This window comes from Neovison vison, chromosome 7 (assembly GCF_020171115.1).
Source record: "Neovison vison isolate M4711 chromosome 7, ASM_NN_V1, whole genome shotgun sequence".
NCBI classification, from domain to species: Eukaryota; Metazoa; Chordata; class Mammalia; order Carnivora; family Mustelidae; genus Neogale; species Neogale vison.
The window spans coordinates 153,688,479-153,760,567 of NC_058097.1; the positions used below are offsets into that span (position 1 = coordinate 153,688,479).

General features: G+C 40.7%; 2 protein-coding genes across 6 annotated transcripts in view; both read left to right on the forward strand.

Moving 5' to 3' along the window:
* Positions 1-8,857, forward strand: part of LOC122912658 (tripartite motif-containing protein 34-like) — a 14,741-nt gene extending 5,884 nt beyond the window's left edge. For 3 of the 5 annotated variants that reach the window (XM_044258688.1, XM_044258690.1, XM_044258691.1), the window contains 4 exons: positions 5,023-5,045; positions 6,273-6,373; positions 6,679-6,705; positions 7,022-8,857. In XM_044258688.1, coding sequence (XP_044114623.1) covers positions 5,023-5,045; positions 6,273-6,373; positions 6,679-6,705; positions 7,022-7,587 — 717 coding nt within the window. In that variant the 3' untranslated portion in view covers positions 7,588-8,857. The other 2 variants (XM_044258693.1, XM_044258692.1) reach the window with 2 other exon arrangements.
* An 11,168-nt stretch (positions 8,858-20,025) lies between these two features.
* LOC122913544 (E3 ubiquitin-protein ligase TRIM22-like) lies at positions 20,026-50,577 on the forward strand. Its single transcript, XM_044260234.1, is given in 16 exon segments — positions 20,026-20,626; positions 21,527-21,622; positions 22,251-22,383; positions 22,386-22,480; positions 27,154-27,176; positions 28,312-28,421; positions 29,576-29,590; positions 31,171-31,223; positions 34,010-34,068; positions 42,057-42,513; positions 43,077-43,172; positions 43,813-44,043; positions 46,695-46,717; positions 48,130-48,230; positions 48,520-48,546; positions 48,797-50,577. Coding segments are annotated over 16 exon segments (2,568 nt in total). The 5' UTR covers positions 20,026-20,200; the 3' UTR covers positions 49,420-50,577.
* The last annotated feature ends 21,512 nt before the right edge of the window (positions 50,578-72,089 follow it).

Here is a 72,089-nt window from a genome sequence, read left to right on the forward strand (position 1 = left end):
TTTATTTTTTCTTGATGTCAAGCAGAAAGCAGGATAATTGATTTCACATGTTGGCTGCTTTCCTTTGTCTCTGATGCTTGTATCTAAGTTTTTTCCTTTTCTCTTTTTTTTTTCAGTTCCCTTTACTCTTTTCCTTTCTTTTCTTTTCTTTTTTTTTTTTTTTTTTTGATTTCAGATTACTTTGGAATAGAGGTCACAAAATCTATTTTTTTTAAATTTTTGTATCAAAATCACCTGCAGTACTATAAAAACCTGAGGTCCTAAGACACATTGTAGTAACATAGCTTTTGCATTTTTTTTTTTAAACCAGGATCTCTAAGTGGCTATAACACCAAACATACTTTAATAAAAAATAAATAGGTCTTTTCAACAAATTGGGCTACAAAAACAAGATCCACATGCCACAAAATGCTGGTAGACTCCTACTTGACACTGCATATAAAAATTAACTCAAAGGTAGATGAAAAACCTAAGTGTAAGTTAAAAGTCAAAAATTCTAAGACTCTTAGGAGAAAGCATAGGTACAATCTTTGTGACTTAGCATTAGGCAATAGCTTTACAGATAGGGCACCAAAAAACAGAAGCACCAAAAAGCAACCAAAAATAAATTAGAGCTCATCAAAGTTAAAAACTGTTGTACTTCAAAGGAAACCATGTAAAAGTGAAAAGAACATCTCACAGAATGGGAGACAATATTTTCAAATCATATATTGGTTAAGGTTTAGTGTTCATGATATATAGAAAACCTCTCACAGCAGAACAATAAAAAGAGAACCTGGGGCTCCTGGTGGCTCAGTCATTTGAGCATCTGATTCTTGGTTTCAGCTCAGGTCAATGATCTCAGTGTCTTGGATCCAAGCACCACAAAGAACTCTGTGCTCACAGCAGAGTTAGCTTGGCCTTCTCCCTGCTCCTTCCCCACCCCCTCCTCCTGGCTTGCCCATGCCTCTGCTCTTTCTCTCAAAATAAACATAACTTAAAAAAAAAAAAAACAGTAAAAAGTCAACCTAATTTAAAAATAAAGGACTTGAGGGGTGCCTGGGTGGCTCAGACTGTTAAGCTTTCACTTGTGATTTTGGCTTAGGTCGTGATCTCATGGGTCAAAAGATGAAGCCCTGAGTCAGGCTCCACACTCAGGGTGGATTCTACTTGGGATTCCCTCTCCTTGCCCCTCTCCCCACTCACTTGCTCTGTCTCAAATAAATAAATAAATCTTTTTAAAAAAGGACTTGAATAGCTGTCTCACCAGAGAAGATCTATAAATAGTAAATAAGCACCTGAAAAGATGATTGATATCTATCAGGGAAATGTAAAATCAAAACCACGGTGATAATACTATCGGAAAAATGGACAATACCAAGAGTTGACAAAGATGTCAGGAATTAGAACTCTCCTGTATTGCTAGTGAAGTTGTAAAATGATGACGCTGTTTCGGCAGTTCCTCACAAAGTTGAAGATAGAGTTACCATATGGCCCAGCAATTCCATTCCTGGAAATGAAAACATGTCCACACTTAAACTTGTAAACAAAAGTTCATGGCAGCATTGTTCATAAAAACCCAAAAGTGGAAATAAGCCAATTGTCCATTAACTGAAGAATCAAGGTAATGTAAATATTACAAATAATGTAATATTTTTTGGCTCTAAAAAGAAATTAGCACTAATAGATGATACTATATGGAAATATAAGTGAAAGAGGGCAGACACAAAAAGCCCTTATTGTACAATTCCATTTATACGAAGTCTGTAATTGATAAATCCATAGACGCAGACATTAGATTAGTGAATTGCCAGGGGCTGGAGAGGAGGCAATAGGAAATGATTGCCACTGAGAGGAAGGTTTCTTTCTTGCAATAATAAAAATGTTCTGGAATTAAATAGTGGTGATGATAAATGTATATTGTACATATACTAAAACATACTAAATTGTGCACTTTATAGTGCTAGGTCATTTTTTTTGATATTTTATTATATCTGAGTAAAAAACAAAAACTTTGCAGGCTTATTCCTTATCCCTGGTTTGTAGAACATCCACAAGCTCTTCACAACTCTTTCAATTGTCAACTTCACGAAGACTCTTGTATTTATGTCACTTTTCCAAGCATCTGTTCCACTAAGCCAGCTTAAGTTGGTAACTGGTTACTTGTAATAAAAACAGTGCTCAGTAGATAAATGTTAGAAATTTTATGGGATTAGCTTCCCCTATTTAGGTAACAGCTTCAAAGAATGACAAATGGGCTAAACCAAGGGGCTTTTTCACTAGATTAGGGTGTTTGGGTGTTCCTTTCCAACTTGTAAAGATACATGCTGTGGATAGTAGTATGTCCCTTAACCTTCGCCCAAGAGTTCTTAAACAGCTTTTCTTTTATCTGGATCTTCACTGTAGTGATTGGGGTGGGTCATTTTATCATATGCTTTTTGTTTGCTAGAGGGGCTGTTGTTTGCGTGAAGGCTACACTCAACACTGACGGGGAAGAAAGAGCTAACAGAGAAATGCCAAACTTGAAAATGGATAAAAACTTAGATGAGATTTTAGGTTATTTACCTTAGGAAGGGGGCACTTCTGTTACTAATGTTTTTGTAACAGTTTTATTACATTGGGCCATTTTTTTTTTTTCAGGTTTTGTATCATGACACGAGTGAGTGACAATAGGCAGTTAAATGATGGCGTGAGGATGGCACCAATTATTTTTATCTGCTCAATGTCCATTCACTCTTTTCCTGGTAACACCACCTGGGATTTATTTCTGATGAAACAGAGCATGTCTTTTTTTATCCATGTACTTGTTTGGGGCTGAGATAATCAGCATCATGGAAGATGGATAGGTTAATCTTACATAAATTAGTTTACCTAATTCCTTTATTTCCACAAACTACACAGTTGGGCATTAGAAGTTGGGCGTATGACCCAATTTTGGTCAGTGGCTTGAGGCATCAGAATTGTATTGTCACTACATTGAGGAAAATTTTCCTTTTGCATGTGAATTATATCAGTGAAAATAATTTAAACCAGGAGATTTTCAAATTGCTATCAACTAAAGCCTGAGAATAAGGCAACAGACAGGGAAGAAAATCCCTGTCCAGATCCGTCTGTGACTGAAATAGTATTTCTCTGGCCACATGGGTTTTTTTAGAGGGGGTGGCAAGTGGGGTGGGGGTAGTTTAAGGCAGTGTTAGTTGGCTGCTTTTTCATGTACAACCAAACTATACTAATACAGAGAAGCAAAACCATTCCTTTGTTTTGATTGTAAATCCAGCTGGTTGCATTTAAGAGTAAGGCCAAGGAATATTGGTATATATTGTTAAAAACAAATCCACAGTGGTGATGATGTGGAAATGCACACTAACCAAAAGAAGTTAAGGATGTGGAAAGGACTGGCTTGGTAGGGTGTTCAGTGTTTGGGACAGGGACTAAGTGAATATTGGTAACATACTTGACAAGTGGACATAAGAGAGGACACAATATACTTGGTGAGTAGTAGGTTATATTTTAGAATTCTGAGCTTGTGGTACCTGTTTCTTTTCCATTGTGTATTGTATTAGCCTGTATACATGATTTGAGACAACAGACCATGATTAGATTATATAAAGTTTGGGATCAACAGCAACTCATGTGAGCTGAAATTTCGGGAGTGGAAGAGGTTACCTAAAAGTAGTGTATGGAGCAGAGCTTTGCTATATATCAACTATGTGTTCTGCAAATAAATATAGTTTTACTTCCTTCCAATATAAGTGCCTTTTATTTTCTTGCCTAGTTGCCTTGACTAGAACCTCTTTAAATAGAACCACTTGAAATAGAAGTAGTAAGAGTAGACATTCTTGTCTTGTACCTAATCTCGGGGGGAAAATTCAGTTTCTCATCATAAGGATGATGTTAGCCACGAGTTTGATGCCTTTTATCAGCCTGAGGAAGTTCTCCTCCGTCCCCCTCTATTTCTGTTATTACTCCTTCCCCCCCACCCCCAATCATGAAGGGATACTGAATTTTGTCAATTTTTTCCTTGTGTCTATTAAAATTGTCATGTGGTTTTTACCTTTATTCTGTTAACACAGTGAATTACATTAATTGCTTTTCTTATGTTAAACCAACCTTATAGTTCTGGGGTAAGTCCCACTTGACTATGGTGTGTATATATATATTCTTTCATATTGTGCTGGATTCAGTTTTTCAGTATTTTGTTGAAGTTTATATCTATATTTGCCAGTAGTTCACTTTTCTTGGGATCTCTTTGTCTTATTTTAGCATCAGAGTAGTACTGGCCTCATAGAATGAGCTGGGTACTATAACCTCCTTTTCTGGTGTGTTTTTTTTGGGGGGGGCAGTATTTGTAAAGTATTTCTGTTATTTCCTCCTTAAATCGTTAGCAGAATTCAGTGGCGAAGCCATCTGGGCCTGACTTCTTTCCAGGGAGTTCTTGATTTCGTCTAATCATGACATGTTTTTAGGTAGGACTACTTAGAATTTCTATTACTTTTTGAATCAGTATTGGTAGTTTCTGTGTTTCTAGGAATTTGTCCATTTCATGTGGATTATCTAATTTGTTGGCATATAAGTGTTCATAGGCTTTATATTCCTATTAATTTTTGTAAAAGTAGGCAGTAAAGTCTTCACTTTCATTCCTTATTATAAGATTTTTTTTAAAATTTATTTTTGAGAGAGAGAAAAAGAGTTTAGGAGCAGGGAGAGGAACAAAAGGAGAAGACAACTCCCTGTTGAGCAATGAACCTGAGGTGGCACTCGATCCCAGGATCCTGGGATCATGACCTGAGGCTCATGTCTGAGCCTAAAGCAGAGATTTAATCAACTGAAGCACCCAAGTGCCCTCATTCCTGATTTTAATAATTTGTATTCTCTGTTTTTTTCATGGTATGTCTGCATAAAAACTTGTCAATTTTGTTGATATTTTCAAATAGTTCACTTTAAATTTTTCTGATTTTCTCTAGTCTTTTTTGTTCTTTATTTCATTAATCTTGCTCTAATCTTTATATACTCTTTGACACATGTTTTCTCTCTTCTTCCTAGGACATGAGTGGAATCATGAAATGGTACGTTTGGGTGACCCAAGAGTGGTGCTTGTGTGTTAGGAAGAAAGGTTTGTAGCCATAAGAGTGTTCTGAGATGGTCAATCAGAATGAAAAATACTCCAAATCAGACAAATTTGGTTGTAGTATTCTTTTAAATCTCTGGTCATGGGCAATGATTGGAGTGTTCCCTGTCTATGGAGAGTAGATCAGAATTTGTGCTAGTAAATTCAGTGGTTGGGGTTCATGGAATTAGGGACAGTAAGAGTAATAGGGACAGGGATTTCAACTATCAGACTCTTGTGACTTGACTTTGCCCTTGTGCTCATTCCTGTATTCTATAGGTGCCTATGCTATCACATCGAAGTTTTCATCAGGCCCCAAAATAGGTTATAGGGTCAGTTCCTTTATATTTATTTTATTTACATGGAAATACAAAAGACTAGGTCATTCTATAGTTTTCTGTTTAGATTTCTAAAAACAAAACCTGAACCTCAGGGTTAGTGACATTGACCTTGGTGCCATAACTAATCTCTAATCACATGTTAGAAACCTACATGGGAAACTGTAGTTCTTGTGGCTTAAGTTGCTAACCCATCTGACAATTAAGTTCCTTAGAAATGCATGGAATTCTAACCATTTGTACTTCCGTGGCCATAACTTCTTTTTTGCCAAGTGTTTTTAACTTTTTTCAAGAGCGCCTGAAATCTCAAATGTTACTTGCAGGTCTCACCAGTGGGGTTTAGGTTTTGGCCTAGAGCACAAGCTCACAGGCTCTCAAAAAGAGACTTATGGATGTCACATTATAGCTAGGAACTGCAGCCTCCGTACTAATCCATCTGCCTGGGAAGACACGCATATCGCTGCCATGAAAGACCCACTGCAATTGACTTGCCCATATATTACATATCTTTTTTAGGGGTAGCAAAAGCTTTTTCTGCATGTTAGTTTATCAAATTTTCTACTATGTCCATGAGGTATCAAGAAAAAGGTTAATTACTCCATTTTTTGAAGAAGAAACTGTTGCGTTGAGGTAAAGACCTTCTCAAGATTACACAGGTAGTAAATGAGAAGATCGACATGAGCACATTTCTTCTGGCTTCAGCATCAGAACTCTCCCTACTCCCCGGCTCAGGCTTCTCAGGGAGGAAGGTTCACGTGCATCTGTGGCATGGAAGGAGAGAGAAAGGTAGTTGTATTGGAAGAATACAAGGTAAGAGATGTAGGGTCAACATTTTTTGTCATGCCTAGGAGTGAGATCTGGACACTGAAGAAGCCAAAAACTGTTTCCAAAAGACTGACGAGTGTATTCCATGCTCCAGATCTGAGCACAGTGCTGCGCATGTGTAGAGGTGAGGAGAGCAGGACAGGAGGGCGGAAGTGAGATTCCTGTGGTGTCAGCAGCTAACCTGGGGAGCTGGTATAGTTGCAAAGAGAGGATAGAAAGGAGGAGTGTATTCAGAGAAGGAGGGATATTACTGAGAGAGATGTGGTTCTATCTAAGGGGAAATGGCAAGGTGCCTAGTGCATCATCTCATTCACCAGTTCATAGCCTCACAGGGCTCCCCTCTGCTGGCCCTACTCCGGAGAAGAGATAGGTATTGGTGCTTAATCATTTGCTTCCAATCAACATCATTGAATCTTCTTATCATTTCAGAGCTAACACATGTCCAGTGCTACTGGGGTAAGAATCCCTGTGTTTCTAATGTCTTTTCAGAAACTTCTGATTTCAGTGTGATGTCATGATCTTAGGTCCATGCCTTTATATATAATATATATTCATATATATATTTCATATATATATATTTCATATATATTCACATATGTGTGTGTATATATATATGAAATACATTCCCCAGTGTTTCACCCCCTTCCCAATCCATCAATACAAGCTCTACCTGGCCATTTCCCATGTTCCCTCTTCACAATGTCACCCAGATAAACCTGCTCCATATTTAATCACCTGATCTTAATTTTTTTTTTTTTTTTTTTTTTTGCAGTGGACATCACACTGAATTCAATCAACTTAAATTTAAACCTTGTCCTTTCAGAAGATCAGAGACAAGTGATGTCTGTGCCAATTTGGCCTGTGGACTGTACTAATTTTGGTATCTTGGGGTCCCAGTATTTCTCCTCAGGGAAACACTATTGGGAAATAGATGTGTCCAAGAAGTGTGCCTGGATTTTGGGGGTATACTGTAGAACACGTTTCCATAATAAAAAGTCTGGTGTTAGACAAGGCACAAATCATCAAAGTGCTTACTCCAGATACAGACCTCAATGTGGCTACTGGGTTATTGGGTTACAGAATGAATCTGGGTATAAGGCGTTTGAGGAGTCTTCCACATCTCAACCCATGGTCTTGACTCTTTCCATGGCTGTTCCTCCCCATCGTATTGGAGTTTTCCTAGACTACGATGCAGGCATTGTCTCATTTTTCAATGTCACAAACCATGGGTCACTCATCTACAAATTTTCTAAATGTTGCTTCTCTCAGACTGCTTATCCATACTTCAATCCTTGGAACTGTCCAGGCCCCATCATCCTGTGCCCACCACATTCCTGAACCTTTTTAGCACCTCACCCACTTCTCTGTAGAGCCTCTTTTCCTGGGGCTCACCTACACGTTGCTTACCTGCACCCTTCTGAACACCTCTTCCTTCCTTTCTTTCTCATTACAGAATGGCTTTGTGCAGTGCTTTTCTGCATGTATTGAAATGAACATGCAACTTATCTCCGTCTAATTCAACTACCTTTATAGTTTGTTATCATTGTAGTTTAGTAGTTAGTTTGTGGTTTAAGCCTATGTTGTTAGTACCTTGATTTTTCCCCCCAGCAGATGACTGAGGTTCTGTTCGTTATTTTAATACAGGATAATTACCCTTAATCTAATCTTTATGTTCACTTAGTCTTTCTTTTGTGATCCTGAATTTCCCTTAAGCCAGTCCTAGATAATTTTTTTTGAGTGATTATAACTTTTAGTTTTAGCATTTCAATTAACGAAACTATTTTTATTTGTTTTTTGACATTTCCTATTTGCTTATCATTATAAACATATTTTCTTTCATAGTATTTACCCTGGATACGATAGCTGCTCTCAAGTCCTGTCTTCTTGTTGTAAATCCTTGTCATAAATATGACATCTGCGTTATTTTGGACTTGATCTCCATTGATTGATTGCCTTTGTTCTTGAGTATGGGCCTCATTAGTTTCTTTGTATGTTAAACAGTTTTAACATATATCTAAAATTCCCCCATGAGAATTGTGAATGAGATGTAAAGACTTTGGATTCTGCTTATTCTTCTGAAGAATATTTTTTCTCAAGCCTTTGGTTGAAATCAGATTCAAAATTCTCTCCTGCATTTTGCAGAAGCTGAAATCTCTGGTCGGTTCCTTTAGCTCCATTTAGGCTGCTTGGTATCTGTGTCAAATGTGTAGTTCAAAGAGTTGGTCAGTGTGTATGTACAACTTGAGACTTTCTCCTCTGAATCTCTCTTTACATTTTCCTACCATTTTTCAGCTGTTGCGATAGCCCCAAATCATTCTTCTTGCTTGTCAAGCTAGTAAATCTGTATGCTAATGAGTTTAAACTGTCCCACTCATTACCAGTTGTTTTGCTTTGAAATAAAAAGCTATAAAACCAGAAAACTCATCCAGTAGTATTCCCTTCTTCCAATTGTCTGTTACACCCTAGATTCTGTTTTGTCAGTCTCTAGTGCCTTCATGTTTTTGTTTGTTTTGCTTCATTTTTACAATTGTTAATGGTTTATAGTGTTGATCTGTAAGTTATAGGTGCTGTTTTGTTGAAATAAATACCTCCATTTATGGAAACAAAACCTCAGTTTTGCTTGCTTTGGATATTTTAAGTTGTAAGTTCAGTTGCTGAATTCTAGGTTTTTTTTTTTTTTCCTTTTTTGTTAACACAAACTGACAGATTTTATTCAGTGATTATACCGTTTTGGATTACCACAAATTCAGGAAGGGAACAATGATGGCATACAGTTGAGTGGTCAGTGCAGAGATATTAAGAATAGATGTATTTTTCGGTATATTTGGTTGAAATTGAAGGGGATCGGAGAGCTCAGAGTCCGACTGTCTGATGAGGAAAGCATAGTGGTATTGATTGTAGTGATCAGGGAAGGCACTTCCTTAGCCAAAGACCTCTTCTCTGTCTGGTACTTAACAACACAAAACTCACTGATAAGAGATCAGATTGGTGGTTGCTAAAGGCCAGGGTTTGGGGGTTGGCAAAATGGGTGAAGAGGATCAAGAAGTAAAGGCTTCCAGTTATAAAATAAGTCATGGGGATATAATGCATAGCATGGTGACTGTAGCAAATAGTATTGTGTTGCAAATTTGAAAGTTGCTACAAAAGTAAATCTTGAATGTTCATCACAGGAAAAATATTTTTCTCATGACCTCCTATGGTGAGATAACTTGATTTACTGTGGTGAACATTTCACCATGTATACAAATGTTGAATCAGTATGTCGTATACCTAAACTAATGTATGTTAATTATACTTAAATAAAAAAAGTATCAAAGGGGAATTATATGTATGTTATTGATACCAGAAGAATAACTGAATTTTTAAAAAAGATTTTATTTATTTGACAGAGAAAGAGTGAGCACAGGCAGAAAGAGTGGGGGAGGGAGAAGCAGGCTCCCTAGGGAGCAGAGAGCCCAGTGCAGGACTCAATCTCAGGACCCTGGGATCATGACCTGTGTCAAAGGCAGGTGCTTAAATGACTGAGCCACCCAGGCATCTCGAGAATAACTGAATTATATGATGTGACAGCAACTGTGTTCATAGCAAGAATGTATGATTTATCATCAAGATGTTCCAAGACTTTCATAGTTACATATCTGCATATCTATCAATCCTTATATGCAATAGCTTCTAATAGATTTGAGGCAACAAGCAACAGAATAGAGAAAGTCCCTCCCTGACCTCGTGAAACTTACAGTTAGGGGTGCAATGTGAGGTAGGGTTGATTACCACTGATAAGATCAGTAATAACACTAGGTTTCCCATGCACGTCTCTTTCTTGCCTTCCACTCCTGCATTTTCATTTTCTAATTCAAGGAATAGTGACTGAGTCCTCACCGCTAAGAGTAATCCTAGTTTTGGCAATGACTTCCAGAAAAATTTTAACATGGGAAGCCCTAGACAAAGCGCGTATGGAGTGTCTGTGGGCCACATCCCAGGCTACTGGACCGGTTCTGCACTGAGAGCAGCAGAGAAGAGAACTAGGCCTGGCTCTGCTCAGGGATGGAAAAGGTACTTTGAGGAAGACAACAGAGGAAAGTCAGAAAGTTCTTTGAAGCTTAACAATTTAATGACTCAGTATAATAATGTAGGATTTCTGCATGACTCTGCACAGAAATTCCTAACACCCTGTCCTCCCTGGGTTTGGAAGCCTTAACGGGGTGATGGTTGCTCTGCTTTGCAGTTTATTTGGTGTTTCCTAGTCTTAGAAGCTTTCCAAGTTCAAACTGAGGGATCTACAGCAGACGAAAAAACCAGAAACAACAACAACGAATACACTAACCTTGCTCCTCCTCCTCCTCCTCCTTTGGCCACTTCTGCCACCCAGAAGCTGACCTCACCTGGGAGATCAGCCAGAAGAGCACATAGGAAGAATTTCCATAAGGGACGTCTTGACAACTTTTAATAGAATGAGGGGCACCTGTGTGGCTCAGCAGGTTGAACATTCCACCCTTGATTTTAGTTCAGGTCTTGATCTCCGGGATCAAGGACCACCACCACCACCACCAACAAAATGAGATGCATGCTTGTTGTTAATATGAAGAGACCTCAGAAGTAGTAGCATGATAACAAGATCCTAATGATGAAGTTCTAGAATACAGGTGAGGTCTGGAGCTGATGACCAAGAAAAAATTCCTGAGATATCTTTGGTGCAATATGGTTTATTAAAGCATGGGGACAGGACCCGAGGGCGGAAAGAGCTCCTGTCCCAGGGTTGTGAGGGGTGGCAGGTTATGTACCATGGAGTTGGGGGAAGGTAAAGGAAAGGGAGGTTTCAACAGAACTTTTGTATTTTATTTTTATTTGTATTTTTTTTTTTAAGATTTTATTTATTTATTTGACAGAGAGAGATCACAAGTAGGCAGAGAGGCAGGCAGAGAGAGAGAGGAGGAAGCAGGCTCCCTGCTGAGCAGAGAGCCCGATGTGGGACTCGATCCCAGGACCCTGAGATAGGGCCTGAGCGGAAGGCAGCGGCTTAACCCACTGAGCCACCCAGGCGCCCCCAGAACTTTTGTATTCTAAAGAGGACCTACAAGATACTGGATACCAAAGGCCTTGCCATTGCCAAAGTCGTTTTGCCCTCCAGCAAAGTATTAGTGGATGGGAGATTCCTAGAGAATGTCACATATGTCCCACCAGGAGTGGGGGTGGGGGAAGGTTGGAGGATGTCAGCTTTTGCTTTGTCCTCAGCCAGCCTTCTGTTTCCTCACCACCCCACAATGATTTTCCTGATTCCTTTTTATTATGCTAAGATTATAAAGATTGTATGTTAAATAATAGTAGATGGCATTGCCCAGCAAATGACACTGCCTACAGTTTGATCTTCCCAGCATCTTTAGCAGAAGGGTTATTTTGGCAGTACTGAATTCAAATTCTGAAGGTCAGCCTCACTGTCCTGCCAGTTTGGGATGGTCACTGACTGTCCCATGGAGGAAATTTCAGAGTCCTTTAGCCCTTTCCTCTCACATGCCTAATAGGATTAATTTACCTTAGGTGAATATAGAAGAGTAGAGAGCATGTCCCCAGGGCTGCCTTAGGGCAGCCTTCAGCGTGGGTCCCTCCTTGTGGCAAAGGAGGAATTTTATTCCCCTCTACAGGGGAAAGCCCATTTCTCGGATAAAAAGTTGGGCGGATTTGTGTGAAGTTATATTGTTCAGGTAAGCCTAGTGCTCCAAAGGACTGATTACCTTGAAAAGACAGGAGAGCATCCTCTTAAGAGTGGAACAGACAAGGAGTTCCACCACTGGTTCATTGGACTGGCCCTGGGCAGAGCGCCTTGTCACTTCCTGGAGTCCCATGCGCAGGCCTCCCATTGGTCTGTGGTGTCTCTCCTCCTTTCCTGCCAGTCCGGCAGAATTAATTTTCATTTTCACTTAGCACTTCAAGAGCTTGGTGAAGATTGGCCCCTAGTTTGTTGAGAGAATCCTGACCACACTTTGGCCTGCCTCCACGCTTTCCCCAAGGAGCCACGACTTCTCACCTGGTGCCTGAAGGTGTGTGGACTGGTTTGCCGAAGGCAGAGGTGGGGAGAACTGAATTTTGGAGTGAGTTTAATGTGTGTTCAAGCAGCTGCGGTGAAGGGTGGGTGGGGACAACAACCAGCTTGCAAGCTTCCTGCTAAGAGTGTGGGGGTGGGGTGGGTGCAAGAGGCCTGGGGAAGTTGGGGGAAGGGCAGTCCTCAAAGAAGGGAAGTTTGATGGCTTGAAAGGCTTTGTGCTTTCCTGGAGTTAACCATTATTTCTACAGGTTGAATCTACCCTGGAGATTCTCCTTCTCATTCTATAATTCTGAATTGCATGTCGCTGAGGACCAAACAGAATTCTCTGTTTTTCAGAGGTAGAAAGTTCCTTCTCTCCACAGCAAGAAGAAAGGCAGAGGGATCTTTGAATCCTAACATTTTAGTGCCCGCTCGGTAACACTGTAGCGTTTCTGCATGACTCTAGATAAATTCTCATCACTTTGGTTTGGCCATGCTTAGGAGTTTGATGGGTGACAGTTGGCAAGCCCAAGTCAGTAACCTTACTCATCCTCTGCCAGGGCCATATCGGCCACCCGAGAGATCAGGGGCAAAGGAATAACTTTCCAAATGTGGTATCTTTTCTAAATTTAATTTAATTTAGTCTTATTTTATAATGTTCAGTTAGCCACTATATAGTACATCATTAGTTTTTGATGTGGTGTCCAGTGATTCCTTAGTTACATATAACACCCAGTGCTCATCACAACATGTGCTCTCCTTAATACCCATTACCCTGTTACCCCATTCCCCCATCCTCCTCCGCTCTAAAACCTTCAGTTTGTTTCCCAGAGTCCATAGTCTGTCATGGTTCCACCCCTTCTCTGATCCTTCTTCAGTTTTCCTTCCCTTCCCCATGGTTCTCTGTACTATTCCTTATGTTCCACATATGAGTGAAACCATATGATAATTTACTTTCTCTGCTTGACTTATTTCACTTAGCATAATCCCCTCCAGTTTCATCCATGTCAGTGCAAATGGTGGGTATTCATCCTTTCTGATGGGTGAGGAATATTCCATTATATACATGAACCACATCTTCTTTATCCATTCATCTTGTGAAGGGCATCTTGGCTCCTTCCACAGTTTGGTTATTGTGGACATTGCTGCTATGAACATTGGGGTTCTTTTCACTACATCTGTATCTTTGAGGTAAATACTTAGTGCAATTGCTGGGTTGTAGGGTAGCTTGATTTTTAATGTCTTGAGGAGCCTCCACACGATTTTGCAGAGTGGCTATTGTAAAGTTTTTTCTGACGAAATAAACACAATACCAGGCGGAAGTGGGTGTAAGGCAAGGTTTATTAAAGGTTCTCTCCGGTGAAGTTTCAGGGCCCAGGTGAAGGGGAGCCGAGAAAGTTGCACCGGGAGGAGGTGGGCACCCTCGGGCGAACTTCCGCAACTTTGGAAAGCAGAGTGGGGGAAGTTGGCGCCCAAGGCAGGGAGGAGGGGGCTTTTAAGGGGTCTTGGGGAAAGCTTAGGGGCCTTTTGGCAAGTTTCCCTTATTCAGATATCCTACCTGCTCGTCGGGATCCCATTGGTCCACAGGAGCCCGGGGCGGGGGTCTCAGATTCCTGCTTGGGCCTTTGTTCTCCTGTCTGAGTTCAGGTCTTGTGGCAGGAACTTTCGCCATATTTAGTAGCCCTTCCTGCCAGCCCAACAGCTATAGCAGCTTGCACTCCCACCGACAGCATAAGAGGGATCCCCTTTCTCCTCATCCTTGCCAATATTTGTTATTTCTTGCCTTGTTAATTTTTGCCATTGTAACTGGTGTAATGTGGTATCTCATTATGATTTTGATTTGTATTTCCCTGATGGCTAGTGATGTTGAATATTTTTTTCATGTGTCTAGTTAGGCATTTGTATGTCATCTTTGGAGAAGTGTCTGCTCATGTCTTCTGCCCATTTTTTGATGTGATTATCTGTTTTGTGTGTGTTGGGTTTGAGGAGTTCTTTATAGATGTTGGAAACCTGCCCTTCATCTGTAATGTCATTAGCAAATATCATCTCCCATTCCATAGGTTGCCTCTTAAATTTTGTTGACAGTTTTCTTTACTATGCAGAATCTTTTTATCTTGGTGAAGTCCCAAATGTTCATTTTTGCTTTAGTTTCCCTTGCCTTTGGAAATGTGTCTTGAAAGAAGTTGCTGTGGCTGATGTCAAAGAGGTTATTGCATATGTTCTCCTCTAGGAGTTTGATGGATTCCTGTTTCACATTTAAGTCTTTCATCCCTCTTGAGTTTATCTTTGTGTTTAATGTAAGAGAATGGTCCAGTTTCATTCTTCTGTATGTAGCTGTCCCAACTTTCCCAGCACCACTTATTGAAGAGACTGTCTTTTTTCAATTTTTTTCCCCCTGATTTGTCAAAGATTAGTTGACCATAGAATTGAGGATCCATTTCTGGAGTCTCTATTCTGTTCCATTTGTCTATGATTCTATGATTCTGTTTTTGTGCCAATACTATGCTGCCTTGGTGATCACAGTTTTGTAATATAGATTGAAGTCAGACAACATGATGCCTCTAGCTTTGTTTTTCTTTTTCAATATTCCCTTGGTGATTTGGGGTCTTTTCTGGCTCCATACAAATTTTAGGATTGTTTGTTCCAGGTTCTTGAAAAATGTCAATGGTATTTTAATAGGGATGGCATTGAAGTGTTGATTCCTATGGGTAGGATGACATTTTAACAATGTTTATTCTTCCAATCATGAGCATGGAATGTTTTATCATCTGTGTCTTCTCATTTGTGTCTTTTTCTCGTTTGTGTCTTCCTCAATTTCTTTTGTAAGTGTTCTGTAATTTCTAGATATAGATCCTTTACCTCTTTGGTTAGGTTTATTCCTGGGTATCTTACATTGTTGTTTGTTTGTTTTTTGTTTTGTTTTGGGTTTTGTGCTGTTACAAATGGAATAAATTTCTTTCTACAGTTACACTGTTAGTGTATAGAAAAACAATTGATTTCTGTGCATTGATTTTGTATCCTGCCACATTACTAAATTGCTCTATGAGTTTTAGTAATTTGAGGGTAGAGTATTTTTTGGGTTTTCCACATAAAATACCCTGTCATCTGTGAAGAGAGTGAGTTTGACTTCTTTGTCAATTTGAATGCCTTTTTTTCCTTTTTGTTGTCTGATTGCTGATACTAGAGCTTGTAGTACTATGTTGAATAGCAGTGGTGATAGTGAATAGCCCTGCCATGTTCCTAACCTTAGGGGAAAAGCTCTCAGTTTTTCCCCATTGAGGATGGTACTTGTTGTGGGCTTTTCATAGATGGTTTTTATGGTATTGAGGAATATTCCCTCTATCCCTACACTCTGAAGAGTGTTAATCAGGAAAGGATGTTGTATTTTGTCAAATGCTTTTTCTGCATCAATTAAGATCATATTTTTCTTACCTTTTCTTTTATTAACGTACTCTATCATGTTGATTCATATGTGAATGTTGAACTATCCTTGCCTCCCAGAAATAAACCCCACTTGGTCATAGTGATTAATCCTTTCAATGTACTGTTGGATCCTATTGGCTAGGATCTTGTGGAGTATTTTGGAATTCATGTTCATCAGGAATATTAGTCTGTAATTCTTTTTGGTGGGGTCTTTGTCTGGTTTTGGATTCAGGGTAATGCTGGCCTCATAGGATGAGTTTGGAAGTTTTCCATCTGTTTCTATTTTTTGAAGCAGGTTCAGTAGAATAGGTACTTTTTTTTCTTTAAATGTTTGGTAGAATATCCCTGAGAAACCACCTGGTTCTGGACTCTTGTTTTTTGGGAAGTCTTTGATTACTGCTTCAATTTCATTACTGGTTATTGGACTGTTCAGATTATCTATTTCTTCCTGTTTCAGTCTTGGTGGTTTTAAGTTTCCAGGAAGGCATCCATTTCTTCCAGGTTGCTTAATTTGTTGGTATATAGTTGCTGATAATAATTTCTAGTAATTGTTTCTATTTCCTTGGTGTTGGTCATGATCTCTCCCCTTTCATTTATGATTTTATGAATTTGGGTCCTTTCTCTTTTCTTTTGGATAAATCTTATCAGAGGTTTCTGATCTTATTAATTCTTTCAAAGAACCAGCTTCTAGTTTTGTTGATCTGTTTTACTGTTCATCTTGTTTCTATTTCATTGATCTCTGCTCCAATCTTTATTATTTCTCTTCTCTTGCTTGATTTAGGTTTTATTTGCTGTTCTTTCTCCAGGTCCTTTAGGTGTAAGGTTAGCTTGTGCATTTGTTTTTCTAATTTTATGAGAGAGGTTTGGATGCCTATGTATTTCCCCCTTAGGACCACCTTACAGTATCCCATAGGTTTTGGACTGATGTGTATTCATTCTCATTATATTCCATGAATTGTTCTTTAATTGCCTAGTTGACCCAGTCATTCTTTAGCAGAATGTTCTTTAGCTTCCAAAAGTTTGAATTCCTTCCATTTTTTTTTTTTTTTCTTTTCTTGTGATTGAGTTCAGGTTTCAAAGCGTTGTGGTCTGATAACATGCAGGGAATAATCTCAATCTTTTGGTATCAGTTGAGACCTGATTTGTGACCCAGTGTGTGGTCTATTCTGGAGAAAGTTCCATGTGCACTCAGGAAGAATGAGTGTTCTGTTTTTTAGGGTGGGATGTTCTGTAATTATCTATGAAGTCCATCTGATCCAATGTGTCATTCAAAGGTCTTGTTTTTTTATTGATTTTCTGCTTAGATAATCTGTCCGTTGCTGAGAGTGGAGTGTTGAGGTCTCCTACTATTAATGTGTTATTATCAATATGATTCTTTATTTTGTCTAATAGCTGGTTTATGTAGTTGGCTGCTCCCACTTGGGGGCATAGATATTTACAGTTGTTAGATCTTCTTGTTGGATAGACCCTTTAAGTATGATACAGTGTCCCTTTACATCTCTTACTACAGTCTTTGGTTTAAAGTCTAGTTTGTCTGATATGAGAATTGCTACTCCAGCTTTCTTTTGAGGTCTCTTGGCATGATAAATGGTTCTCCATCACCTCACTTTCAATCTGGGGGTGTCTTTAGGCTCAAAGTGAGCCTCTTGTAGAGGGCATATTGGTGGGTACTGTCTTTTTCTCAATCTGAAATCCTGTGCCATTTCATTGGAGCATTTAGGCCATTCACATTGAGAGTAACTATTGAAAGATACGAATTTAGTGCCATTATACTGCTTCTAAAGTCCTTGTTCCTACAGATTGACTCTGTAAATTTCTGATCTATATTACTCTTGGGGTCTTCTTTTATAGAATCCCCCTTAATATTTCTTGCAGGGCTGACTTGGTGGTCATATTCTTACATGTTTCACATATTCTTTCATGTTCAGCTGGTCCTGGAAGCCCTTTGTCTCTCCATCCATTCTGAATGACAGCCTTGCTGGATAAAATATTCTTGGGTGTATGTTCATCTCACTTCGTAACATGAATATGTCTTGCCAGCCCTTTCTGGCCTGCCAGGTCTCTGTGGACAGGTCTAAGGTTACTCTGATATTCCTCCCTCCATACATAAGAAATCTCTTTCCCTAGGGGCTCTCAGCATAGCTTCCTTTGCAAGTTCCACTATTACATGACTGGGTCTTGGTATTACTGATCTTGGAAGGGGTCCTCTCTGCCTCTTAGACATGGATGCTTATCTCCTTCCCTAGATTAGGGAAGTTCTCAGCTATGATTTGGTCAAATACACCTACTAGTCCTCTCTCTTTCTCCACCTCCTCAGGGATACCAGTAATTCTGACACTGGAACATTTATGGCATCCTTCATCTCTCTAAGTCAGTTCTCATGGGCTTCCAGCTGCCTATTCCTATCCTCCTTGGCTTCCTTCCTTCCTATCAGTCTATTTTCTAGATTAGTAATTCATTCTTCTGACTCATTTTCCTTGGCTGTTAGAAAATCCAGTTTTCACTGCACCTCATTCATAGTATTTTTAAGTTCAGCCTGATCAGATCTCATTTCTGCCCTTAGAGATTCTGTATTTTCATTAATACTTTTTTTTAAGCTTAGCTATTGACTTCATGATTGCTACCCTGAAGTCTATCTCTGGCATCTTGCTTATATCCATATTCATTAGATATGTGGCAGGGAACATTGTCTCTGTTTCTTTTCTTTGTTGGGAGTTCCTCCTCATACTCATTCTGTTGAGGGATGGTTGAGGGAATGTACAGAATCCAAAATACCAACCATGACCCTAGAAAGATGCACCCTAGGAAGCTCCAGAGCAGTTGGGAGCCACCACCAAATAAACAAAGCCAAAATGAGACACAATAATAAAATTTATAAAATTAAATTTTTTTTAAACATTAATTTTTTTTTTAAAGTAGGGTGAAGGGAAGGAGGTCTATAATCGCTCAGTGTGGACAAAGTAGGGTGTTTCATTTGTTCCTGGGCATATTTTGGTCTGTTTTTTAGAAGACACTACTTCTCAAAATTACAGGGAAAGTATAACTTTTGTGTATGTATATATATATATATATATGTCATATTGAATAGGGGAAAAAAAAGGACTACAATGAAGCATATAAAAAAATATAGGTGTGAACAAGTACAGGTTAAAAAGCTACTATGAGGGGTGCCGAGGTGGCTCAGTCAGCTAAGCTTCTGCCTTCAACTCAGGTTGTGATCCCAGGGTCCTGGGATTAAGTCCCATGTCAGGCTACCTGCTCAGCAGGAGGCCTGTTTCTCCCTCTCCCTCTGCCTGCTACTCTGCCTACTTGTGCTATTTCTGTTAAAAGAATAAGTAAAATCTTTTTAAAAAGTAACTGCTATGAAATATAAGTTGTTGTATTAAAGATGTGGTTGAAATGAAAAAAAGGTAAAAAGAAAAAACAAGTGTAAGAGAAAGAATAACAAAAAATAGAGAGTTGTATTTGAAAAATAAATAAGCTTTGAGGCAATGCCTGGAGCTTAATATATTTTCCCCTGATATTGGGATTTTACAATCTTATGAGATCCATAGTGTTGTTGTCCCTTTGTTCTTCCATCCTGTCTTCTGGGGGGAGGGTCCTGCCATGCTGTTTCTCAGGCAACCCTGCTTAGGAGGAGTTGTGCTGCCCCGGACGGGATGGACTCACTGGAGCTTTTGTTTTTATTTGAGCTTTTGTTCTCTGATGGCTTTCTCTACCTCTTCAGAGGGTCAGAGCAAAAAGTGGCTGCATCCAAACCTCTGTCCTAGAACAGAGAAATAGCAGTCTGCTCTTCACGAAGCCCTCCAGGACAGAGTCTCTGTTTCTGTATGTGCTGCTGAGAACTGCAGCCTCCTGAGGTGCATGTCCACAGTGACTCTCCCAGAGGTCATCCTAGGGGCCCCCGCATGTCCCTGCCTTTGTGCTTCTAAAATGCCAAGGAGCTGTGAGCTTGTGCATGCACCCTCTGCTCCTGGATCATGTCTGGACACTGCTCTAAAGCCCCTTCTGAGCTGCTACTGCTCTGAAAGTTTTTGCTGACCCTGGCGCACTATGCTTTTGTGCTCCAGTATTATATCTCTTTCCAGAAGCCAGCTTATGGTGGTTCCTGCCCCCTTCTGCTTTATCTTCTGATATCTTCCCACAGAGTCACAAGTCATGACTCTGCCCTTCCCACCTTGTGACAGGCCCTGCTTTTCTGCTTGCAGAGATCCCAGTACATTCTTACATCTCAGGCTGATTTTGCAGGTGTTCAGAATGGTTTGGTAGATATCCAGCTAAATTCAGGGGACTGGTTGAAATGGGGTCCCCTACTCCTCCCTTCTCTACCTTTTCTTTCTTGTCCTTCAATATTATGATTTGGGCTTGTCCTTAATTTCTACACAATTAGTGTAATTTTATTCTTACCTTTCCAACTCTGCCCCCTTTTAACCTTCCCAATCATGCAGGGATCTGTGATCAAGAGGAACCACTGAGGTCAGGAGAGATAGGAGCAAGGGAGCAGCTACTATGGCTTCTAAACTCCTGACTGACATAAAGGAGGAGGTGACCTGCCCCATCTGCCTGGACCTCCTGAAGGAACCCCTGAGCCTAGGCTGTGGCCACAGCTTCTGCAAAACCTGCATTACTGCAGCAAACAAGGAGTCCAAGACAAGCCAGGAAGAGAAGAGCACCAGTTGCCCTGTGTGCCAATTCCATTACTGTGCTAAGGAGCTGCGGCCTAACTGGCATGTGGCCAACATAGTGGAGAGGTTCCGAGAAGTCAAGGTGAGCTCTGAGGAAGGGCAAAAGAGAAATCTCTGTGAACGCCATGAAGAGAAACTCTTGCTCTTCTGTAAGAAGGATGGGAAGGTCCTTTGCTGGGTTTGCGAGCGGTCTCAGGAGCACCGTGGTCACCAAACGGTCCCCATGGAAGAGGCTGTCCAAGAGTACCAGGTAAGAGACCAGGATAGAGGGAATATAGGGCAGAAAATAGAACTTGATGAGAAATCTCCACTTTGCATTCAACTTTCATTACCTTGCCATTATAGACCTGAGGCCTCTGATGTCTTGTCTTTTTATTCTCACCTTCTAAAGGCCTGATGAACATTTAAAAAAAAATTTTTTTTTTTGTCCAAAGGACATTTTTGTGCATTCTATTAAATTACAAAAGGATAAACCTATGGTACAGATTTAGTCAAAAGTAGATACTTTTGTACCTTGTGCTAGACGGGCGAATATGTAGTGCCCAAGAGAGACCCTCATCACTGAGTTGAACAGGAAGGTAGAAGGAGATGTAAGTTCTTTCTTTGCTGGAGGGCTTGGTTTGTTCTAATAGTTGCCCCGATACAAACAGAATCATCCCCTCTTTTTGATGAGGGTTGGTGATGTCTATCACCTGGGTCTTTTTTTTCCCTCTTGATTAATTTTGGTTTATTTTTTTAAACACAATAATTAAATACTGGAAAATCTTTTAATATAGTTTTCTGATAGAATGCAATTTTGTTAATATAATTGATACATTTATATATAAAAAAGTAATTATTTCTGTAGATGCTGAAAATATTTTTTTAATTACTATGTTTAGTTAGCCAACATATAGTAAGTACATCATTAGTTTTTGATGTAGTGTTAGTGATTCATTAGTTGCAAATAACACCCAGTGCTCATCACCTGGGTCTTAAAGAACACATTTATCACGTCAAGTTTTCTTCTAAGTCATGGTTTGTAATTGCTGTTCTCACTGATTCTGTAAACTCTAGTCTCTTTGGACATTGGCCTAATATTTTCTCCATTGATCCTCTATGCTGATACTTAGAAATCTGACAGCTTGACTCTGGTGATTCCTCTCCATAGGAGAAGCTCCAGACAGCTCTGCAGAAGGTGAGAAAGGAGCAGCAGGAAGCAGAGATGTTGAACGCTAACCTCAGCGAACAGAGAACCTCCTGGGAGGTAGGGAGAGATCCTTCCTGAGACAAAAATATAGACAGGACCTTGGGTGTTAGTCACAAGGAGCTCCCTTCCTTTTTGTTTCCTGAGTCAGTATGTCCAAAAGTCATTTGGTTAGTCACTTCTCTTTTCCCTGATAAAGGCGGGGGCTGAAAAATGAACATGTTATAAATGAACACAGACATTTAAAGAGAGGTATTCACATAGAGGATGACTAGTGAGTTCTGTGTTAAATTCCTGTTGTGATTTTGAGTCTTTGACCCTCCTGGGGGAAGACTGTAAGCAATGACTCAGGGTTCTGTCTGTATTGTTCAACTTTCAGCTGAGGATGAGGGGATGGAATCAGGAGTAAAGCAAAGAGAACTTGGTTGTCCTGGACAGCTGTGTGAAAGCAGAGCCACACCCAAGGATCTTCTTTGGGCTCAGGTTAGCCTCAATAATGGAAACTTGAGGCCATTATTTTGGAATGTGATGGAGAAAAAATAATGGGAAAAGTCAGGATCCCCAAGAATTCCTCCCTTGCTTCTCTCTCATTTCCCAGTAAGAAGTTTCCAAAGAAAATAGTTCTCTTTCTGGCTCCCGGTCTCTGGCTGATAGCCTGACTACCACTCTCTCTTTCTCATTCCTGAAGAATCATGTGCAAAATGAGAAAAGGTGTATCCAGGCAATGTTTGAAAAACTGAGGACTCTGCTGGAGCATGAGGAGACACATATAATGCAGATGCTGTTCAGCGAGGAGGAAACTATGCTCAACTCTTTTTCTCAGTGGAGGATGAGGTGGACAAGCACAGCCAGATAATGGAAGACCTGATTTCAGAAATAGAGCATCGGCTTCAGGGGTCAACAGTAGACATGCTGCAGGTAAGACTCAAGAAGAAGCCCCAGCATCTGAGATTTGAGAAAAAATGAAGACCGAGTTTCCTTCTCTCCCATTTCTTTGCTCTTCCTGATGATGACACTAAGGTTCGTTTGGCCTTGCAGTATCTCCTTTCCTGTATCTGTGACAGAGGTTATAGGAATAAAGAACAAGGGACAGTCTCATATTTATTTATCAAATGCAGTGTAGAAATCTGACAGGCTGAATTTGCATGGTATCCAGGGATAGTCTAGAGGCCTCTGTGTTCAGTGATCTAGTGCTAAGGACTTCTCAGGTACCTCTTCATGAATCAGCTTGATCAAAAACAAGTGAATGTCACATTCTAAGACCCTATTTTTTCCCCTCATAGAATAAACTAAGATTTTTCTCCCTTTTTTTCCATTTCCTGAAAAACAAAAAAGTGTGAAGTACTAGTATTATTTTGTCTTTAAATATTCAATTGAATTCACCAGTGAAGCCATCTCATCCTATTTCTTTTTCAAAAGGGTTAAAACCATATTTAAAAATATGTATTAGGATTACTTATATTTTTTACCATTATTAAGTCAGATTTTGATAATAAATGTCTTTGTAGGGATTTGTTCACTCTAAAGTTGCCTGATCTGGAGACATAAAGGTAGTCATAATAATCTCTTAAAATCCCTCTGGTTTCTGCAGCACACACACCAATGTCCCCTCTTTTAGTCCTGATTTTGATGATGTGCTTTTTTTCGGACAGTTTAGTTGTCTTTGGTCAATTTTTTAAAAAATTTTCTTCAAGAATAAACTTTATTATTTCATTGACTTTTTAAATCTTTTTTTCTTTTTTTTTTTCTTGAAGACTTTATTTATTTGAGAGGGAGAGAGAGAGCATGAGTGGGGTGAGGGGCAGAGGGAGAGGGAGAAGTAAATTCCTCACTGAGCAGGGAGACCAACAGGGGCTCGATCCCAGAGCCTTGAGATCACCACCTCAGCCAAAGGCCAACTGAGCCTCCCAAGCACCCTGCTTTTTTTTTTTTTTTTTTTTTTAACATTTCTATTTCATTTGTGTCTGGTCTCATCTTTATTGTTTACTTTGTGAGTGAATGTGTATATGGATGTACGAACATGAGATTGTATGCATACATGAACATGAGTGTGTACACATATGAACAAAAGTGTGTGTGTATATTAGGATTAGTTTGCCATTTTTTCCCTAGATTCTTAGAGAGAAAACTTTGATTACTTATTTGAGACCATCATTTCTGATATAGTATTTAGTGATATAAATGCAATGATTTAGATATATTCCATATATTTTTAAATTTTATTATTATTTATTTACTTATTTAAATTCCAGTTAATTAACATATAGTGTAATATCAGATATACAATATAGTGATTCAGCACTTCCATACATTACCAGGTGCTCATCACAAGTGCCCTTCTGAATCCCCATCACTTATTTAACCCATCCCCCACCCACCTCCCTTCTGCTGACCATCAGTCTGTGGTTAAGTGTCTCTTTCTTGGTTTGTCTCTCTCTCTCTCTCTCCCTTTCCTCATTTGTTGTGTTTTTTAAATTTGACAAATGAGTGAAATCATATGATACTTGTCTTTCTCTGACTGATTTATTTCACTCAGCATAATACTCTCTAGTTCCATTCATGTTGCTGCAAATGACAAGATTTCATTCTTTTCTATAGCTAAGTAATATTCCATGGCGTATGTATCTTTATCTATCTATCTATCATCTATCATCTACCTATCTATGCATATCCCCCACACAAATATATACCACATTCTCATATATATAAAATATATAAATAAATTATTATATATTATAATATATATACAACACATCTTCTTTATCAGTTGTCAGTTGATGGACACTTGTGCCATTTCCATAATTTGGACATTGTAGATAATACTGCTGGAAACATTGGGGTGCATGTATCCCTTTGAATTAGTATTTTTTTTTTAAGATTTTATTTATTTATTTGACAGAGAGAGATCACAAGTAGGCAGAGAGGCAGGCAGAGAGAGAGGAAGGGAAGCAGGCTCCCTGCTGAGCAGAGAGCCCAATGAGGTACTCCATCCCAGAACCCTGAGATCATGACCTGAGCTGAAGGCAGTGGGCTTAACTCACTGAACCACCCAGGCACCCTGAATTAGTATTTTTGTATTCTTTGGTTAAATACCTATAAAGTGTACAGTTCAATTTAACAATACTTGATTTCTTACTTTTTCTTCTAATGTGTATTTCAAATATAATTTCTTCATAATCTGAAAACACATATTTTTTCAGTATTTAAATATGTTGATATTTGTTTTATGGACTAAAATATTATATGTCCAGAAAATTTTCCTATGTGAATTGAGAAGAATGTGTATTCTGTATTTGTTAGATTAAATAGTCTATAAATCTCTGTTAGGTCAAATTAGTTAATACTATCATCCATGTCTTCTGTATCTTTGATGATTTTCATACACACGGTTCTGTCAATTATTTCGAGTGAGCTATTGAAATCTACAACTACTGAGTTTTCTATTTTTCTTTTTAATCCTTTCGATTTTGCTTTGTGTATTTTGAAGCTCTACTGTTGTATATATTTACATTTGTAATTGTTAACATCCCTTCTTGATTTACTGAACCTTTTATCATTCTGAAATTATGGTCTCATTCTCTCATAATATTTATTGTCTTAAAGTCTATTTTCTGTAATATTAATATAGGCACTTGAGCTATTTTATGATTACTGCTTGTATCGTGTATATTTTTTTATCTTTTTAGTTTGGCCATATTTGTGTCTTTGGATTCAAAATCATCTCTTACAGATTGCAATAGTTAAATCTTGCTTTTTATCCAGTCCGACAATCATTGCCTTTAAATGGGGGTGTTAAGACAGTAACATTTAGTGCTAATGTTGATGTAGCTGTATTTACATGTTTCATATTGCTGTTTTTTTTTTTCCCATGTGTCACCTGTAGCTTCCACTATCCTTTCTCCTTAACTTGCTTTGCTTGAGTATAAAATGTTAAGTTTTCCTATTTCTGTGGGGGTTTTTGTTGTTGTTGTTTGTTTGTTTTTTCATTTTTTTTTCCTTCCCTAGTGGTGGTTCTAGTGATTACAGTATGCATCTTACTCTCTCGTGGTCTACTTCAGATTAATACTAAATTAATTTCAGTAAGCTATAGAAACTCACCTCCAACATTACTTCATTTCCTTCCAGCTCCAACACAGGCATAATTTAATATGGGTACCTAATCAATGCAGAGCAATGGCATGCAGGCGTAAGAGTTTTTTGGTTTTTGTTTTCTGTTTGTGTCTTATTGTTGTTTTTATTCTTATTGTTTATTGTTACTGTTTTTAACTGGGAAGAGAAGTTCTCTTTTCTTCTGGAGTTTATATCAGGAGATTCAAGTTTCCTTCATGGACGGAGAGTCAATATAGAGGGAATAAATAAAATTTGGAGGACATAGACCAGATCCTGATGATAGGGTTTGAGGTTCAAAATTCATCTTTGATTAAAGTTATAACTGCCCTCCCAAATCCTTTTCTCCACTTAATCTGGTTTTCTTTTTTGGCATATACAACATAAAAGCCCTAATACAGAGAGCAATTTTTTTTTTTCACTTATTGACCCACCTGTTGGCCTATTTTTGGTGACATGAAAGAAGTAAGGCTGAGGTAAAGGAAACCAAATATATTGGTAGATACATGTTCAAACAACCAAAACAATACCTGTGAGGATAAAGGAAATCAGATAGCTAAAAACTGTTAAGAATGTGCACTAAACTGAACTAATATTACATTGTTAACTAACTGGAATTTTAAATAAAAACTTCAAAAAATTAAAACAATAACAAAAAAAAGAACGTGGATTAAATTGCTCAGTAGAGACTGAAGTGCAGGTAAAAATTGTAATTTTAGGACAGTGGTTGAGTGGATATTGGTAACATTATGAACAATGGAGTATAAGAGAGGAGATGATTTGGTGGGTGAGTGGTAAGTTACATATTAGACATCCTAACCTACTAGTTCCTGTGGCTTTTTTACTACTGCCTATGTTAACAAGTATCTAAGAGACATGCAAAGAGTTGGAAATAAGTGCACATATGTGTGTGTTGAATTTAAGAGACTGGACAAGGTCAACTGTAGATAGTGTGTAAAATGAGGAGATAATTGAAAATTGAGAAACACCTAACAATATATTTGCTTGTATCCTCTGTAAAGCCATGTAAACTTCTTGAGGGATACTACAATTATTTACTCTTTTCTTTTCTTTTTTTACTCATCTTTGGGTCTCCAAAGGCTGTCCTGATGTTTGGCAAATAATAGTGTATCACTTTACATTTCTACTGAGTAAATGAAAGAAGCATTGCATTATTCAAACCATCTCATGCATTTAGGAAAAAATTATAGAACTGTTGTTTTCCTCATAAATAAGTCTCATTTCCAAATACTAGAAGCTTCATGCTATAATTCTGCAAGGCTCAAAGCTGTTTCTACTTTTTAGGAAATCTGAAAACCTCAAATGAGTCTTCTGGAATGATTAGCCTGGATCTTATTTTTACTTATTTGCTCTCACATTGGGACCATCTTTACTCCTACCATGGGGTTGGTGAGGATGTGATGAAGCTTTGTAAGGGGAAGTTTCCATTACCTCTTGACTCACGTCTTTCCTTTTCTCCCTAGGATGTGCATTCCGTCATGGAAAGGTATGTGGGGGGAATCAGAGATGGTCCTTTCGTGCAGTAAAAAGAGGTTTAAAGTCATTAGAGTTTTGTGATGATCAGTTAGAATAAAACATCTCTCAGGGCAAGACAATTTGGGTGTAGTTATATGCCAAATTTCTTTCTTTCTTTCTTTTCTTTTTTTTTAAAGATTGTATTTATTTATTTGACAGATGAAGGTCACAAGTAGGCAGAGAAACAGGCAGAGAGAGAGGAGGAAGCAGGCTCCCTGCTGAGCAGAAAGCCCGATGCGGGGCTTGATCCCAGAACCCTGGGATCATGACCTGAGCCAAAGGCAGAGGCTTTAACCCACTGAGCCACCCAGGCGCTGCTATATGCCAAATTTCTGTTCACAAATCGTGGTTTGAGTGTTCTGTAACTATTGAGAATGGACCAGGTACTATAGGAGGGAATGTGGGTAGTGGGAAATCACAGTGTGGGTCAGTAGCAGTATAGGGGGTAAGAGGTGGCATACCACTTAAATTTTATCCACCTGTATGTATGCCCGTATCTAACTCAGGTACTTTTATTTCATAGCTGTTTGGCTTATCGTGGTAAGTTTATGTCTGCTTCACCTGCCAAGCACCTGGAATTGGAGAAAATTTCCTTATATTTAAACTTCTGCCCTGGGAATTGAAGAGACCTTCTATATGGCTCTGTTTAGATCTCCAAAAACAGACTTGAATCTCAGGGAATATTTTGGCTTTAGTACACACAAGTGATCCATCTTGGTCACATACTTTAGAAGCCAGAATGGAAAGGCAACATCCTTGTGTCTAAATTTGCACACCTACCTCACAGCATCAAGCTTTTTTCTAACACATGAAATTCAGGCCATCATTAGTTTTTCTAGGAGATCAAGAGGGAGAGGTTGATTTAATTTTTGAAGGAAGAAACTCTGTCTCTGAGACCTCAAGACTTTCCTAAGGTCACACAAAGGGAGACTGGGAATGTAGACATGAACACATTTCTTCTGGCTCCAAGATCAGGAGTCTGCTGTCCTCTTTCTCAGGGTCTCTGGAGAGGAGGGTTCAAACTCTTCAGTGGGGTGAATAGGAAGTCAGTCATTTTGGAAGGACAAAAATTCAGAAGTGTGGGTTTCAATTTTTATCATCTTTAGGAGTAAGAACTTGTCTCTGAAGAAACAAAAAGCTTTTCTCAAGGAACAAAAGAAAGTGTCCAGAATTCCTGATCTGAAAGAGATAATGCAAATGTTTATAGGTGAGGATTGCTAGAGCATGGTAAGTGGCTGTGGGAGTCTTGTGGGCAGGGGCCTAAAGGAGAAAAGGGTACAATTTCTAGTTATGGAGAGTGAACACAAAGGACATCACATGATGATATGGTAATATTTGATGGGGAGTGGCCAGGTGTCTGGGGCATAATCTCCTTCACCAGTTCACTACCTCCCCATAGTCCCCAGTCCTTCCCCTATACTTTAGGGGAAAGAGATTTCAGGGCTGCCTCCTTTGCTTGTCTTGATTATATATTTTTTTTATTATTTGAGAGCTGACAATATGTAGTGCTACTGAGGTGAAGAGAAATCAGTGTCATCAAGCCACCTTGTTCTCATCACCTTTCAGAATTTTTCATTCCTAGTAGGTCTCATGTTCCAATACCCATGTTTTCCTTTCTAACACATACATGCATATTCTGCCTCTGAGAAGAACAAGAACAGAACAGAATTCTTCCGAGTTCTCACTCAAGTTATTCCCAAAATCCCTCTCACAGTGTCACGAATAAAGCTATGTCATGTCTTTCACCCAGCCCCAATTTTTCTGCAGCTCACATGACTCCAAATCATCTCCAAAATACAACATATACTCCCCGTTTCTACAGATAAAAGAGAAATGAGATGTATGCGCTGTTGGAAACCGAATAATGCATATAATAACAATTAATTTGTCCTGGGCTCCCTGGTTATTGGGTTTTGGGAAACATTACTGGGAGGTAGATCCTGGAGGTATAGGAAGGAAAATGCCCAGAACCCAATGTGAAATTTCATGATAGACATGATTAAAATGATCAACATCATCATTCTGTGTTTCTACCACATGTGATTACTGCATTAAAAGGTGCCACATCAACTTGAATATAATGCTTTTGAGGAGTCATCCTTCTCTGATCCCTTCATCTTAATCCTGGCCCTGTTTGTCCCTCTCCACTGTGTTGGAGCTTTCCTAGACTATGAGGCTGGCACTGTCTCATTTTTGAGTGTCACAAACCAAGGGTTTCTCATCTATAAATTCTCTTCATGTTCCTTTTCTCAGGAAGCTTTTCCGTTTTCCAACCCTGTAAAATGTAATGACACATGTAGTCTGTGACACCTGTAGTCTGTGCTCACCAAGCTCTTGAACCTTCTTACACCCCTGCTAATTTCCTTGTAGTGCCTGTTGCCTTGGGTGCAGCTGATGCTTCAAGCTTATCTGAACCATTCTCACCATCTTTTCCTTGCTGCCTTCCTTCCCCTCCATTTGAACACCCTTAATTCAGGAGAAGATATCAAAATTAATAACTAAGAGTCATAGTTTTGTGTCCAGAGTGTCTGGGTTCCTGTCCTGTCTCTCCACACAATTCAATGGAACCTTGGATAATGTACATGAATGCTGTGTTTATTTTCTTAAAATCATCTTGGTGTGAAAACTGCAGCATATTTAGGGGGCGCCTGGGTGGCTCAGTGGGTTAAGCCGCTGCCTTCGGCTCAGGTCATGATCTCGGGGTCCTGGGATCGAGTCCCGCATCGGGCTCTCTGCTCAGCGGGGAGCCTGCTTCCCTCTCTCTCTCTCTGCCTGCCTCTCCATCTACTTGTGATTTCTCTCTGTCAAATAAATAAATAAAATCTTTAAAAAAAAAAAAAAACAAAAAAGAAAACTGCAGCATATTTAGGATTACTGTAAGAAAATAAATGTCATTATAAACATCTAAGTGTTTTTATTTTTTATTTTTTAGAAGATTTAGTTTTGTGAACAAGAGCAAGAGAGAGAAAGAGAGAACAGGAGGATGGGCAGAGGGAGGGAGAGAAGCAGACTCCTCACTGACCAGGGAGCTGACATGAGGCTCCACCCCAGGACTCCAAGATTGTGACCTGAGCTGAAGGCAGATGCTTAACCTACTAAGCCACCATGTACCCCTGAGTATCTTGATTCATTAATAAATATTTGCTACTAAAAAATAAAAGCTGTGTCAGTGTCTCATGAAATTCTATGGGATTCAGTTTTCTCATTTGTTAAAAAAAAGAAAGGAAGAAGGAAATAGAAAAGAAAGAAAAAAAAATGTACCTGATGTAGAATTGTGAAAATTAACCAACAGAATGTTTTCTAGCACATAAGAAGGGATCTAGTAGGTGTCTATTTTTTGCCCCCTCTCATTCTGACTAAAATAAGTGATTTCAAGAATACATATTAGCTTAATGTATTCTTACATTAAGAATATAAATTCTTACATTCTTGTTTTGTGTTAAGACCCTTGGTACTCTTGTTTTGTGTTAAGAAATAAAATAACTGGGTTAAAGAATTACAATTTTCTTTAAATTTTAGCTAATGTTTTTCTATAGCTGCCTGGTCTTTTTTTTTTTTTTTTTTTTAATTTTTCTGCAGTAATTCTATTTCATTGAAATTGAATTTCGATTTGGGCAGTTTGCCCAGCTTTAAAAGGTTATTATTCACAGTGATACAGTAAGAGAGGTATGATCGTGGGTGTTCTTAACAGTGGTGTAGGAAAGTGTTTTGCTTGCGTGATCAGCTTTCCTTTTGCAGTGACTTGGAAGTTCTCAGGAAGGTAGAGGAAAATCTTGCTCTCCTCCTTCAGTGAGATTGGAGCCATGTTATCACTATAATGGATGTTCATTTGGGGCTTGTTCATAAAAGACATCCCTGTGTCTTTCAGCATTTTTATTCTCAACTCTAATTATATTCAGAGCTAGGAGAAAAAAAGTGGGCTGTCTGGTTAAACAGTATCTGCTCTCACTCCTGCTTGTCCCCAGAACCCTATGGGCCTCATCTTTGGATGACCTTTGATGATGCAAAGGATTCCAAGGTGAGTATTTCTAGAATCTGTGTGTGTACACTGTGTGTGTGTGTGTGTGTGTGTGTGTGTGTGTGCGTGCGTGCACACACAGCTCCTCTATATCTCAGGACTCATCCATGGAAACTGGAGGAAATTGATCTTCTAAATTTTCTCTTTGATCTCTGCCTTCCTGCTACCCCATCGCTACAATGAATAATTTGAGGAATATAAAAATGTCCTCTAGAAGTAGCAGAAAATGTGATAGGATCGTAATAATGAAAGTGTGCAAAATTATGAAATTAGACGTGTCCAAAGTACACGAGGCAGTGCTCCTTTTGATAGTTCAGCATCTGGGTCACTTCTGTAGTAGTTAGGGATAGCAGATGATATCCCGGTCTGCCCTGTCTCAGGAGGGAGAGGGAAATGAGGAGACTCCATGATCTTAAAGCCAGAGGGATCTAGGAAAGCCAATCCATTTGCTTCTTTACTTGTAAATACACAGTGTGTTTGTGATCCTATGGAGAAATTCCCAGTGCTCCCTTCACCTGTGTCAAGCAGGCTTGATGACAGGGTCCCTGCCCAGTTCTGCAGCCTTTCCTCTCTTCACTTGTCTTTCTTGAGTCCCATGCCCAGGTCTCTTGAAAAACCAATAGGTTTCTGAATACTCACGCTTCTGCCCAGGCCCTGTCTGCCACCTGGAAACAAAACTCAGCCGAGGATGCAAAACCAAAGGAAAACTTGCACCCTAGAGAAGAATTTCCAAAATTGTCTACATTTTTAAAAAATAAAAGATAACTGTAACTTCACATAACATTTGTAAGAAATAATAGAGACATGCCTTGTATACTTTCCTCAATTTCCCTCATTTTTCAGATCCTTGGCACCACTGTCAAGATTATTCCAGTTCTATTTTTGATATACACACACACCCTTATAGGCAGACTTATTTTCAGGTTTTTAACAGCTTTGCTATATAAAACCTTGCTATATAAAAGTTGTAAATATTTAAGGTATACAACTTGATGGTTGAATACATGTTTATGTTGTGAAATGATCATCATAATCAGGCTAATAAACATATGCATCACCTCTACATGGCTATCACTGTGTGTGTGTGTGTGTGTGTGTGTGTGTGTGTCTCCCCATTTCCTTCTCTGCCCAGCCTGGACCACCACCATTCTAATATCTACTTCCCAGTGTAACTGTTGCAGATCCTGCATATAAGTGAGATCATGCAGTATTTCTCTATATCACAGGTGGATTTTATTATAATTCTGGTGTTGCCACATACTGGCCCTTATCAAATAAACTAAATTTTATGAGATATGCTTTCTCATTTAAAAAAAAAACAATGAAAATCACTTGATGAGTTATGATTAAAATTAAGTAACAGAATATTTTAAATAATTGTTATTATTTTGTAACATATGAGCAGTGATTTAGAATGATGTCTGTTAGTTTTTGCATTCCCTTTACCTGTGACTTGGAAATAAATTATTTAAAAAACACATATTAGTTTACTTTCAAAATTATTGCCTTTGCTTTGTCTTTTTTTTAAACAGAAATTCTTTTCGTTTTTTTTTTTTAAGATTTTTATTTATTTATTCGACAGATAGAGATCACAAGTATGCAATGAGGTGGGGGGGGTTGGAAGCAGGCTCCCCACTGAGCAGAGAGCCCAAATGGGGCTCAATCCCAGGACCTTGGGATCATGACCTGAGCCCAAGGCAGAGGCTTTAACCCACTGAGACACCCAGGCACCCCTGCCTTTGCTTTGTCGTAACTAATAGAATAACTTGCTTACATAATTACAGATTTTTTAAAGAATTTCATCTGATTGCAAAATAAATATTTTAGCATCATAAGAGTTTTTTCTTATTGCTTTCATAGCTACCCAGTCTTATTTCATAATTATAATAGCCTCTTCAACTGAATATACTAATGAAAAGTTAATATCCTCCCCTGTTTCTGCAGTAATTCTTTTTCTCTAGAAATCTCCTTCTGTCTTCCTGGCTTTACTCAATTATTGTTCATGACTATATGGGAAGAGTCCAGAGTACTTTGTGGGATTTCTCAGCAATGTCCTAGACCAAACTTCGATGTCTCCTGGTTTGCCTCATTCTTCCCAGGGAGCTGATGGACTCTGATATTCCTCAGGAATGAATAAAAGCAGGTTCTCCCTTTCTTCCAGAATTGGTTCTGCAGTGGTTCCTCATGCAGGCTTGGATGGAATCTGTCGACTTCTCGAAAAATCCAAACCGATCAACCCTTCTGAGTGAATACTGTAAATTGATTTCCTGGTTTTTAGAATTAATGCATATTTTATGTCATAACAAACTGCCACATGTTTTTCAAAGTGGTTGTCCCTTTTTTCATTATCAGAGGTGAGAAAAGAGAAAGGATGATATCGTATGTCATGGCGAAGGTAGAGATGTACAGTAGATTTGACTTTGGGATAGTCTATTTTTGCTCTGTAAATCTTGCTGACAATTAGAGGGGAGTGCAGGGCTCCAAGTGTGTGTATATTTATGGGGTGTGAACAGGGACAGGGTAGGTGAGCTGATTGCAAGGACCAAGAAGATGAGTTCCGAATACTTCTTCCTTTCTCATGCCTCCTATAAATCCCATATCCATCCTTTTATTCCTTTTGAATCTCTGATTTGACCTCATATCCTAGCCCCAAACACCTAAGTTATCCCTTCAGACTTCATGTGAGAAGTGTTGTGAGGGCAAGAGCTTCTGAAATGTGAAGAAAGAGATTTTTGGCAGTACGGGGTGTAAAAGCTGACTTTTTAATCAGGATCTCTTCTCTTCAGCTCTCCAGAACTCCCTTACTTCTAAAACCCAAATCCCAGTACCTGTTACACATTTCTGCGTAAGTTGAGATAGGGTAGCTTTGTGCTATAAAACCTTGGCTCAGTCTGTAATTTGAAAATTACACGTACACAGAGGACCTGATGATTTTGAGCTTGTCTGAAAGAGATAACAAAAAATTCATCTGGAAAATGTGGGAGGGACACGGAGACCCAAGAGAAGATGAGCGGGTGGAAGGGTAGGAGGGTAGGATGATGGTTCTGGAGGATGTCCTGGGAACCTGTAAGACACGAGATTCAGGTGGCAGAAATCAGTGAAGAAATCAGAGCTTGCCGGTACAGGGAAACGTGGGCTTGTGGTTGGAAACCTGAATGAACCACCTTCTCCTACCACCCAAAGTCTTTCTCTGGAGCTCAGCGCATTGCTGTGATCTACATTCCAGTTTACTACGCTCTCGGGGATCAGGGAATAAAAAGTCCTCTTTTGGGTATTATAGAGGGCACGGATTGCATGGAGCACTGGGTGTGGTGAAAAAATAATGAATACTGTTTTTCTAAAAATAAATAAATTGAAAAAAAAATTGCCTTGAAAAAAAAAAAAAAAGTCCTCTTTTGAGCTTTGTGTCCCAGTCCATTTCCTATATCTCCTGCTGGGAAAGAATCTAAATGAAAGCTCGCCCACTTTGGGCCCATGAATTTTAACTGTTTTCAGTCTGAAAAACAAAACAAAACCAAACACAGGCCACAGGAAGTAATGTGGTTCAATTGCGCTGGTACAGAATGAGTAAACAACAAGAATTGAGAAGTATCTGGGTAAACTTTAAAAACAAAACAGAGAAGACAGGAAAAAATTGTTAATGTTCTGCACAGGAATCGATACCAGTGTTCATACCAGAATTCACATGCACCACAGCAATTATGTTGGCTGCAAGACTAACAGTGGAACAGAACCATGATTATTGTTAGCAAGTTCAATGCAATTAAAATACTAGAGCTGTATAACTGCGTGTTTTTCTATTCAAATATCACTCCTTACTATGCAGCCATCAAAAGCAAAACAAAACAAAACACCCCCAAATCTTGCCATTTGCGACGACATGAATGGAACTAGAGGGTATTATGCTAAGTGAAATAAGTCAGTCAGGTAAAGACAAGTATCATATGATCTCACTGACATGAGGAATTTGAGAAACAAGCAAGATCAAACAAGATCATAGGGGAAGGGAGGGAAAAATGAAATAAGATGGAAACAGGGAGACAAACCATCAGAGACTCTTAATCTCAGGAAGCAAACTGAGGTTTGCTGGAAGGGACTGGGGCGGGAGGGATAGGGAGGGTTTGTGCTATGGTGAGTGCTGTGAACTGTGTAAGACTGATGAAGCACAGACCTGTACCCCTGAAATGAATAATACATTATATGTTAATAAAAAGAAAAATCATTCCCTGTGTTCAGCACCTTGTAATAGAACTGAGACACAAAGGAACAACATAGAAAACTCCCTTCCTGCCTTCATAAAACTTACTGTTGTTTGGGTGCGGGGCTGCAGGAAGGATACTTGATGATAGGATCATAAGACAAAGGTGATTAAAAAATGCCAGCTTTCAGAATGTAATTTGTCCAAAATTTAGATGATTATGATTGCACTTGAAAAGCATCACACGTTTATTCATTATTAAGAAAAACTTACTTCAGTATCGCTCAGTAATTCTGCTTGCATGATTTTCAGTTCCCGCCTCATACCTATAAGTGATTCAAAAGGAGTTTCTAAGCCATAATTACCTTACATTTCTGTGGGTTACAAACAATACCAAAATATCTGTGCTTTAATTTTTCAAGCTGGGTTTCTCATTTGCCCTGCAGGGTCTCATGTTGGCTCATGTGTGAAGTTTGCTGTGCTCTGCCATTCTGCCAGTCAGGGTCCATGGTGGAGCTTCCACCATCATGCAATTCCCCATCTAGAACACGTCATCAGAACAAGATAGATGATGGCACAAAAGTGCATGTAGGAAATACAAGATGTTCCAGTCCTGCCTCTGACTGAGATTAAAAAGGGCAAATTTTTCCCAAGGGAAGTAAAGAAAGAAAAATTATGGAGGTGTGTTACTCAGTAAAAGATTATGCTTGAATACTGCCATGTATTAACCTCCATGGTCTCACCTGCCTCCTAGCTGTTGGGTAACAAGGCACTGGCTTGGTTCTACTATGGTTAATTTCTGCAAGTCCTTTTCAGACCTGTCTGCATAAGAAATAGAAACTGGTAGTTAACTGGTATACTCCTAAGATTCAATGACATTTTAGAAAAATTTTCTCCATCGGCTCACACTGAAGAAACTTAAATTTGATTTTTACTATTCACAATGATGCCTGTGATGAAGTTCTAGAACCTAGGTGAGGTTCGGTGGGCTGAGGTCTGGAGCTGGTGACCAAGAAAGATTTCTTGAGACATCTTTGGTGCAAAATGGTGGTTTATTAAAGCACGAGGACAGGACCTGTGGTCAGGAAGAGCTGCTGCCCCGGGTTGTGAGGGATGGCAGGTTATATACCTTGGGGTTGGGGGAAGGTGAGGGGAAGGGAGGTTTCAACAGAGTTTTCATACGTTAAAGAGGGCCTACAAAGGTGCCGGGAGGAGGCCTTGCCCTTGTGGCTTGATCAATGTCATCTTTAGCCCAACCATTAACATCAAGATAGTTGGGAGATTCTTGGTGGGATGTTATGATCCTGCTATCATTTACATTCCCTTCTACCTCAGCCTCCTCCAGTTTCATTTATGATGGGGAGGGAGACATTAGGGCTTGAGGAATGGAGAGTTATTTGCTTCTGGAAATTTGTGCTATTGATAAGGCAACCTCCCTCTTTGTAGATCTCCAGGACATTTGTAGAGCAAGGGAGATTCCTGTCTTGCAGGATTGTGATCTCTGCAAGTTAACTCTTTGTTTGTTTATTGTTTATGGCAGTCAGGGGTGCCTGAGGAATGCTACACATATTACTGAGGGGGAGCAGATGGAGAGGGGGTGCAAGGTGCCAGCCCTCGCTCTGTCTTCAGCCAGCCTCCTGCTCCCTCATCACCTGCTAATAGTAACTATGTCTGCCCATATTTACAGAGCTTTATGACTGATTATCTTTCCCATTGCAGTCTGCATTGCAAGAGTTCAACTGATTATCTTTCCCATTGCAGTCTGCATTGCAAGAGTTCAGGCGCCAAGCCTTTCCAGATCATTATTTTATCTTTCCTGGTTTGACTGGGGCTTGAATATAGCATAAGCTCAACAAATAATTATAGGATTGAACTGAAATGCTGAGTATTCAGGCTGTATCATTTTACTTCTCATTGTTTTCTTACTCAAATATTCATGCTGGAGTAAGCTGGGGTAGGAGTAAGAATGTAGTGACTGGGTGCCTGGCTCGTGCAGGTCCTAGAACATACCCTTTCCTGACACCCTATGTGGTGTCTTCTCGCTGCTATTGTTTTTTAAGTTTTCATTCTGCTTCATTTCTTTCATTTCCCCTTCTCAGATTTTAAGTTTCATTTCTACCCAGTTCCTAAACAGAAACTTCCTTGTTTTCAGTTATCAGTTTTCTGGCTTGGTGAGTCAATCTTGCCCATACCTGCTTCTGATCTCCACGGAGCGAAGACTTCTCCACTTCAGCCTAAAGGTCTGTGGGGCAGTTTGTGAAGGCAAAGGGCAGGAAGTTTGGGAGGAACAGAGTGAATGTATTTGGTGAATTTAATTTGTGGTTGTGAAGCTGCTCTTAAAGGAGAGAGACTGCTTGTATGTTTTCTGCAGAAGAGAGATATATTGAGTTTGGGGATGGCATGACAGCTGAAAAAGGAAGACTTAAGAACACTGAGACTCTTGTTTGCTTCTTGGAGGGATCATCATTATTTCTCAGGCTGAATTACTCTCATCTTCTTTCTATTCTGAGGTTTTGACTTTTCTACCTTGCTAAGGTGAGCCAGAGTAAATTTTTTTTCAGAAATAGAAAAATCTTTTTTTCTTTTCCTCCAGTGAAGTGTGTGAGATGGGGCCCTGTTTTCCCTTTTCATAAAAGCCCAAGCTCTGGGGCGCCAGGGTGGCTCAGTGGGTTAAAGCCTCTGCCTTAGACTCAGGTCATGATCTCAGCATCCTGGAATCGAGCCCCGCATTGGGCTCTCTGCTCAACAGGGAGCCTGCTTCCCCCTCTCTCTCTCTGCCTGCCTCTATGTCTACTTGTGATCTCCCTCTCTGTCAAATAAATAAATAAAATCTTAAAAAAAAAAAAAAAAGGCCAAGCTCCTTGAGAGAGCCAGTAGAGACAAGAGTCCTTATCTGGACTTGTGGGAGGGAAAGGAATCTTAGGGCCTGTGCCAAGGAGAAGACACTCTTGTAACTCCTCCTATTACTCTTCTTGTACTGATAATTTCTGAAAAGTTGTCCAGAGCTTTCCTGATAAATCACCACTTTTGGTTAGCCTGATGAGAGAGGCTGGATGATCAGACTGCTGTCCACCTCTGCAGCTCCCACACAATCACTTGTCTCTCTGGGGCTCCAGATACAGGGAATTTGTTCTCTTCTGAGTGAACATAGCTTATTCTCACCTCAGCAGCACCCCACGACACTCTGGTGTCCACTCCTGATTTAGAACTTGTCCTCCATCATCTTAGACATACTTTTCCATTGCTAAACTCCTCACTCCATTTTCTCTGCACAGAGCTAAGGAAAGGAGTCGGTAATTTCTCAGAAAAGACTCCATCTTAATCTTAGCTCTGAACACCTTGTATCATATCTCTGTGTTACATAATATTTTGATGTGTACTTTCCTTTCTTCTCCCTTTTCAAAAGTCATTGGTCTGTCTCTTACATCTAGACAAGTTTCATATCTGGTGCATATTAATTGTTTACTCAGGGGGCTAGTACAGTGTCCAATGGATGGGAGAAAATGGATTTTAAATTTTTTTAAATACTTTTGATTAAATTCAAAAGAGCAAAAGCATATAACTGTGATGAAAAAAAAAATTGTATTAATGGGGCGCCTGGGTGGCTCAGTGGGTTAAGCCGCTGCCTTTGACTCAGGTCATGATCCCAGAGTCCTAGGATCGAGTCCCGCATCGGGCTCTCTGCTCAGCGGGGAGCCTGCTTCCTCCTCTCTCTCTGCCTGCCTCTCTGTCTACTTGTAATCTCTGTCTGTTAAATAAACAAATAAAATCTTTAAAAAAAAATTGTATTAACACCTACTGAACGGTCAGTAAATATTAAGCATCTATAAAGGATTATAATCTGGGTGAGTGGAGATAAAGTAAACAAATTACAAAAGAATGATGCAGTATAAGAAAAGATAAAAACAAAGAAATAATAGCATTTAAAGATGAAAAAGACCCATCACAGGGCTTAGTATTTATGGTGTACCCTGGTAAAGTGCTTTGCAGGGGTTTTTTTTTTTTTTTCTTTAATTATTATTATGTTTGTTTAGCCAACATACAGTACATCATGAATTTTTGATTCAGTGATTCACTAGACACAGGTAACACCCGTGCAGGCTTTGCAATTTAAAATAGTTTTCAGGCTAGGTCTCAGTGTGGGAAGGTGATTTTCAGCTGAGTTTTCAAGGAATTGATGGATTTAAGATGGGTTTTTGTCCGGAGTGATCAAGGAACGCACAAGGCAGCCAGTGTGGGTGGGGAAGGAGTAGGAGCTGGGCTGAGGGGATGACGCAACAGAGGGAATGTATAATGTGGACCTAAGTTGACCATGATAAAGAGTGACTCAAATTGAACGACATGCATTTGACTGGAGAAATAGTAAGATTAATGGATGCTTAAAAAAAAGATTCATTCTTGCTGGTGGTGTGAACAGTGATGAGAGCAGATTGTATGAGATGAATGACAGTATCAGGGAAACCGGTGGGGGATCTTTTCCTGGAATTCAGGTAAAAGACTCAGGTGGATGAGATCTAATTTGAGACAGACAGGGATGAGCTTACCATACCTTATGGACTCTAAAAGAATGATCTGTAGGTCATTTGATTCTATTTCTACATTTGAAGAAAGGGAGTACTCTTATTTCTCAAAGATTTTTATATAAGGGATAAATAGGTCTAAGTGATTAATAAATTGCAACTGATTATAAAATTGTTAGTGATGAAATTACCTCCTGATTGTGGCCCTTGCTGTGTCTGTAGGTGTCTCTGGGGATTGAATTTGAGGACATGGAAAGGCTCTGGGTGGAACAGGTGAATTGGGAGATAAATTCTTCTGGACCATTAGAGAACAGCTAATAGATAGAAAGAAAAGATGAAAAGCTGATGAGAAAGGTCTAAGCATGTACAGAGGGATGAGGAGATTCTACCTTTATATATTCATGACACTGTGTTCCTGTGTATGATGAACTGTTCTAGGTATTGAGGCTCCGTCCGTGCACAAAACCATGCCTGATGAATGCATGGATTGCTTTTTAGGAGGAAGAGGCAGACATTTCAAGATGCTATGTATTACATAGCAAAAATAAGAGAAATATAGCAAATGTACAGCAAGCAATAGTATCAGCAGTTTTGCTATAGAGAAGTCAAAGCAGGTCCTGATAAGAGGGCTGAAGAAGAGACTGATGAGACAAAAGAGGGAGTCAAGCTGAGATGGGAGAGCGGTTCCCTGCGGAGGGACAAGCCGGTGCAAAGTTTCTCTGAGGCAGCAGTGGCTTTTGTACTTTGGACTTTAAGAAACTGGAAAGAAAGGCAGGATAGATGCAGCTCAGTAGCAGTATCCTAGGTGAAAGAATTCAGTCTCAAAAGATCACATTATAATTCTACTTCTACAAATTGACCAGAAAAGGCAAATCTATAAAAACATATGATCAATGGTTCCCCAAGGCTCAGGTTCAGAATGGGGATGACCGCTAATGGCATTCGGTTGGTTTTCAAGTGATGGAAATGTTCTGAAATTGGACTGTGGGGAAAGTTACACAGTTCCCTAAGTTTGCTAGAATCATTGTATTGAACCCTTAAAATGAACGCATTTGATAGAAACATAACTTGATAAAGTTGTTTTTATTTTTGTTTTTTTTTTTGATTGGTGAATTAACTTTTTAAAAAAAATTTTAATTTTTTTATAAACATATAATGTATTATTAACCCCAGGGGTATAGGCCTATGAATCACCAGGTTTACACAGTTCACAGTACTCACATAGCACATACCTTCCCCAATGTCCATAAACTGCCCCCATCCCCCACAACCCTCAGTTTGTTTTGTGAGATTAGGAGTCTCTTATGGTTTGTCTCCCTTCCGATCCCATCTTGTTTCATTTATTACCTTCCTACCCGCCAAACCCCCCACGTTGCTTCTCCACTTCCTCATATCTGGGAGATCATATTATAATTATCTTTCTCTGATTGACAATAAAGTTGTTTTTAAAAGGTGAGTCATGCCAAACAGTAAGAGACTCAACCTCACAAAGCAAACTGAGGATTGCAGGGGGGTGGGAGGGTAGGGATAGGGTGGCTGGGTTATGGACATTGGAGAGGGTATGGGCTATTCTGAGTGCTGTGAAATGTGTAAGCCTGATGATTCACAGGCCCCTGGGGCAAATAATACTTTATATGTTAATTAAAAAAAAAAAAGGTGAATCATGCAAATATCAGGGGTAGGATCACCCACACAGGAGAAGAGCAGTGCAAAAACCCAGCGGCCATAGTAGGTTTAGTATATTTAACAGAGAGGATGTATTTGGGGTGGGGAAAAAAAGACAGAAAAAAATTGATGAGTTACACAAGATTCTTGGTAGGAAGGGCTTCAATACCAGGAGGAGAAGAGAAACTAGCAAGCTTGCCCTGGTGGGGTGAAATTTGTCATGTAACATTAAATGAGAGGAAAGTGTTTGCAATTATTACTAAGAGCCCTTTTCATTCTGATACTGACCTATTCCTCTTGTTTGTTTTCTTTCCTTTATTGTATATTCCTTTATTGTATATTAATATTTTGCCCATTCTGAATCTCTGCATAATCAGTATCCTTTCTATTTCTGCCTTTCTTATCATGCTGCTTTCAACATTCCCTGCCCTGCAGGAGTCTGTGAGCAAGACAGGACTCCACTGTCAGGACAAGAAGAAAGGAGGGGAGCACTGCAATGGATTTTCCAGCACAGATGAACATACAGCAGGAAGTGACCTGCCCCATCTGCCTGGATCTTCTGACAATGCCCCTGAGTCTGGACTGTGGCCACAGCTTCTGCCAAGCTTGCATCACTGCAAAGAGTCAGGATTCAGGGGTCCACCAAGGAGGGGAAAGCAACTGCCCAGTGTGCCAGTGCAAATACCAGTTTTGGAATCTCCGACCTAATCAGCCCCTGGCCAACATAGTGAAGAAAGTCAAAGAGAACATGAGCCCATGGCAGAAAAAGCTCTGTGAGCTCCATGGAGAAAAACTCCTGATCTTCTGTAAGGAGGATGGGAAATTCATTTGCCAGCACTGTGCCCAGTCTCTGGAGCACAGTGGTCATCAAATATTCTTCATGGAGAAGGTGGCCAAGGACTGTCAGGTAGGCCCAAAGGAGAAAGTAGATGTGGCAGAAAATTACCTCAAGTGACTCCTTCACTTTTTAAAATTATTTTCTTCCCTTTGTCATCGTAGAGCTGAGCTCTGCGATCTCTTTCCATATCCTTGTTTAGCTTCTGAGATTTAAAGGAAATTTTTGTGCACTCTATTTTTTGATCTGAAATAAGTCTAGGCTACAAAGAGAAGTTGGATGAATGGAGAAATACTCCCCAAGATGAATCTGATTTCTACTTTGAGCAGAAGGGTTTCTGGAGAACATGGTTAGTTGGATGAGGGTAACCTGTCAATGAGATGAAAGGACTTTCCTTGCTGCAGGATCAATTCTTCCTCTTGGAAGAGAGACATTAAGGTTACTCTTGATCAAGGGATGGTAGCTTGCATCATCCAGGGATGCAGAGTATATTAACCTCTTCAGATTTTTGTCTACATCTTAGATTCTAATCACCAGTTTCATTTCTGTAACCTGTTCTCTTCTGAGATGAGTCTGATTTCTTCCCTCTATCTACGAAAGCTCATAGCTTAACTCTGGTGATTTTTTTCTCACAGGAAAAGCTCCAGACAGCTCTGAAGAAACTGAGGAAGGAGCAGCCAAAAATGGAGGAGTTGGAAGCTAGCATCAGAGAGGAGAAAGCTTCCTGGAAGGCAGGAAGAGATATTTTCTGAGGGAGTACTGAGACAGAAAACTGGCAGCACCTCAGTCCATTCACAAGGAGGCCCCTTCCTCTTTGTTACCTCAGATTAATGAGTTTGGGGGCTTCTCAACTGGTCCTCATTTCGCTCCTTTCCTGTTGAGGGTTGGGTACGAGAGGATACATATCACAAGTGGAACCAAATATTTGGAGGTGAAGACATGGAGGAAAGCCATGTAAAAATGACTCATGAATCCCATGTCCAGTATCCATCATCATGTCTGAGGCACAAATACTTCCAGAAAACACACCAAGGAAAGTCCTGTGTTCCCTATTTAGGAGCTGTGGGTGGAAAGGGTTCCTAGGCAGTGTGGCATGGTTACCCACGACTGGTGTCTGCAATCCTAGCCTCATCCAGGTGTCGCTTTGTGTCTCGGGGTGGGCCTCGTTAAAGCAGACTTTAATATATTCCTTTTGGAGAAACTCAGGAGAAAAGAGTGGGGAAATGGTTTTCTCAGTAGTTGTTCTCTGACTGTTCCCTTCTCTTTGAGAAGTCCCTGAAGAAAATAGTTCTTGTCTTGGCATCCAGGCCCAGATAATGTAAGCTCTTGTCCAGACAGACTGACTGCCTCTTTTTCTTCTCATCCCCAAAGAATCATATGCAGACTGAGAGACAAAGGATTCTGAAAGGGTTTAATGACATGAGAGCAACCCTGGACAGCGAGGAGAAGAGGGTGCTACAAAAGCTGGAGGAAGATGAAGTGAATGTGCTGGATAACTTGGTAGTGGCCAGAGACCAGCTGGCCCGGCAGAAGCAGTGCTTAAGGGAGCTCATCTCAGATATTGAACATCAGATATGGGGGTCATCAGTAGACACAGTGCAGGTAAGACTTGGGTTGGAGCTCCACATGATGAGATTCAGGGTAAACAGAGAGAGAATATTTTCTTCTCTGCTGGGTCCCCAAACTTGCTTCCTCATGGTGACATTCAAGGCTCTTGGGCCCCTCAGTACATATTCTGTGTCATTTCAAGGGTCATAGGGATAATTCAAATTATGAATGGCAAAGGAAATTGCCATTGTTTGTAATTTATGAAAGGCAGTGCAAAAAATTTGGAGAGAAATTCTTTATAAGCTCCCATTATCTGTCTTCTTGCATTTGTAAGGCATCTCTTCACTAAGTTTAATCAAATACCACAAATCTTTATGTTTGATTTTCTTGTTGTTGTTGAGTCCAGACTGTGCAAAACCTGTGGTTTTGATTTGCATTTCCAAGTGTAGACCAGTAACATTGAACATCTTTCCATGTGGTTTATTGGAGATTTGTATATCTTCTTTGGAGAAATATCTATTCAAATTCTTTCCCCATTTTTCCAATTGGGTTGTTTGCTTTTTATTGTTGAGTTGTAGAAGTTTGTTGTATGTTTTCTATACTAATACCTTATCAGATATATGATTTGCAAATATCTTATCCCTTTTTGTACACTGTCTCTTCACTGTCTTCCTGGTGTCCTTTGATGCACAGAAATTTTTAACTTTGGTCAGGTCCAACTTAGTTATTTTTTTTTTTTTATTCCCTGTCCTTTTCTTCCTGTCATATCCAAGAAATCATTACAGATCCAATATTGTGAAGATTTTTCTTTTTCTTTTCTTCAAACAGTGTTATACTTTCAGATCTTAAGTTTAGATCTTTAATTGCTCTTACATCATAATTTATATGTGATATTAGTCATCCATGTTTAATATTATTGTAACTGTTGTATTATATTCAGCCTTTTTAGGGAGAAATAATTTGGTAAAAAGGGTGAGGAGATGACAGTGAAGGAATGGGTTATATGGGACATCTGTCCAATCTTAATTCAATTAATTCATTTTTTTTCTTGGTAACAACCTCTTGATTGACCCATTAAGGAACCATCTTCATCCTCAGTCCATGGAGTTGGTTAGGGTTTATAAAATCGGTAGCATCAGGCATGTATGTGTCTCTCAATTCTAGGTAAATCAGAATATGAGATTCCCATATGCTTACCAATGATGCAGTAGTTATTTTAAGACAGGGACCTGACCCAATTTAGGTCAATGATTTTTATGCCTTAGAATTTTACTATCATGACTAGAAAGAGAAGTTCTCTTTTTCAGCAAGTAATATATCAGATATTATCATTTAAAGCACGAGATTCAAGTTGATTCCATACAGTCTAAAAAGAAAGCCAATATTGCAGGTGGAAAACAGAATTTGAGAAGAAAAGATTCTGATGACAAGATTTTCATTTAAAAACCTAGCTATGACTAAAGTTACACCTGCTCCAGAATTTATTCTTCTTTTCTTTTTTTCTATTTTATTTTATTTCTTTTTAGTGTTGCAGCATTCATTGTTTATGCATCATACCCAGTGCTCCATGCAATATGATTCTTCTTTCTTTTAAATTTAAACCAGTTTTAGTCATATACAATAACAAAAAAAAAGCCTAATACAGAGAATAAAACTTTATCTGAGGACCTAGAGCCAACTGATGGTCAAGAATTTGTTGGTATAAATGGGTTAGGCTGGAGAGAGGGAAACCAAATATATTGGTACATTTCTGTTCAACAAATTAGGCAAATAACGGCTATGCTGGGAATAAAAAGATGGCTAAAAGATTTTGAGGATATAAGCTGGCCTGGCTTAATACAATATTAGAATTCAGAGTAGAATATTATAGTTTCTAAAGCAGTGACTGAGTAGACATTGGTATCATTTTGGACAGTGGGATGTAAATAGTTGGGAAATAGAACCCTACATTTTAGACTTCCTAGGGTTCTGGTTCCTCTGGCTTATTTCATGCTTAAAAACTGGAGAGAGTAACTGTAGGCAGTATAGAGGACATATATAGAATGAGTAGAGGGAAGCCAGAAAAACATTTGTTTGAAGTTCTTTATTACTTGTACCTGCAGTGAAAGAAAATATACTTTTGGAGAACTATTATTATTAATTTATCATCTTTGACTCTCCAGAGCCTGGAATGATGTCTGGCTAATATGGGTTTCATCTTTATTTCTCTCTAGAATACATAAAAGCATGATGAATTAATGAGATCTCCTCATGAATGTATATTTTGTAATGTCAAAGTCTCTTATCTACTTGTTAAATGTATCGCACCTCCAAGTACTCGAAATCATCTTTCTAACATCCTTACATGAGCCCTTGGGATGGTTGATCTCAGTCTTATCTCTATATTTTGTTCTTCATACTCTGATAATCTATTTATTCACCTCATACCAAGGAGATTTAGGGGTGTAAGGTGGAGAAAACTTTTTAATTTAGGAGATCTTATAACTCTTGGAGGGTTGCCAGACAAAATACAGGATGCATAATTAAATTTTAATTTCAGATAAATAATAAGTTTTTTTCTTGTAGTAGAAGGGTATTCTGGTATCCTAAATATTGCAAGAGGTGTACTTAAACTAAAGTATCTTAAATTAAATTTTAATTAGCCATTTTTATTTTCTAAATATGGCAATCCTATACATGACTCATGTTTTCTCTCTTCTCCCCAGGATATGATTAATGTCATGAAAAGGTATGTGTAGGAGACCAGGTATGGTCCTTTTTTTTGTTTGTTTGTTTTTAAGATTTTATTTATTTATTTGTCAGAGAGAGAGAGCGAGTGAGAGCGAGCACAGGCAGACAGAGTGGAAGGCAGAGTCAGAGGGAGAAGCAGGCTCCCTGCGGAGCAAGGAGCCCGATATGGGACTTGATCCCAGGACGCTGGGATCATGACCTGAGCCGAAGGCAGCTGCTTAACCAACTGAGCCACCCAGGTGTCCCATGGTCCTTTTTTTATGTGAAGACAGAATTATAGCCATGAGAGTTATCTTGGGATCAATCATAATAATAAAAAAAAAAGTCACCGAGCTGGGGAATTTGGGAATTATATCATTACAAATTTTTGATCACGGATGAAGATTTTCAGTGGAATTGGGGTGGTAGGAGGTCACAGAGCTGGGGCCAACGAGATCATGATTTCACTCATTCTGGTCAAACCTGTCTCTGCTGCAGTTTGTTTCCATATATCATGGGTGCCTATCTTATTTCAGAGCAGACCCTATCCTCCCTCTGCCAAGCCCCCAAATTTTCCACAAGGACAGCTCCTCTGCATTTATTTTCTTCCTGATATTAGAAGAAACAAGGTCTTTCTAGTGGTTTTATTTGTACTTCCAAAAAAAAGTCTCTAGTATTGGGGAACAGTGGCTTCATTCTAATGCCAAAAATTAATCTCTTCTTGCTTACATACATTAGCATCTTGTAGAAAATACGTTTTTTTGTCTAATGTTGCCTACCCACTTGGCGACATCAAGGTCTTCCTAAACACATGAAATTCAGACCACTATTCATTTGGTTGTCATATATTCTTCTTTTCCAGATGTTTGTAATGTTTCCCCTTAAATATTATTTATTATCTGGACATCAGTACTGGGATAAAAGGCTTTGGAGACTCTTCACACTTTTAATACAGGAGCTCCATACTTGATAACCTAAATCCTTCCGTAGCCAAGCTCTGGAGCTTCTTACTGATCACATGTCTGGGAACTCACATCTCTGGACTGTCCCTGGTAGAACCACTACATGGCAATGACTTCTTCATATATCAAATAATTTTTTTTTAGAAGTACCAATACCTCTTAAAGGCACCATTATTTCATCTAGCTTTACTATGAAAAGACAGAGTATGTGGTTAATTTTTCCATTTTAGGAGGAAGAACACGAGTTTCTTTGAGGTGAAGACCCTCTGAAGATCACACAGAGGGTAAATGGAAAGGTAGACATGAGCATATTCCCTCTGGTTGCAGCATCAGAGATGTCCCCAAACCCCCTTCCTCGGATCTCCAGTGGAGGAGATTCAAGTGCATTAGTGGAGCAAAAAGTAAGGGAAACGATCTTGCTGAGACTTAAGGTCAGAAGTATGGGGTGATCAATTTTTGTCTTCTCTAGGAGTGAGAGGTGGACCTTGAAGAAGCCAAATATTGTTCCCAAGAAACTGAAGAGTACATTCCGAATTCCAGATCTGAGTGGGATGCTGCAAGTGTTTAAAGGTAAGGGGAATCAGAGGGAGGTTGTAGGTGTGGAATTCTTGTAGTATCAAGCAAAATAAGGAACAATAAGGGGGAGGATGTTTTTAGATGAAAGAAGATGGAGGCCTGAGAAGGAGAGCTAGATCTCTTATGCTGAAAGACCTAAGGGGGAATGGGCAAGGTGTCTGGTTCATTCACCAGTTCATAGCCTCACAGAGCTCCCCTCCCTACCCTCATCCTAGTGAGAAGATAGGTATCAGTGTTTACTCCTTTGTTTCTAAGAACATCATTGAAACTTTTGTCATTTCAGAGCTGACAGAGGTCCAACGCTACTGGGGTAAGAAGGAGTTACAGGTTCTTCAAATCACCATATTATGATCCCTTTTTAGACATTGTGGGTACTATGAGGTCCTGTGGTCTTAGCCTCATGTATTCCTCCCCAAACATACGACAGTTTGTAAGTGTTTTACTCATCTCTGACCCACCACATAAGTTCCCCCCAGTCCATTCCTTACATCCTACCTCACAATGTCACAAGACACACCTACTCCATATCCATCACCTGACCCTCTCATTTTTTCTTACAGTGGACGTGTTGCTGAAGCCAGTCAATGCTATTTCGAATATTGCCATTTCTGCCGATAAAAGACAAATGACAACTGTGCACAACTTCTCTCTTAAAAATGTATTTCTATGTGATTTCTCTGCTTTTGATGTCTTGGGCTACCAACATTTTTCCTCAGGGAAGTATTACTGGGAAGTAGATGTGTCTGAAAAGATTGCCTGGATCCTTGGGGTGTACTGTAAAGCAAGAAACCTCAAGAGAAAAGAGAGCTCTGGGTTTGTTTTTGATCCAAATGTAAATCGTCCAGATGTTTACTCCAGATACAAACCTCAGTTTGGCTACTGGGTTATTGGTTTACAGAATGAATCTGAGTATAAGGTCTTTGAGGAGTCTTCCACCTCTGATCCCAGGATCTTGACTCTTTTCATACCTGTTCCTCCGAGTCGTATTGGGGTTTTCCTTGACTATGAAGCACGTATTGTCTCATTTTTCAATGTCACAAACCATGGGTCACTCATCTACAGGTTTTCTAATTGTCAGTTTTCTCATACTGCTTATCCATATTTCAATCCTTGGAATTGTCAACGCCCCATCACCTTGTGCCCACCAAGTTCCTTTCTCAGTCCCTCACCCACTTCTGTGTAGCACCTCTTGTCCTGAGGTTCAGCTACAGCTGAGCTCATCTGCACGATTCTGAACATGTCTTCCTTCTTTTCTCCATCTTTCATTTTAGAATGTTTTTGAGATAGTCTTCTAGGACTGCTGTCACAAAATACCACAGAATGGGAGGCTCAAACAACAGAAATTTCTTGTCTCACAGTTCTGGAGGCTGGAAGTCTAAGACCAAGGTGTCAGCAGAGTTGGTTTCTTCTGAGGGCTGTGAGGGGAGAGTATATGCCTCGCCTTTTAGACGCCTATCTTCTCATCTTCCCAATGTATATTTTTATGTTCCCAAATCTCTCTTTTTCTAAGGACACCAGTCAGATTAGAAAAGGACCCACCCTAATTACATCATTTTAATTTAGTCACCCCTGTAAAGAACCTATTTCCAAAAAGTCACATTCTCAAGTATTGGGGTTAGGATTGTAACACAGGAATTTGGGTGGAACACAAGTCAACTTAACAGTCTTTTATACATCCCTACCATGCAGTGAAAGCTTGAGGTTTTCTTTCCTAATATTTTGTCTTCATTAGGGGAGAATGCTTTATTTTTCCTTATTAGTTTTTGCTTAGTATTATGAGAGAATGTTTATTTGCAAAGGGAACACATCTAATCCCTTTTATAGAAAGAGCAGTATTGCTGTACCTCCTCGGACATCTCCTTTCCACATTCCCTCTGTTGTTTAAGGGAATTAACAAAGGAAAAATTATAAATTCTATCCAAGTGCATAGGACATAGAACAGTGCATAGGAATCTGTCACTAGGTAATGAATCCTTCAGAGTGTGTTGCTTTACCAATAACACCCCTTTATGTATCACAGAGTTAAAGCAGAAGTGCATAAGTAAAATATATACTAAGAGTAGATTTTTGGTACTCAGAGTTTCTAAGCTCAAATCTTGTCTCTTTACTTATAAGCTGTGTAAATTTGAACAGTCACTTAGCACCTCTTGGTCTCATTTTCCTAAAAAAAAATTGATGTTAAAGATTGTACCTATTTTGTAGAGTCACATTGAGAAATCAAATTTTATTAGAGGTGAAGCACTTACCTAAGAGTCTTATATGTAAGAATAAATATCTGTTACTGCCGGAAAAATACGAGCTGTATCGATGAGAATTTTTTTTTGTTTGTTTGTTTGGGTTTGGTCTTGCTTTAATAAATGATAATTGACTCTATTGAAGTCTCATTTCTTAGATCCCCAAATCCCATGCAGACAGTATGAGTTTTCATGATGTGTCCTATAGAGAGGGTCAGGACTAGGCTCATCTGTGCTTATGAGGACAGCCTTCTGGTGCTCAGTGTTTTTCCTCGTGGTGCAACACATGAATATGCCACTGCATTTACCTCCCTCTGCACCTTTCGCCTGCTTCTCTGCCTTCTCTCACTTCTCCTTCTTCTCCCCCTTTCCCTTCTCCTCCTTCTCCTTCTCCCTTCTCACCCCCTTTCTCCTTTCCCCTTTCCCCATTACCTCCTTCTCCCCCTACTCCTTCTCCCCCTTCTCCTTCTCCATCTTCTCCGCCTTCTCCTTCATTAGAGAATATGAGTGAATGATAGAACTACCTAGGAGAGTGAAAACACAGATTGTTCTTTGAGAAGCACGTTTTATAAATTAGGACAGGCTAGGCCACTATACAAAATTTGAATCAAGATTTGCAGGACATGACAGAAAGATGAGAATCTTGGCCATGCTGGATGAAAATGAGTATGTCTGGCATGGGAGCAATGTATATATCTGTACATGTCTATCTATGTGTGTGTGCATATACAAATATAGGTATATATACATAGAATCATTTGTATAAATACATGTACATATATTAACATTATCCTGGTTAATCCTAACAGATATCCTAAGAGGGAGAAATTTACATCAGGAGATTAAAATAATTTATAAACTGAAAAAAAAAGGAGTTTATAAGCCATTAAAATTTTCTCCTATGTTCCAATGGCTAATGAGTAGGAGAGACAGAATTAGTATCAGTTTTGCGTTACTCCAGTACCTGTGGCTCTCCTGTGCAACACACCACAGAGAAGGCAGCAGTCTGACTCCCAGGGTGTGGGGAAGAAGGGAGAGCCTGGAAATGTTACCCGTAGGGGAAGCTTGGTGAATCTTAGGGAAAACTGGAGGGGCCATGAAATGCAATTTGATATGCTCAGTGCATCTAGCCTAAATGAGACAGAAGTAGGTCATGACCATTGACAATATTATGGTGAGCTTCTTCATGGTTAGCGTGTTACTGCAGATGACATGAAGAAAGTATCCCTGCCCTCTGTGTAGATGGTGAACATTGGCATTGGAGGTCCTAAGGCGGGACTCTGAAAAGAGATTGAATTTTGTATAATGATGATATAGCTCCTTTGCGGCCCTTATCAAATTAAATAAGTTCTGTGGGATTCAATTTCTCCTGTATAAAATAAATAAAAATATTAAAACTTACCAGATGGGGGATGTTGTGGGATTTAAATACTAGGATATTTGCGATAACCTGCTGTTTTCTAGTACATAAGCAGTGCCCCAGAGTCATGCCAGTTTGTGCTTTGTATTGGTTTCTTTTCTGACTTGATATAAATGATTTTAAGAAAGCACATTCATTCATTCTAAAATCATTAACTTTGCTCTATTTCAAGAAATAGAATAATTTGAGTAACACAACACAGTCTTTCAAATTTCCCTCTATCCAGTTTTAAAGTAAATATTAGAGTATTGTAAAAATAACTTCATTCTCCTCATCTCCTATAATCATAGTAAACTCCTTCAACTTAATGTATTAGGTAAAAATGTATTCATATTGTCCTGGTTTGCAACAAACTAACACAAATTCACTGACAGGCTTAACTTTTAGGTTTAAAAGAATGCACAGTTACTCTATCACAGTTTCTGTGGATCAGCAGTCTGGGCACAGTTTTCTGGGTTCTCTCCTTTAGCGTCTCCCTGGGATGTGTACAAGGTGCTTCCTGAGATAACAGGCGAGAGCAGGGAAGGGCCTAGATCTAAACTAACTTGGGATTTTGGACCATTCAGTTCCTTGTACTTGCAAGACTGAGACCCTCAGCTTGTACATTGGGTCCAAACTTCCATAGGAAACTCATAGTGTGGCTGTTACTTCTTCAAGGCCAGCAGGAGAAAGACAGCACCTCTAGGGAGACAGCCTTAGATAATGTCACCTACCCACTGTAGTGATGGACCATTACCTTTGCCACATTCCGCTGACCACAAGGAATTCACAAATTCTGCCCTCTCTCTTGGGGAAGGGATTGCACAAAGTCATGAACACCAGGGGTCTCTTCAGCCAGAGGGGTTTGAAGACAGCTAGGGAAACTGTCTCCCAGCCACTGCCCAGGGTTCTCTGCCATGTGGGGAGACAGCCCATGGGTGTCCAGGAGCTGAATGACTGAACACAGGCCCCAGGCCCCGACAGGCACTCTGCGTGGGAGGCAGATGCTGATAGATTCTGAAGAACAAAAAGAAAGATTGTAGAGTCCTTTGGAATCCATTCACCCAGCCGCCCTAAAGAGATGTTAGAGCCTTAATTAGATCCTCTCTGAAGGCAGGCGATGTTGCTTCAGTTCGTAAGCAGGAGAGGCACTGTGTGGCTGCCTGACTGCAAGCCCTGTCCTTGCGAGGGCATTAGCGGCCCTGACAGCAGCTGCTGGCCCAGCAGAACACCAGCAGCAGCCAGTGCTCCCTGGCATGGGCAGCAAAGCATGGGGGAGGCTTGGACTCAGCTCACATCAGTCTGCCCCCTCTGTGTCACCTGCTTTCCAGTCCCTACCTGTGTTCCAATCCTGAGGGCCACCCCTGTGACTCATCCAGGGACCAGGCCTTCCTGTGGTCCCCAGGGTGGTGGGAGGGCCTTACCACTTTGCCTGCATGTTTCTGTTTTCAGATATCACCAAGACTAGGTGTTCAGTGGATGGCCCTCTGTCCCTAGTAAGGACCAGATCCTTTTGCCAAGGTTAGAACTCAATAGGAAGATTAAAGAGAATTGCATTTTTTAGGTATTTTATAGAGCCATGTACTGGTTACTGTGATCCCCGGCAGCAAAATGAAGGAAAACATAATAGTTTCTGATTTGGGGTCAGAAGCCACCACCATTCAGATAAAGTAAACTATTCAGGACACTTGATTAAGGAGGACTTTATTCCAAGGGGGCTACTGCAATGGGGTGCTATAGTGGGGGGAGAGAGATTAGCCCAACTCTGAATGCAATAAGGGAAAGTGAGGATTTATAGCCAAGGAGCAGGATCAGATGTTAGTAGATGGAAAATTACTAACGTTACTAAGAAAATCACTAAAAGGGTACATATTGCTGAAATGACCAACAGAATTTTTGTTGAAGGCAGTCCGGGGTGATAAGATGTTGAAGCGTGTTCAGACCAGTGGTAGCAATTTCCAGAAAATGCAGCAGGATTCTAGACAACGCAGAGAAGGACAGCGGAAGCCTGAAAGTCAGGGCCCAGCCGAGAAGAGAGTTTAGAGGATCCTGACTGAGTTCGATCAAGGAGAAAATTGTCACCACCCAAGACTTTGCCCAAGTCTGACAATGGGCAGGTGTCTGTGGGCCCCTGCAGCCTTGTATTGTGATGTCCCCCACTGCTGAATGTATTACTGGTATGGATAAATTGTCTGTGCACATCTTTGCTAATCCTTTGCCCCCAAGCCACCATAGCGACGTTTTTGTGCGACATGTGGAGGACTGCAAACCTCCCTGATTTGGGGTCTATAGCAAATGGCCTGGCTTTTTCATTGGGCCTCTAGAGAGCTTTAGGCTGGCATATAAAACAAGCCTTCCCACGGAGATGGGGCACTTAGAGAAAAACCCGTTCTACTCCTACTAAGGTTTTATGATTCATATGGATGCTCAGCAGAGAGGACCCCACACTTGTCCAAGGGAACAATCAGTGAGCAGACCCTGATTGTCAACTAAACATGGAGACTAACATGTCCTCCACCCCAGAGCCAACAGGTATGTGTCCAATCTTCTGAATTCAGGTGAGGACGGCCTTTGAAAATCTAGACACCATCTTGCGTCAGTCCTACCCACGCAGACTGCTGGGGGACAAGACGAAGCTGAAAGAGTGCAAAAAGCCTGTCCCATCCCACCTCTCAGACTACATTCACTGCCCAAGGATAGATTCCCCAGACTAAAGGGTGGAGTATATTGTTGGCAGGTAGAATGCCCTGCCCCACATCAAACCTCATGGCTCATCAGAGGATCTCATCCGGTCCTGCCTATACTTGACACTTTCATTCCATGTGTCCTGGCCGTACCATAATTTCCACTGACTCAAGCCCCTCTTTCCAGACCCTACAATGTCACATTTGTTTCCTGTTGTCTCTGATAATGGCCCTGGGTTTGCAGCCCAAGCTACAAATCATGGACCTAATCATGGACCTAATCATGGGATGTGTAGTGGACTCTTCATGCTTCATGCCGCACTCAAGCCACAGGGGAAACTGAGGATTTTCATGGACAGTTAATGGATGGGATTTTGCAGTGGATGGTAACAGATAAGACAACCCCAGCCTGGACTACACATTTCAGATAAACAATCTGGGTTCGCAATTCTCCCAAAAGGACATTTCTCACTTGCTCCTCAACTTTGGTCAGGTTTTTGCTCCTTTCCTTCAGTTGTATATACTTCTTTTACAATTTTAACATCTTGGTGTTTGTGGAGGACTCTACAAGGGCCATCGAATCCCTTCCACCCCTTTCTAAAGATTCAAGCAGATACAAGATTAATATGACAGCAAGGGATGAGAGATTTAAAACTTTTGTGCTGACCAATCCTTTAGCATGATGTGTCTTGCTGATTAAGATGGAAAAAATGGTTTCCTATATAAATGCTTGTCACCTTACATAGAATCCTTCTGGACTAAAAGGTTTGGATGAAAATAGGGCATTTCAAGAAATATAAAGTTCATTTTTTAAAAGCGATTCAATAGCAACAATATAGGAAAATGAATAACAAACAACAGAGCAAAAATCCTAAACTCTGGGATCTAGGGAGGCATGATAAAGGGGGAAAGACATCAGTGGTCTTTCTGATCTTTCAGAATGGACCCTGAAAGCTTTGCCCTGTTCCTGAATTGAAAGTTGGGGTATTGCCTTTCTGAGCTCTTATGAGGACGTCTGGATTCAGACTGACTGTGGGGCCAGCAGTCACACAACAGAACACACAGATGTCATTCATGCCATAAGGCTGATGAACTGGTACTGTACAGACCTATTTTACTGTCCCTGCTCCCCTTCCCCCAGGGGACTTGAAAACAAGTCCCAGAAACCAGCTCCAGGTGTGGAGGCCAAGAAGAACAAGGCTGTACCCACCTCGAGTCTAGCCCTGACATAAATACAGTCATCCTGGCAAAGCAAAAGCTGGCACCTTGCACTGTAAGAGTGGGTTAGCATGAGAATGGCCATCCTGAAGGCCGGGAAGCCATTTTACTGACTGTCCCTAACAGGCCAACACTGTGACACTGACACTGTGACACTTGAGATAAGAGATGGTGGCACCACAGAGACCAAATGTTAAAGAAAAACAAATAGTTACCTTGCAGAGATCACAATCCTGCAAGACAGGAGTCTCCCTTGGTTTGCAAATGTCCTGGTGATTTATAACAAAAAGGCTATCTTTTCAATATCTCAGTTTCCAGAGACAAATGGCTCAGTTCCTCAAGGCCTAAGGTCCCCCTCCCCACCATAAACATGAGGAAGGATGAGGCAGAAGGAAATAAAGCTAAATTTCTTTCTTTTTTTTTTTCCCAATTTATTTATTTTCAGAAAAACAGTATTCATTATTTTTATACCTAAATCACACTTAACCGCCAGGATGGAGCCTGGGTGAAGCCGGGTGGGGGGGCGCAAAAAAGATTAAACAAAGTTAAACTGTCAAAGTGGGGCGCAAGACATGTATGTAGCTATGAAAAAGTGCCTTGAAAATGCTATATAAACCCTTGGCTTTGAGTGCTCAGGGTCCTTGTTGAAACCTGCTGTGCCGGGCAGATACTTGGACCCCAGCTAGCTGGAAATAAACCTCGCTGTGTGACTTGCATTATTGAGAGTGTTCTCTAATTGAAAGGTGGTCGACTCCGTTCCCGAACAGTACCACGCACAAACCAGACTGAAACTGACTATCTGTGGTCGTTCTGAAACCAATCAATTCTAAGTGGAATAATTAGGTCTGGACCGGGAACCACAAGGCAGGAGCTCGGTCAGCCTGCTTCACGATGATAGATGTCCTGCTTGGGGTGCCCTCACTCTGTAAACCCTGTTTCTAAAGTGACCACATGGGCCCCCTGGGATTATACTTCTTGTATGTGAACGTGACCATCCTGATCTCACCTCAATCCCTCTGAACACTGTGCTGTACCCAAAGCTGTGCTGTGCTTGACTCAATACCTTGGACCAGATGGGAAAGGATTCCTATAGAAACAGGGAGGAAGCGTCCTGGCTCTCTAAAGTAAACCCTATTGGCTATGAGACTTCTTTCTCTGGCTAGGTAACTGTGGAGACCCGTGGTTACATTCAGTTCTTCAGACAGGTCTCATCCTACTCAGAGGGGTCTTGATACTTGTGGGTCCCCTGCTGCCCCAGACTAATTACTCAGTTACTGACAGAATCCCTCCAAGTCGCACCCATTAGGGTTCATGATGGGGTAGCCTGTTTCTTGGTTGGGTCCTGAAAATTTAAGGAATGAAATGAAGGATTTTAGCTCAGGCTGACATCCTATGTGTAATTTCTCAGGCCTGTGCCTTGACGATTGAGAAAACTCGACTACAGAAGGCAGGCCTCCCAGGGCAAAAACCCCCTCCCACACATGATGTGTGCACAGCCATGAATGGCAGTCTCAGGAGAAAACTGTGGTCAGGGACCCAGCCCCCCTGGCAGGCCACTCTTGTGCTGGCCCAGTAGGCTTCACTTGGCGGTCTCCTTATTGGGAAACTGGGAGGCCACTTTACTCCCACTCAGTTATCAGTACTCTTCCTCTCCTAGCCCTTCGCTCTTCAATTTCCCTCAGGCATGGGCTTCATAAAACAGCAGGAGACTTGCATTCAGGGTTCTTTGGCAGTGAGACAACCCCGTGTCTGCACTGATCTCTCTGACCCCAGAAGGGGAGATGGAATGAGGAAGTTGGCACTGTTAAAATCAGTATTAGATTCAGCCTTTGTTTAAGCAGACAAAACCAGTCTAGCCATGGAAAGTTGAATTTAGCTTATTTTGCAAGGCTACCTTGATCTGGGCCACTTCTTGCTTAGGCTTTTGGAAATCATAAGCAAAACTTGAACTGTTCTCCCCGGGTTGATATCAGGTAACCACTGATCAATTCCCTGCAATTTATAAGGCAATTCTGAAATTATAACTAATCACTGTGAAGAATCCACAGTCAAACTTTCCCCCATACAAGCTGCTTCATACACTCCCATGCCTCATACCATGTTTTGGTTTGAGTGTTCCTGGTTTGCAAACCGTCTTTTTGATGTGTGCACTATAAACTTCTACTGATGACCGCTTCAGTAATTCGCCAGTTTTACTTCTGTTATTAATGAATGTGAAGAGCACTTCCTCCTGTTTGAGCCTCTTCCTGATGCTACTAAAGGCTTCACCATTACTTTAATTTTGGCTTATTGCTTTTAATCAGCTACTCTCATGCTTGATTGCTTAGCCCTCCCCAGATCGTCTGAGCTCCAGGTCTTCTCATCGTCCAGGTGTCCGTTGTCAGGCTTTGCCCTTTGCACTACCTCCTATTTTCTTTGTATTTATTCTAATTAGGGTCTTTCATAAAATTGAGGACTTTTTTTTTTTTTTTTGGCTAATATTGCTTTAAATATTTTAAAATATATATTGTTTTCTTTTACTTTAAATTCTGGAATCCCAATTAAATGTGTATTATTTCTCTTATTTTATCCCACAAGTCACTGAGACTGTTTTCTTTTTTTCCTCTTCCATTTCAAGTTGGATTTTTCCCCCTCTTTATTGTAATATAATGGACAAATAAAACTTATATATATTTAAGGTCTACAAAATAGTGTTTTGATATATGTATAAACTGTGAAATGATGACCGTCATCAAGCTGATTAATATATCTGTCAACTCACAGAGTTACTTTATTTGTGTGGTGAGAATACGTGAGATTTATCCTCTTAGGAAATTTCAAGTACACAATACAGTATTTTTAAAACATTTTATTTGTTTATTTGAGAGAGAGAGAGAGAGAGAGAGAGAGAGGACATTAGCAGGTGAAGAGTAAATGAGGAGGCAAAGGAGAAAGAATTTGAACAGAATCCCCCACTGAGTGTGGAGCCCCACAAGGGACCTCGATTCCAGGACTTCAAGATCATGACCTGAGCTGAAACCCAAAGTCGGATGCCTAACCAACCATGCCACCCAGGCACCCTTGCAATACAGTATTATTAACTATAGTCACTATGCCCTAGATTAGCTCCCCATAATTTATCTGCACTGTATAACTATAAGTTTAGACCCTTGGGCCAACATCTCCTCATTTCCCTCATTTTCCTCTTCTGAGATTTCCTACTTATTCATTAGAAACAAATTTATCCTGTGTCTTTGAGTATAGTTAAAGCAGCTGTTTTAAAATCTGGCCACTGGGGTGCCTGGATGGCTCAGTCAGGTAAGCATCTGCCTTCTGCTCAGGGTCCTGGGATAGAGCCCAACATCTGGCTCCCTGATTATCTGGGAGTTTGCTTCTTCCTCTGCCCCTCCTTGGCAACTCATGCTCATTTTCCCTCTCTCTTTTAAATAAATAAATAAAATCTAAAAAAAAAAAAAAAAAGAAAGAAAGAAAGAAATGAAAAGTACTGTGTCCACTTATTCAAACGTCTGACTCATCTTGGAATCACTCTCCATTGTCTTTTTTTTTTTTTTTTTGGTGCCTGGGTCATATTTTTTCTATTTTTCTTGTATGGCTCATAATTTTGGATTGCATACTGTACTCCAGAAATTGTGAATGGTATGTTGTAATAAAAAAAATTCTGGATTCTGTTGTAGTTTTCTGGATTAAATTTATTTTTTTTTCAGGCAGCTTGCTTGGCTGATCTCAAATTCCATCTTCTTTTCTTCAGTATGTGGTAGCTAAAATCCCTCTTCAGCTCTTGTAAGTTTACTTAGATTGTATGGAGTCTTTCTCAAATATGTAGTTCAGATATGTGGACAGCATTTATACATAGAATTTTTCAACTGTTTCTTTTGTGGGTATTTCTCTTCACTTTCCAGCATATTTGGTATGCTTGCATTTTCTTTTTTAAATTACTTTTCTTGTCAACAAATTGAGCTTTCCTATAAATATTAATTGTGTTACCTTGTACCTCTCAGTTGGAAAGACACAAAAACAGGAAACTCACCCACAGTTGTTTCCTTTTTACTGAGGGCATATTCACTTCTGGTTTCTGATTCTCTTTTATTATTTTACAGTGATTTCAGATTCTTTTCCCTTCTCCCCTCCCTACCCTCCCCCCATATGATTTTAAGTTATCTATGGGAAGTTTATCTTGATAGAATGAATTCCTCAACTGCCTGAAGTTGAGTCTCAATTTTTCAGTTTGGATTTTCTTATGAATGGAATCATACAGTATAAACTTCATTGTATAAACTTTCTTTCACCTAACTTAACATTTTTGTTCTTTATTCCTATCTTTTTCTGTATCAGTGATTTGTTCTCTTCTACTGCTGATTAACATTCATAACATTGTATAAATATATACCATCTATCCATTTTCCTGCTGAGACACATTTAAAGTGCTTTCAATTTTTAGATATTATGAATCAAGTTATTATGAACATTCTTATACAAGTCTTCTTGTGGTGGACATGTGCTTAAATCTTCGTGAGAATACACCTGAAAGTTGCATTTCTTTGTTGCTGTGTAGATATGTATTTCACTTTAAGAAAAGTGTTAGATTTTCTTACAAAGTTGTCACAGCAACCTAACCACCCACCAAAAACATATGAGGTTTCAGATTGCTGACTATCCTTGCCAATGTGTGAAACTGTAAGTCATGGTAATTGTAAGCATTGTAGTGACTTTTAGTTCTACTTCATTATGATTTTCATGTGCATATTCCTGACTCATAAGGGCAAGCACTTTTTCTTGTGAAAATTTGGCCATTCATAACTTTACCTCAGGTCTGTTTGAATCTTCTTCAATTTTAAAATTACAATGACATGTCTATTCAAATCATTTGTCCATATTAAAATTAGATTGTTTGGGTTTTTTTTTTTAAATTATTGATTTGTGGAGTTCTATATAGATTCTGGATACAAGACCTTTGTCAAATAGATGTTTGATGAATATTGGACTATTTTCTTCTCTTTGGCTTACATATGCATGTTTTTAAAGGTGTCTGTGGTTGAGAAGAACTTTAACATTTTTGAAGTTTAATTTATCATTTAAAAAAATTTGAATTGGATGGGGTTCCTGGGTGGCTCAGTTGATTAAGCCGCTGCCTTCCTCTCAGGTCGTGCTCCCAGGGTCCTGGGATTGAGCCCCGCATGGGCTCTCTACTCTACGGAGAGCCTGCTTCCTCCTCTCTCTCTGCCTGCCTCTCAAAGACTTGTGATCTCTGTCTGTCAAATAAATAAATAAAATCAATCTTTAAAAAAAAAGGTGGGGGGAGATTGTGTTTGACTTGGGGGACAGAGGATGGGAGATCAACCCAACAAAGAAGCAAAGATTATCAGAACCTTTGCTAAATATTTCCATTTAAAAAAATTTTGAATTGGAGTATTAAAAAATTTGATTTAGAGTACAGTTGATGTATAATATTATATTGGTTTCAGGTGTATAACACTGTGATTCAACAATTACATACATTACAAAATGCTCACCATAAGTGTAGTTACTTTTTGTTACCACATGAAGTTATTATGACATTATTGATTATACTCCTTATGCAATTTATCATTTTCTAAAGTTGATTATTTCTGGTTACCTTTCAGAAAATCTTGGTTGAAAAAATGATTAAAGAAGACAATTTAGGGGGTACCTGGGTGGCTCAGTGTGTTAAGCCTCTACCTTTGGCTCAGGTCATGATCCCAGGGTCCTGGGATAGAATCCCACATAGGGCTCCCTGCTCAGCAGGGAGCCAGCTTCCCTCTCTCTCTCTCTGCCTGCCTCTCTGACTACTTGTGATCTCTCTCTCTCTCTCTCTGTCAAATAAATAAATAAAATCTCTAAAAAAATAACAAAGGAAGACAATTTAGTGGGGTGCCTGGGAGGCTCAGTCAGTTAAGTGTCTGCTTTCGGCTTAGGTCATGATCTCAGAGTTCTGGGGTTGACCCCACCAGCTGAGCCTGGCTTTGAGCTTCCTGATCATGAGGGAGTTTGCTTCTCCCTTTGCCCCTCCCCCTGCTCATGCTAGTGTGTGCGCGTGTGTGTGTGCCTATATGTATGTGTGTGTGTGTCTCTCTCAAATAAATAAGTAAAAATCTTTAAAAATTTTTTAAACAAAGAAAACAATTTAGTGATTATGTGTGATACACTCAAGCTTTTTAAATACTTCATGAAGTGGATAGTCTCCTTTCAGACAACCACAAAATGGGGCTGAAGGCAAAAAGCTTTCATGGGACAAAGAATAAGCAACAAGGAAGAGGCAAATAAAAAATATCAGACTGGCCAGGGACCACATAGTCAACCTTGTGTAAGTTGAGAAGGCCCAGTGTTGGCTTGATGTTTGGGGCCTGGCTGACTGGATATACTGTGTGTATGGTCAAGTAGAACATTTACAGGGAGTCATGAAAGTTGTCTAAGTCTGGGTGCCCTATTGCAGAACCTGGGATAGGAGTGGCTCCATCTTTGGCTAAACATTTTTTTTAAAAAGATCTTTAACTACTCAAGATTGTAAACATGGTCTCTTATGCTTTCTTCTAAAGACTTTGTATTTTTCACATTTAATATCTGTTTTAGTGACTTTCCTTATAGAGCATTGACTTTTATCTTGGCATGCAGTCACATTGCTTGTGGCTCTTTCAGTCACATTCTATTCATAGGAAACATAATGTTTACCTCCTATTCATCCCATGTTATATATGGACCTGATTTAGTTCTCAAAGAAATTGTAAGCAGCTCCAACGTGGCTGAGGAAATAGCAGTAGGAAACTGAGAATGTGGCAGGTGATATCAGAGACATGATGTCTTGGAAAGCAAGAGAAGACTTTCCTGAACCCTTTATTTCTCTATTGCACTCCCAGTACCCAAAGGCATCACTCTAGTGGGAAAGGAGGAGCTGAGTGGTTTGATAGTGGTCATTTTAGATATGAACAGAGGTACTTTGTCTTTAGTCTATGAGAAGTAAATGGTACAAATGGAACTTTCTCTCTCACTTTAAATTAATAGTAAAATGGGGAAAATAGATTAAACACCTGATTTAGGCTCTGGTAAATAAATATTGAGGAATTGTGATATCTAAACACTAATGACATTTTGTGGGTCAAGAGAAAAAAATAAAACAAGGATTTTGGGTAAGAGGGCTCACAAATCCCTAAATATTCTGTGTTCCAGATCTAGAAAAAGGTAGTAGCCTAAAAAGAAATTTAGCTCCTGTAAAATTTTGACCAGTTCTTTCATGTAGAAGATCGAAACTGAGGTCAGTACTTGAGGCTAAGAATGAGGGATGGGATTCCTGCCCTAAAACCTAAATTAAACACACACACACACACACACCCCAAAATTGGCATAGAAACACTTTCTAGAACTACATTTATAGGTGTAAGGCTTTATAGGTGAGATAAACATGACACCAGGTGAAGTGGGTGCAAGGCAAGATTTATTAAAGGCACTATCCAGCGAAGTTTCAGGGCTCAAGAGAAGGGGAGCCAGGAAAGTTGCGCTGGGAGGAGGTGGGTACCCTCAGGTGAGGTTTCCGACTCTGGAAAGCAGAGGCGGGGAAGCTGCGCTGGGAGGGAGTTGGCGGGGGTGGGGGTGGGGGTGGTGGTGGTGGTGGTGGTGGTGGTCTTTTATCTCTCTCCTGCAAAGGTATGGGGTTACTTACGGAGACCTAACCTGGGCATACATCTTTTTGGTGGGAGAGTCAAGGGTTAAGGAGGGGGGGTAGGCTGGAAGACAGGGAGACCCTCTGGCAGCGAGACCCAGCGGCAGTCATTTCCATTGCTCTTCCTGCACTCTGGGAGCCTCCAGAGCCGCTGGTCATTTCTGTTGTTCCTCCTGCACTCCTGGAGCCTGCGGACCCAACATTCTGACCTTTTTGATGTAATAGGGGTGGTGACTCAGATCTGGCTACTTCCTGCTGACAAAGGGGAGTCATCATAGCGTCCTTCCGATGTGGGTAGGCAGGTATAGGGATGCAGGAGGAGTGGTTGACAGCGACCCTGGAAACCTCATGGATGCGTTCCTGAATGAAGCAAAGAACACAGGGGACGAATAGTGCTAATAGGCAGAGGAGAATAAGGGGTTTTAGGATTGGAAGGGGCCAGGTCGTTAAGGGGGCGAGCCACCATTGAGAGGGGTTTATTCCAGCGTGATGCCAGCCACCAAGGGAGTCGCGGATTTTTGCCAGGGCACCAATATTGGTTTCAAATATACCAGATTTGTTGATATAATAGCAGCATTCTTCATTGAGGAATAAACAGGTTCCTCCCTTGTCTGCAGTGAGCAGGTCCAGGGCTCCCCGGTTCTGTAGGGCTACCTGGGCCACTGAAGTAATCTGCTGTTGTAGAGATGCCAAAGACTCGGCTGAGGCCTCCACGGCTGTTCGGAGCTGTTCGGATAAATCTCTGGTGGCATCTATGGAGTGAGCTAGGGCCCCAGTGCCCAGCCCGGTGGCCACTAGGGAAGATGCCAAGGAGACCCCAATAACCAAGGGAAGAAACACAGCCCTTTTCTGTCGCTGGGGGGTCAGTGAGGATATCCACCTCAGCTTGTGTGTAGATGGTTAGTTGGGGGACCAGGGATGTTGGGATGCATAGCAGGGTGTCCGAGAACTTAGGGGTTTTCGACAGAGTGCCAATGCACCAAAAGAAACCTTCCAGAGGAGCATGAATAGGGGAGGATGAATTAGTCAAATTGCATAAGGAAGGGTTTGGGGATGAGTAGCAGAATGGGAGTACTAGGTTTTGAGGATCAACAAATAGGGGAACGTCCTGTAGAGTGATGGGTGCTGAAGAGATAAGAGTAGGAGTGGTTATTTCGAAAGGGTGAGAGCTGCACAGATGAAGCAGTGGGACAGGTTGCCCATACCAGAAAGGTTAGTTAGAGTAAGAACTTGTTGAATCAGTTTAAGCCAGGAAAATGGATCAGAATCCTGAGTAGGAGAGGGGAGTAGGACACTTTGGATTGCGTGTTCCTGGGCCTGGATGGACCATGACTGGCTCTGGAGGTCCTGAGGATTTTGGGGAGTGTTTCTAACATAGGCCCGGTAGATGTGCAAGGAAGCTATTGGATATGAATCAGAGGGCGATGTGTAAAGTTTGGCCTCAACTCCAATAGCCCGTTGTAGATCCCAAGGGTTGAGGATGGTGAGGTACCAAGCACTACTCCCATCAGTGGTGAAGCGATATCGGGAGCGCTGGTTTCCATAAATATCTAGTCGGGCCTTATGTATTTTGCAGTAGGTATATGGGCAGCCCCCGTTTGTCTGGACCCAGTATGTTCTGCAGTTAGGATGAGTTTTTTCATAGACGAAGCAGATAATGGGGTTGGCGTGCCCCCTCTGAATGGAAGGAAGGCAGCGATGGTGAAGTTGATAGAGGCCTGGCACCCTCCAAACTGGCAATCGGTGGTAGCTAGTAGGCTAGACCGGGCAGTCTCCCCATGGGTCCAGTTTTCCCTCAGGTAAAAGCACCACCTGAGCTCAGGTGTGATGGACAAGTGGCTAGAGAGTGTTAGGAGGAAGGGGAGAGTGAGGAGAACAAGTGCAGGAAATCTGCAACTGCATTGGCCCCAGGGTTTGGGAAGTCCAGCCATCCTGTGGTGGGGCTGGTTTTAGATTGGACATGTGTACCCACCGGTGGTGTCCTAGGAGTTTTGCCACTGTGGGAGTTGTGAGAATAACAGTATGGGGGCCGGTCCACCTGGGCTGTAAGGACTTTGGGTGAAGTTCTCGTAGGAGAACTTGGTCCCCAGGATTTAGGGCCTGGGGGAAGTCTCTGCCCAGGCTGTCAGGGGCACCCAGGCTGTCAGAGGCGGGTATGGCTGAATCTGCAGGAGCCCTTAGGAGGGCTCGTAAGAGGGTCAGATAGGGGAGGGGTGGAGGAGAGGCAGGCAGGTTGTGATTAAGCAGGAAGGGCCTGCCGTATAGGAGCTCAAAAGGGCTGAGTCCTGATGGGCTGCGAGGGGAGGCCCTAAGGCGGGTGAGTGCTAATGGGAGAAGGGTTGGCCAAGAGAGGGGGGTACAAGAGTGAGTTTGATGAGTTGTTCCTTGAGGAGGCCATTGGCCCTCTCCACCTTACCCGAGGATTGGAGGTGATAGGGGATATGGAGTTTCCAGGTGATGTTGAGGCTCTCGGAGATCTGTTGTGTGATGCTGGAGATGAAGGCTGGTCCATTGTCCGATTGTAGGGTTTGAGGGAGTCCAAACCTCGGGATGATGTGCCCAGTGAGAATGGGTGTGACCACATCTGTTTCCGTAGCGGTGGGGAATGAATCGATCCAGCCTGTGAAGGTGTCCACAAGAGTTAGCAGGTATCTGAAGGTTTTGTGTCGAGGCATGTGAGTGAAGTCAAGTTGCCAGTCCTAGCCTGGCTGATGCCCACGGAGCTGGTGGGTGGGTCCCACTCTGCGGAGGCAGGACAGAATATCCCGTGTCCAGCAGAAAGGAAATGGACTTACCTGCTACCTGGATTATGACCCTGGGCTCGGCATGGGTGAGAGGGTTGTCTGAGTCTGGGCTCCATCAGTCATCCTCCAATCCCAGAAGTTGGAAGGCAGGACTTACCGTCTCAGGGTCTCCCCCACGTGGAGGCACCAGGAATCCCCCAAGCCTGGGGCAGTCCGATTTCCAGTGGTCCATCCTGCAGCTTTGAGGGCAGGGCCTAGTAGGCGCTTTTGGATTGGGGCATTGAGGGGGCCAGTGTCCCTCAGCTCCGCACTTGAAACAGGTCCTTGGAGGGATGCAGTTAGGTGCTCCCTTTTTTTGACCCCTAGAACCTGCCGGCCTCAGGGCTGCTACCAGGGCTTGGGTCTGCAGTCGGACCTTCTGTTGGAGTCTGGCTTAGTGCTTAAGTTCTGCTGCCTCCTCTTGGGAGTTAAAGACTTTAAATGCCATTTTCACCAGATTAGAAATGGGAGTTTGAGGGCCCTCCTCCACTTTCTTTAAATTTTTTCTAAATGTCGGTGGCTGACTGAGAAATGAAGTGGGTAGTTAAAACAGTTGCCCCTGCCAGAGAGGCCAGGTCTAGGTGAGTGTATTGAGTCAGTGCCTCAGTAAGTCGGTTAAGAAACATGGCCTGGTTTTCATTGGGTTCCTGAATGATTTCCCTTCACAAACCCTCTATAACTTTCCTTCGCATTCAGGTTTTGTCCCAAACAACCATCTCATTTAGGACAAAATTATCTCCTTTTACTTTCAATAAAATGTACTCCCATTCCTTAAATCTTTCTTATACATCTTCTACTTTCCTACATACAGAGTGGCTTCCTTTATTTCCATCAGTCTTACAGTTAGCAGAATTTTGTACTCTTAGAAACACCTTTAGTTATTAACCTCTAGTCAGTTATTAATCAATTGTGAACGGTTATAACAGAATTCTTTAGATGCCAATTTATGAATCAGTTAAGCACAAACCATGCTCACTAACAGATTAAATATTCTTATTTTCTTTGCTGTAAGAAGTCAAAAGCACAAACCTATGTTCAGTAATCAATGACTTGGCATTTTGTCCTCTTTGGAAAAGACCTAAATGTCCAACAGTTTAATTCCATTTGTCATCCAAGCAAAACTTTAAACTTTCAGGTTACCAAAGACTTTGAAAGCTGTCTCAGCAATTACCCATTAAAACTTTGAGACAGACAGTTAACCATCAGTTTAGTCATTTCTTTGCTAACAGATTTTTAACAAATAACATGAGTTTATTTGACCTTCAGTAAACTTTGATTGAAGTTTCACGTTTACTGTGGATAACTTTGTCAGGAGTTGGGATAGGAGTTGGGAAGGAGAGGGGTAGGGGTAGACGAAGGCGCCGATTCAGAAATCCTGAACATAAGGGACCATGGCTCATCTGCCTTGGTGTCTGCTGAGATTATTTAAGTCCATGAGAATCTGATAATTAAACCTGCCTTCTGGAGGCCATTGGGACTGATTGTCTAATCGGTATTGTGGCCAAGCTACAGTACAGTAACGTCGTTTTCGCAGGTCCTGGTTTAGCTCCAGGGTTTTAAGATTGGCCAACAAGCCTAAAACACCCCCGGAATGTTTTAGGGTCAAATTTGGATTGGGAGGTCCCCACGATTTGTTGCCGGGCAACCCGAGTGCTGGAGGAAGGCGTCCCCTCATCCACCACTGGGTTGCAGAAGAACTGTTGACTGCCGTAGAGCTTAGGACATCTCCCAGACTCCCGGAGTCACGGAGATCACCTGATGGCCAGCGGGGTCTGCCCTGATGCGGCCGCAATTAGGGCAGGGCTTTCCAGAAGGAGATGAGGAATGGGGTGGGGGGCAGAGAACTCACCATGGCTTCAGAGGTGGCATTGGGAAAGGCAGGTCCAGGTCTGGCTAGGGAAAGGAGAGAGCCTTCCCACTGGGGTGGGGGCTCAATCTCCTCCCAGGTTTCGGACACCAAATGTAAGGTTTTATAGGCGAGATAAACACGACACCAGGCAAAGTGGGTGCAAGGCAAGATTTATTAAAGGCACCCTCCTTGTCTGCTTGACTTATTTCACTCAGCATAATCTCTTCCAGTCCCGTCCATGTTGCTACAAAAGTTGGGTATTCATCCTTTCTGATGGAGGCATAATACTCCATAGTGTATATGGACCACATCTTCCTTATCCTTTCATCCGTTGAAGGGCATCTTGGTTCTTTCCATAGTTTGGCGACTGTGGACAAGGGGCGTTAGAGAGGAGTAGGGAATTTGGGTAAATTGGAAGGGGAGGTGAACCATGAGAGACTATGGACTCTAAAAAACAATCTGAGGGGTTTTAAGTGGCGGGGGTGTAGGAGGTTGGGGTACCAGGTGGTGGGTATTATAGAGGGCACCGCTTGCATGGAGCACTGGGTGTGGTGAAAAAAATAATGAATACTGTTTTTCTGAAAATAAATAAATTGAAAAAAAAACCTGAAATCTTGCCATTTGCAATGATGTGGATGGAACTAGAGGTTATTAAAAAAAAAAAAAAAAAAAAAGCACCCTCCATTGAAGTTTCAGTTCTCAGGAGAAGGGGAGCCAGGAAAGTTGCGCTGGGAGGAGGTGGGCACCCTCGGGCGAGGTTCCGTGACTCTGGAAAGTAGAGTGGGGGAAGTTGCGCTGGGAGGGAGTTGGCGGGGGGTCTTTTATCTGTCTCCTGCATAGGTATCAGGTTACCTATGGAGACATGACCTGGGCATACATCCTTTTGGCGGGAGAGTCAAGGGTTAAGGAGGGGGGGTAGGCTGGAAGACGGCGAGACCCTGTGGCAGTGAGACCCCGCGGTGGTCATTTCCATTGCTCTTCAGGAGCCTCTGGAGCCAGCTGGTCATTTCTATTGTTCCTCCTGCACTCCCGGAGCCCACCGACCCAACAATAGGAAATGGTTTACTTAGGGATGTGACAAGATAGAGACACATTCTGCCCCAAGGAAGCGAACAAATCTTCCATCTGTCCCAATGACCATCAGTGATCTCCATGAAATGATTGCTGATCAGGGTCAGAAGACAACACACTAAACTTTGGCTCAGGACAGAGTGTTTAGGAGAGTCAGATGAGGTAACTATAAGAATGAGCACACCAAAGAAGTCAAAGAGAAAGAGAACAGTCAGAGGGAATCTCCCCCTCAGAACTATGTTGCAAACTCCAGGACTTGTGAAAAGAGGCATTATATATGCACACTACAATATACCCTCAATATGCAAAATACTCACTAAGAAGCAAGGAGAAATAAACAAAATGAGATGTTTAAATGCATCTATTATTGTCAATATAACTAGATATTAAATTAATCAAGAACAGTAAGTTTGTTTGACAAACATAATTTGCAGATTCTGAAGCTTTGTGTGGTAGATGTCCCTGTCTAAAACCTCTGTGATTATGTTAGGTTACATAGCCACGAGGGATTAAGATGACTATCAGATGAAACTCATCAGTAGACCTTAAAATATGAAGATCATTTCAGAATATGTAGCTGGCTCAAATGGGAACATAGAGATTCTTAAAAGAGGAAGAGGAGGAGAAAGAGTCAAGATGGCGGAGAAGTAGCAGGCTGAGACTACTTCAGCTAGCAGATCAGCTAGAGAGCTTATCTAAAGATTGCAAACACCTGCAAATCCATCCGCAGATCAAAGAGAAGAAGAACAGCAATTCTAGAAACAGAAAAACAACCACTTTCTGAAAGGTAGGACTGGCGGAGAAGTAAATCCAAAGCGGTGGGAAGATAGACCCCGGGGGGAGGGGCCAGCTCCTGACAAGCGGCGGAGTAATGGAGCACAAAATCAGGACTTTTATTTTTTTATTATTTATTTATTTTTAAATCAGGACTTTTAAAAGTCTGTTCTTCTGAGGGACACCGCTCCAGAGGCTAAACTGGGGCAAAGCCCACGCGGGGTCGGCGTGGCCTCAGGTCTCTCAGGGTCACAGAAGGATCGGGGGTGTCTGAGTGTTGCAGAGCTTGCGGATATTGGAACAGGAAAGCCGGCTACAGAGACAGAGCCCACAGTAAGCTCACAGCTCGGTGTTGCCTTGAACCGGTCACAGGCTTGGTGAGCTCAGAGCGCGGCCGGAGGTTAGGCAGAGGGGAGTTACTAGGAGCTGTTCGCTGAGGGCGCACTGGGGAGTGGGGCCACTGGCTCTCGGCTCCTCCGGGCCAGAGAAAAGGAGGCCGCCATTTGTATTCCTGTCCTCCGGAACTCTACGGAAAGCGCTCAGGGAACAAAAGCTCCTGAAAGAAAAGCCTAGCGGATCACTCAGCCCGGGCCCTGGTAAGGGCGGTGCAATTCTGCTTGGGGCAAAGACATTTGAGAATCACTACAACAGGCCCCTCCCCCAGAAGATCAACAAGAAATCCAGGCAAGACCAAGTTCACCTACCAAGGAGTGCAGTTTCAATACCAAGGAGAGAGCAGCAGAATTCCAGAGGAGGAGAAAACAAACCACGGAACTCATGGCTTTCTCCCTGTGATTTTTTAGTCTTGCAGTTAATTTAATTTTTTTCTTTTTCATTTTTTTTCTCTTCTTCTGCTAAATTTTTTTTTAACTTTTACCCTTTTCTTTTTTAACTTTTTTAACTAGTTTATCTAATATATATATATATATTCTTTTTTATACTTTTCTTTATTCGTTTTCTTTTTTTTTAATTCTTTTTTTTCTTTCTTTATTTTTGAACCTTTTTTATCCCCAAATCAGAAGAGATCCCAATCTCTTCAATCTCTTTTTTTAATTCTTGATTGAATTTTTAATTCAATCGCTTTTTTTAATTCTTTTTTCTTTCTTTCTTTCTTTTTGAACTTCTTTTTATCTGCAAATCAGAAGCGATCCCAATCAGAAGAGATTGGGAGATCCCAATCAGAAGAGATCTCAATCAGAGGAGATCCCTCACCCAATTGTGAGGGGGGAGAAATCCCCCCTCACGATTTGGGATCTCTTCTGATTTGGTTAAAGCATATTTTCCTGGGTTTGTTGCCACCCTTTTAGTATTTTACTTGCTCCTTCATATACTCTTAGCTGGACAAAATGACAAGGCAGAAAAATTCACAACAAAAAAAAGAACAAGAGGCAGTACCAAAGGCTAGGGACCTAATCAACACAGACATTGGTAATATGTCAGATCTAGAGTTCATTTCCCTGATGCCGAGTGATATGGAGCACTTTTTCATGTGTCTGTTCAAAATGACAATTCTCAAGGTTCTAGCCGGGCTTGAAAAAGGCATGGAAGATATTAGAGAAACCCTCTCCAGAGATATAAAAGCCCTTTCTGGAGAAATAAAAGAACTAAAATCTAACCAAGTTGAAATAAAAAAAGCTATTAATGAGGTTCAATCAAAAATGGAGGCTCTCACTGCTAGGATAAATGAGGCAGAAGAAAGAATTAGCGATATAGAAGACCAAATGACAGAGAATAAAGAAGCTGTGCAAAAGAGGGACAAACAGCTACTGGACCATGAGGGGAGAATTCGAGAGATAAGTGACACCATAAGACGAAACAACATTAGAATAATTGGGATTCCAGAAGAAGAAGAAAGAGAGAGGGGAGCAGAAGGTATACTGGAGAGAATTATTGGGGAGAATTTCCCCAATATGGCAAAGGGAACGAGCATCAAAACTCAGGCGGTTCAGAGAACGCCCCTCAAAATCAATAAGAATAGGCCCACACCCCGTCACCTAATAGTAAAATTTACAAGCCTTAGTGACAAAGAGCAAATCCTGAAAGCAGCCCGGGAAAAGAAGTCTGTAACATACAATGGTAAAAGTATTAGATTGGCAGCTGACTTATCCACAGAGACCTGGCAGGCCAGAAAGAGCTGGCATGATATTTTCAGAGCACTAAACGAGAAAA